This window comes from Drosophila willistoni (genome assembly GCF_018902025.1).
Source record: "Drosophila willistoni isolate 14030-0811.24 chromosome 2L unlocalized genomic scaffold, UCI_dwil_1.1 Seg168, whole genome shotgun sequence".
In the NCBI taxonomy this organism is placed as follows: Eukaryota; Metazoa; Arthropoda; class Insecta; order Diptera; family Drosophilidae; genus Drosophila; species Drosophila willistoni.
Genome location: NW_025814047.1, coordinates 7,144,351 through 7,216,439, shown reverse-complemented (window position 1 = coordinate 7,216,439; position 72,089 = coordinate 7,144,351). Strand labels below are relative to the sequence as shown.

The window sequence follows — 72,089 nt, the reverse complement described above, 5'->3', positions numbered from 1 at the left end:
TCACGATGCGTTAGGAACGTACCCGCTGCGCCATTACGAGAGAGAGCAAGGGAAAAAAAATTGACCAACAAAACGACATGTTGGAGCTCCTCTCGATGTTGCCGAGAAGAGGAGTGGACGTGGCCGAGGTGAAAACACTATTGAGCCAGTCTGCTAAAACGGCGAATATGGGCACGCGCCGGGGAAAGGTTGCAATTCTTGGCACCTTTCCAAGCGCAACACCCTAAACTTGCATGCCATGGTGTTTTTTTGTGTTACTGTGTTTAAATTTAAAGATTACTTCATTATTAAAAAGAATTTTTAGAAAGTTTTGCAGAAATGGTTAGGTTAAAGAGCGCACCAAAAACAGCATAAACAGGGTGTTAAACAGTTGACTTTTATATTATTTAAAAGCCACAGTGTTTTAAATTAAAGATGAAACCTATTTTTCTCCAATTTGCACCATCCTCGTCCGTGTTTTAAATTGTAGTGCGGCCGCGTGCGGCATTTTTACGAATGGTGTTTGTCAATATAAATCGGCTCCGTTTAAATGCTGCCGACAGCGCTGCCAGCCGAAGCTTTCCGAAGTCTACACTTAACTTCAGTGCACGTTTACTTGCTGGCAAAAACAATCACATCACCATCTCACTCGCACTCAATACTATCTTCCTTTCACTTGCACTTATTGCAAGTTATTTCATCATGAGCCAACTACACGATTGCTCGAAGCCAACAGAACAGATACACATACAGACGCTCGCTACATAAACTGCATATGTGTGCGTGCACACATCCAATTGACGTGCAAAAGAGATGGGAAACGCCGTATAGCGAAAGTGAAAGAGATGGACTCTATCCATCTTTAACTGTTTTTTTGGCCAGTTAATTCACTCGCGTTATCTTTTTATACCCTTGCAGAGAGTATTATAAAATTGGTCAGATGCTTGCAACGCACAGAAGGAGACGTTTCCCACCCCATAAAGTATATATATTCTTGATCAGCATGAGAAGTTGGGTTGATATAGCCATGTCCGTCTGTGCGTATGCGTTTTACTCAGCTAGCTTAAGAGCTATTGGGATGAAACTTGGGATTTGAGCTACTTATAACCCAGAAAAAATGAAGTATGAAAATTGTCAGGATCGGACCACTGTGTATCATATAGCTCTAGAAGAAACATTTTCATAAAGTTTGGAGTATCCCCATGAAATTTACTAATATGATAGTATTGGATTTGAAACCTCAGATCCCAAAATTTGAATCTGATCAGATAAATAGAACATAAGTTACAGTCAATATAAATCGGTTCAAACGCTGCCGACAGCGCTGCTTGCTGCCTACTACGTCATCATCAAATCAACAGAATGCATACACACACAGACGCAACGCTATATAAACTGTATGTGTATGCGTGCGTTGCTTTGCTTTGGGAATGAGGGAAGAAGAAGAAGAACAAATTGTAAAATAGAGAGTAAAATTGTTTTGTTTGTATATTGATGAATTGAGTTTCAGAAAACAAATTTTGAACATGTAAAATTATTATTACCAAGGACTGCAAGGGTATATAAACTTCGGCATAGCCGATGTTAGCTTCTTTGATATTTTTTTTTTTGATAATCATTTTTTTCCTTTTGTAAAAAAAACTGTTTCGAAACCAATTCGTATGACTTTTGAACAATTAAATCTCGGGTAGCTCTACACAATTCGTTTTAATTTTTGCTATTCCTACAGTTTTTTTTGAACCCAGATTTTTTTATACAAGTCAATGAGAAGAGAAATGACTGGTTCAATTGAATAAATATTTTTGTTTTAATTTTTTACCAAAACTAAAGTGTTGGAAAATGAGTTATTACTTAAATCAGTTGTTTTCCAACACCTAAAATAAATCGATTGCTGTCTCATCACAGTTATCGACAACTAATGCCTATATAAAGCCGATACTGCGCTCCAAGATATTCACTTATTCTGAACAACTGCAACAACTTAGTTCACTCCCTTTATTGAATTTTCCTTATTTTTCGGGTTTGCTTGCACTTGGAATGTTTCAAAAGGTGGGCCGTTTGAAATCGGCTTTTTGGGCTTGTAGGCCCATCACTTGAATAGTTTCTCATAGTGACATATAAATATTTCTCCTAAATCGAGGATATTGCATGTGTACTCACGACCATTTACGAACCAATTGATTTTGTTTGGGTAGTAATTGCCTTGGCAAAGTCGTGCATTTGTCAGCAAGTTATAAGTATCCCAAGTTTGAATTTTTGAAATGTTAGTGATCTGTCTTTTGGTAATTGTACAGAATATCCATTGGATGGGTGCTGTTGTCACGCCTTACTACTTCTGCTAGGACCTCCAACAATTCTTTTATTGGTCAAGAAACATGTCCCTTCTTGACCATTGTCCGAACGGAATCGTTGAAATTTTATGCAACTTAATATATATTAATGGCTTTGTTTTTTCAACTCTTGCTTCTTTGCGATAACTTTAAGTCGTTTGTTTTCACACACGATTTAGCTTTATGGCTTTATAATGTATTCTTTGAGGGCTTTGGCGACAAATGAAGGCAATTTCGCATTCCTGGATCTTTATGAATTTATCGCGTAACTCACTTAGATTATTGAAAAGTTATCTTTTTGGTCTTTTGAGTGTTCGATTCCGTAGTCTGTTGCATGTTTGCAGCCAGTTTTACCGATATATGTACATATGTATGTTGAGACGGGAACAGGTATAGCTTCAGTCTGGTTGGGATTCGGGTTTCCTTCTCGACCACTTGGGGTTGGTCCATTGGTGAAACTTCCTTCATGTTTTTCTCCATTGCGAATGTTTACTGCGAATAGTCACAAGTGCACTTGTTTCACCTTGTTGGTACTACAGGTGCTGTCACACCTCACCGCAGGTTGTATCGCATAATGCCATCTATTTTACTCTCAATGACCCATGAATTCACACCCCACAATCATAACGTGCGTAACTACTTTCTCCGGACCTCAGTCGAACTTACTAAAATCACGTACCGCACTTAACCTAACCTATACTAACATTTCCCCAGAATAGTATTTCAATCTAGTGTTGCTTAATTGTTCTTGGGCTTTCTTAGCCCATATGAAACGGGGGTTCTTACTTCTGTTCTGTGGTTAGTGTATCCGTCTTCTCCTCAGTCAATTAAAGTAAAAGGTTTCAATTTTTGTCATAATTTTTTTTTTTTTGTGTTCTATAATTATAACAAGGTGACCCGGCAAACGGTGTTTTGCCATATAAATTATTTCTAAGCCATTTCTAGTGTACACAAGAAATAACAAGTTTATTGTAAGTGTGTAAGGAAAATTGGAAATATCAATCTCTAATGCTATGAGGTGAACAATATTTTTTTTGTTAGCCGATCCTTAGTTAACACAAATAAACTGGATGGTTTACACATTGTAAATGCCAATCTAATCGGAAACTGAATATGTAGATATAATGGGAATCCGTGGTGTTAATATATTTTCACCTCGGAACTTGCCATCTAAAATGTTCACTTCGATCACGTTTTCCATTAATTTTTTAATGACTAAAAAGACTAATTGCGATACAAGATAATCGCAGATCCAACCTTCAATTATAGTAATGCGGTGGCATTCCTGTGAAATCAAGTGAGTTCAAAAACTCTGATTCCTATGATACCAACAACATTTGAATCTTAACATTTAAATTGTCAACATCTCCTTTTTTGCCGCTAAAATTTCCCTTTCTGCAAGCCACTCATGATTAGGTACTGTGTGTGTACATGAGGAAATATTTGTTCAATGAAACTTCAGTGGTTCAGGTGGTGCACTTTTCCTGACGCGCAACTCGTGACTCTTTTGACTATTCTTTACGCAATTGCGTCATTCTTACAATTAAAGTATTTTGTTGCTGATTTTCATATATACTTGTACTACGGCTCAAATTAGCAGAGCGCTGCGTTTTCTAGGCAAGAAGCACATTAATGATATTTTTTCGTAATGTCAAAAACTTTACAAAAATGAAATCATGAAGCTGCCTGAGCAGCCGAATATTCTTCGATTTCATAAGACAAAATACTGTTCAGTATAAAAAATCAGTGAAATCTCGAGTAGGTTAAGTAATATAATTTTTAATAATTTTTGGTATTCTTGTATAATGGAAATAAAGTAGGTAAGTTGTCTCGCCGACTTCGGTAATTCATGCACCACGTGAGCAAATATTTCGAATTTTGAAAACCAAACGTGTGTCTATTTAAATTTCTATTAACATCCCTCGTAGCAAATTGCTATCTCGCTCACTCGCATGGACCGCATAGCAAAATATCTGTAGGTTGGTTAAAATTTGTAAGACAAACAATACAAAGTGCGCTGAATTTGAATTCGATAGTGAAAAAATTGTGACACGAAATCGGGTTTTCCAAATTATGGCTAACATTGCAATTGAATCTATATATTTACATACTACACGGGTCTACATACCAAATTATATGGCTGTATCTCTTTTAGTCTCCGAAATCTAGGTGTGCATATAGACCTAGCTGGATAGACTCGGATGTTGATTCCGATCAAGAATTTATATACTTTATGCTGTTGGAAAAGCTTTCTTCTGCCTGTTACATACAATTTGGCCACTTTAATATACCATCTCACCCTATGGATGCATGGTATAAAAAGATCCATTTGTGTTTATTTGTAGAATCCTTAAAGATTACCCACGAGGTGTTGATAATTTCAATTAACTTACTTATTACAATTAACCTATATCTCATATCATACTAAGAACCTACATATGTTCTAACTGATTCCAACGGACAACATTTACCTTCTGTAAGAAAATTAAACACTGAATACTTGAACTGAGTAAAATAAAATGGTTAAACAATGTTCTTTAATGCGGATTCTTCGGTGGCTAATTGTATAGCATAATAATTAAAATGTTAGAAAACAGTATTTGCAACCAAAAGTTAGATTGCAATGTGCATTACGTTATTAAATATCTTGAAATCTCAATTACATTGTTAACAAATGATTTCTCCTTCGGTTTTTTTACAGGACAATGATATGTAGGTTCCTATTGAGACACAACAAAATAACTCCTCAGGGGTACCTGGAGAACACGGGAAGGAACAAAAATATTGTAAACAACTGGGAAAACAAGCAAACGCCCCTAAGCTGCTAACGATGAAGGTTAAGCACTCCAGCCACAAAGGCAAGGAAGCCTCATAAAGGACGCATGCTGAGATAAGGATCGCAACTGGAGAGAGGGAGAGAATCGTACAGACAGTAGCAGTTGCCAACATGGCTGCGGAACCAAACGGATCTGAAATGCGCTCTAGTTTTGTGGTTCTGTTCTGATCCTTGTTGTTCATTTAACAATCGCACACTCGCCTTGTAAAAGGCGATAATCCTCTAGGCCCAGGACAAATATGTGGTAAAAACTATTACAAAAACGGGGACAGAGGACACTGCAAAAAGATAAGCGGATTGGCCAAACAAAGTTGAGTGGCCTCGCACTATTGCCGAGACAGACTGATCCTCGCCCTCTGCCGAAATGTTTGATGTCCTGCGGCGCATATTAACATTATCAGCTGTTCTTTGGCGGAGAGAAAGAGAGAGGATGAAACAACACTCGCACAAAAAGTAAGCTCATAATAGACACTTTGTGTGTTATCAGAGGTTGGTAATTGTGGCTGGTCCTTGTTTTACACATCCTTGAGAATGCGTCGGCATTCAAATAATGTGTGAAAATTTACACTGAACGGAAAGACTCCTGCTGTGTCCTTGTCTATGCATGCTAGATGAATAGCCTGTGTGTGTGTGTGTGTGTGTGTGTGTGTGCACACCATTAGCTCAAGGTGCTGCTCATTGGTTTAATCAGCATCAGCGCAAAATGCGGTTAAGTGATTTAAAGGATATAACTTATCAAGGAGGAGGAGAAGGAGCAGGACCTAGAAGAGACGAAAACCAAGACCATCGTCATCTATACAAATCAAATTCCAAATTACCAAAGTGAGACAAATTTCGTTACGATGGCAGATGACATGAATGCACTTGCACTTCGACTTCGATTTCTTCATCGGCATTGATTTAACTAACTTCGCTTTCGCATTCGCTTTTCTTTCCTTCTTTTTTCATTGCTCCTTTGAGAACGGAAACGGAAATTTCCTTTGCATGTTTGTGATGAGGCGTCTTCACTTGGTACTATGGGCAAAACGTAGTTTTTTTTTTTAATTTATTCATATTTTCAGTAAAAACATAAAAAACAAGTTGTGAGAGCTTACTTTTTGAGGTGGGCTATAACCCTTGGCCTCCAGTATAATAAAGTTTTCATGTTTTTAAGAAACCCACGTTTAAATATTCCCTCGAGCAGGTCAGAGGTAACTAAGCTCCTGTCTTTAGAAAAATTTGGAAAAAACTTCTTCTAATTAAAATGCTGTGCCCTTTACATATTTTCAGCATTTACCATATATGTAGGTATATTTATCTACACTCATGAACAAATCGTTAGGTGTCAGCCTTAGGATTCAAGAACTGCCTATTTCCAATTTATGTGGCAAGTTCTACATTATAAAACTGATTCCCAATGATTAGTATAGTATCATGAAGTAAAATAATTTATTCTTATCAATACATAATTAACAGTCTTAACTAATTTTTGTGACCATAATTTGTAATATACCCACTTTTCAAGTTGGCCAGATAATAGGTGTTCATTTATTACTGTGAATTTAGGGTTAACCGACTAAAATAAGCGACTTGTTTAAGAGCTTTTATTATACTTGGGGCTTACTTATTTTACTTCATGATAGTATTAAGAATCTTTGAGAATCAGTTTTCTGATCGTAAAACTTGCAATATATATTTTCAAATGAGGCTCACACCTTTTTATTTGTCCATGAGTGTATGTGGGATACTGTTTTTATACCCTTGCAACGCATAGAAGGAAGCATTTCCGACCATATAAAGTATATATATTCTTGATCAGCACGACGAGACGAGCTCAAATAGCCATGTCCGTCCGTTCGTCCGTCCGTCCGTCTGGATCAACGCAAGCCCCTCCTTGACCATTGGAGGTACAGAGATGAAATTTTGCATATACTATATACTGCAGGGGTTCTATATCTCCGATTCATACGGATCGGATCACTATATCATATACCTCCCATACAAATGGCAAAGCCACGAACAGTGACATTTCTCAATACCTACTGTTATTTTCTGAGCTATTGTCGTGAAATTTAGTATTGGTTAGTTTATTACACCTATAAACTTCTGTACCAAATTTGATCAATATCGGGTGACTATATCATATAGCTCTCATAGGAACGATCTTTCGAAAACAGTGACTTTTGTCAATAACTTCGTTACTTTTGACGCGATTGCTTTCAAATTAAACATTTGTTAGTTTAATATATTTGTTAATGACTGTGTCGAATTTGATAAATATCGGGTTACTATATAATATATCTCCAATAGGAACGATCGGTGGAAAACAGTGACTTTGATCAATATCTTCGTTGTTTTCTATGGTAAAATTGTAGGTCGTTCTTTCGCAAACATTAGGCTTTTGTAGATTAAAATTTTTTACACTTTGATGTCTATAGGTAAGGAAACAGTTACCAAAAACGTTGCAAGGGTTTACAAACTTTGACGCGGTCGAAGTTAGCCCCGGCCCTCTGGTTTTTTTCTCAAAACATTACAATGTTAAACCAAATTATTTTATTTGATATTTTGTACCAAGTATTCTTTTTTAATCTGTTTAAATGCAGATTTTTATAGACAAAGGCAAAACGATATCATTTATTGAGTTTCAATTCTATGGGAAAAAACTTTTCATGAGCTTTGAGAACACATCGTAATATAATGAAAACACTATAATAGAAATTTGAATAATTCCAAAAGAAAAGTAATTAAGAAGTGCTCATAGATACATAAGTCTAGCTTTCTCAATTAATTCGTAATTTAAGGTATTTTGGTATTGCTTTCCATGATACATTTCATTAACTTTTTTAGTGGACGTTCATTAGAAATAGACAAGTTTCAAAGTAAATTAATAATTGATTTTCATTTTATACTTTTCTCATTTTAAACAAATTTTCCTTCCTTCACGTTCACTTTTTTTTTACCTAGTATATATTTACATATTACCTTAACATCAGGAAAAAAATCGAAATCGTATTTAAGAACTGTTTAAATCAGAGCCAAAAATCAGTAAAATTAAAACTCAACGGCCAATTATGCCCTTAAGGATCGCATAGCAAAATACGTTCATACGTATATTTTGTATGTTTCTAGTCCGATTTCAATCAAATTTGGTAGTTTGATAGAAATAGATAAGATTTATTAGTCTGCCAAATTTGATCGCGATGGTCAAAAGAGTTAATCGGTTTTTTCTAAATTATGGAGGCGGAAGTGGGCGTGGCAACATATTAAAATATATGTATTCTGCGCGCATACTAAGCCAATATACATACTAAATTTGGTGACTTTAGCTTTGTTAGTTTTCGAGAAAATCAGTTTTGTTTAATTTTTGGGGGCGGAAATGGGCGTGGCAAAATTTTTAAATAGTCAATATCTGCGCGTCTATTAAGCTAACTTACATACCAAATTTAATGTCGGTAGCTTTCATAGTTTTTAAGAAAATCAGAGTTATGTAAATTCCGGGGGCGGAAGGGGGCGTGGCAAAAAGTTGGAACAATTATTTTCTGCGCGCTAACTAAACAAGTATATAAACCAAATTTGATGTTTCTATCTGCTATACTTTTTAAGAAAAACAGTTTTATGTAAATTCTGGAGGCGGAAGGGGGCGTGGCAAAAATTTGAAACAAACTCGATAAGCGTACATACTACACGAGACTGCATACCAAATTTGGTGGCTCTAGCTCTTATAGTCTCCGAGATCTAGGTGTTCATACGGACGGACGGACGGACGGACAGACGGACATGGCTAGATCGACTCGGTTTTTGATCCTGATCAAGAATATATATACTTTGTGGGGTCGGAGATGCTTCCTTCTGCCTGTTACATACATTTTGGCGACTTTAATATACCATTTCACCCTATGGGTGTATGGTATAATTAAAAGTAATTGCCAAACTCTGTAATTGAGGGGCAAAAATATGTGTCAGCAATCGAAGTGAAATTGTCATGTTCTCGTCTTCGGAAGAATTGTTTATGGCACTTTTTATAGTCGCCAACAAATGGAAACTAAATTCGATGTAAATCATAAAAATTCATTTGCTAACACTAGAATTAAATTAGCTTAAGACCCATTAACAAAATAGACCAATGCTATTTTTGGCAGGACTTTCAGTCTAAAGCAAAAGAATGCATAACATTTCACTCGGAATTGAAAAGGGATACGAAAACACGCCTGTAAAATCAATTTCTAAGGAGGCAGAGGAATTCCATATTAGGGAAAGAATAGTGTGATGAGACTGTGAAATGAGAATATATCTGAACATTTGTGGATAGTTCAGTATCCTTCAGCTTTGAGAAGTCACATCTGCCTCGCTTAATTGCAAATAAATAAATAAGTAAATATTAACTTAATGGGAATTTTAACATTAAATTATTCGGGTGTTGAAAATACAGAACACATAATTTTGACTCTTTCGGATCTAACACTAAACGACCTGCAAATGACCCATTTATTCATGTACTCGGTTTGGAAAATCAAAACAAATGCCATGGGCGATTCCATTCAGAAAATGATTATTATGATTGTTCGTTATGTTTGGCACCCCCAAGCCAAAGGCATTATGGGTTTTCATCTAACAATGTTAGAGTGTTTCGTTTATGCCACATGCTTACCCAGCAATTTGCGTGCAACTCGCCCGCCCGAGGACAGAAAGCCAGCCCAGGCCAAAGGCTCTGGGGGTGGGGATGCGATGAGATGGACAAGAGACGCTTGAAGAGGAGAGAAGTCAATTCTATGCAATGTATTTGTAACATTTGGCAGACGTCAACGCCTTCTACCGAGTGGGAAAAAATAGCGAAATCAAATCAAAGCCAACAATTTGATCAGAAAAATGTCATAATTCAATCAGATAGAGAGAAAGAGAGGGTGGGAGCGAGAGCGAAAAAGAGATGGGTTGGCAGTGGGGGGTGAAAAAAACACCCTCCCGTTTAGAATCAATCTTAATTTTCAGCTCATTTGCCTGAGGCAACGAGAGGTAGAACTTTTGGAGGAGGCGTAACATTAGTTTTTCCTTTATGCTAATCAGCGATGGCCCAAAAGTGTCGAATTTCAGGTGCGTTCAGGGGGATCAGAGTTTAGAGTCAACTAGTTGCAACTGGAAAATGAAAATTATGAAAACTTTTACTTGTCAGCGAGAGAAAGAGTTGAAAATAATTTCCGTTTTGAATGCTCATTTTCGGGGACATTTTGTATACAAAACTAATTAATATCCTTGGCCGAAAATGCAACAGAGAGAATGCGGATGCGCGGACAAGGATGCGGATGGAGGGAACGCGGACGCCGACTAGTCACAGGATATTTGTGCAGGTAATTTCCGCTGCCGAAGAGTTTTATTCATAATTAATTTATGCAAAATACAAATGCAAACAAAATTGCCAAATAGATTTTTGTCGCTCAAAATTTGTTTTTCGTATATAATTAACTTTTCAGCGGGTTTAATTAGAACTTTTCTCTCTCTCTCTCTCTCACTCTCTCTCTGCCTCTTTCTCAACATTTCAGTGTATGAGTTTTGGAATTGCTGTCAGTTAAGCAGAAACTGTCGATCTAGAACTAAAAGTAAAACGAAATGTGGTGCTGGTTATGGGAAAGTATTCCCAGTTTGACGGATATCGATCCATACAGTCTTGCTTTTGCGATTGTCGCTTCCATTCTGGTCATATGCAATGTCTCTTCTGGGGTCCAATTGGCTGAGCTTGGCCGATACTGGCACAACGAGAGAAGGGAAGTTGACTTTCACATCGTTCCGGCTCCAAATCGTTCTTCCGGACCGAGCAATAATCAGAGTCCCATCAATATAGAGACTGCCTGCTACGTACGATCCAACTTTGTGGACCCCTTGCAATGGTCCCACTATGATGATCTCCCCTTGGGGATTCGTTTGGAGAACAATGGCACTACAATTCTACTGCGAGCCGTCTTCCAGGGCCAAATACCCTGCATAGATGGAGGCGATTTATTGGGCCGCTTCCATTTCCATGAGATCTGCTTCCGCTGGAGCTGGTACAATAACGCCGGATCGGAACACACAGTGGACAATCAACATTTTCCCCTGGAGATGCAGTGCCTCCACACAGATACCGATTCACCGGACTACACCTCCAGTCAAAGCCTGCTCATGATATCCTACATGTTCAGTCTGTCCGAAGATAATCCCTATCTGGATGTCCTGGTCCAGCACTTGGCTACTGTCCAGCGGGCTGGTCAATGTGTGGAACTTCCGCCCTTTCCGCTCAGCTATTTGATGCCGCCTTTTTACTCCAACTTCATCAGCTACCATGGATCTCTAACAGAGCCTCCCTTCCATCGCGGTGCCGAGTGGTTCATCTGGCCCTATCCCCTGGCCATTGGAGAGCGTCAATTGAATGAGTTCCGTCAGCTGCGTAATGCCCACGGAGCCAGAATCAGCTGGAATGGACGCCCGGTTCAACAGCTGATGGATCGCAGTGTCTACTTTAATGAATATAGGTGCTAATCTCTTTTGATCTCTTCGTAAAAGACTCTACCCAGATCATTCGATTCAAATGTAATAGCTCCTTTTATTTTTATTTTATAATTTTAATACGTGATGTTGAATCAATTCTATCAGTCTGTTCACTTAAAAAATAATATAAATATCATAAATAAATATAATTCAAACAAACAGGAATTTAACATATAAGGACCTCGAAATCATTTTCTAAATGTAGAAATTTCAAATTAAGTAATGTTTTTTTATAGTTTTAAATTATTGAACAACATTATTTAACACACAAAAAGATTGAATTGGGTTTTAAAAAGAGATTTTTGAATCGTGCTGGAATTAGAATTTGCAATGAAAATATTTCTGAGGTTGCACACAGACCAAAAAGCAAATTAAGCGGATGAATTCAAGTGAAAAAATTTCGAATTTGAAAAATTGATAGCCATTTAACATTTTATATAGAATGATTACAGTCTGCTTAACATACAAAAATTATGCTATTTTTTAAAGGCAACGTAATTGAATTTAATAGAGCTATTTAAAATGATTGCTAGTTTGGGAGGATCCTCCTATAGAAAATCGATCAGTTTCTATACCACTTCAGAAGGCATTAAAATATTGATTAGATCTAGAGACGTTTCCGAGCCCATCAAGATGACGAGTTCTCTCTCCGGTAATTGTTTTCTATTTAAACAATTTATTACCTCATATCGTGGGCAAAACCAAACTGTAGATTTAGAGAAAGTTCTGAACTAAATGGTCCTAATTATCTATGTTACCTGTTAACATCATGTTCAGTTTGTTGTATATCTTTGTAATCGGTTATTCATATCCACAAATAGAAAAAATTGTAATTGAAAAATTAATATACTTAGCAAATAAATAAGTTGAGTACTTGAATTGCTGTTGCTGCTATCTGCCTCGACTAATTAGACATTCATTCCATATGCGTCCGTCAACTGACGGTGGTGGTGGCCAAACCGGGCTCAAGCCAAATCTTCCGGACAATTTCATTGAGTTTCGGACAAATAGTTTGCTTATATAGAGTAATCCACTAATTAGACGTTCAAAGAGCATTAACAACCAGCGTAGAGGCGGACCCTGGCATGTTCTTGTTCCGTTTCAAGCCGCAGGACATCTCTTCCTGCGTTCAATCAGCCATTCCGAAAGGACTGAGAGAGAGGAAGAGAGTGCGTATGTTTGCGTATGTCTGAGTCTATAATTTCGTTAGTGCAACGGAAACTGTTGCGGACATGTTTGCCATGGACTGAGATTGAGAATGGGAATGGGAATGGGATTGCGATTGGACCTCCTGCGGCGCCGCACCCTTGTCCTCTACATCTCTCCCTCTCTTTCCATCCTTCTCTATTTCTCTTACTCTCGTTCACAGCAGCTGACTAGCAATCACAGAGAGTTCCAGTTTCCAGGCTTATAATTATCAGTTTTTGGCCCCTAGTCAGGCATGGATATATGTTCCGGGATTGCCTTGTAATTAGTTTTTATTTTGTGAGGCGAGTATACAAATACATATGTAGGTTTGTTTATCTTTCCCCTAGTCCTGCATCCCCCTTGCCATTTATGTATTTGCTGCTTTCTGTCAATTGCAAATACAAATCTAAATGTGCTTCAATTTGATGCAGGCACAAGGATAAGAACTTGATCATCATCATCACATTATTATCATCATCTGAATCGCCATGACCATCATCATCGGCTTCTATATAATCAATGGCAGGCCAAAATCGAACGAATTGCATTTGCTGCAAATCAACGCTAATGAAATTATACAAACAAGTTTTGGGGCTTCAACCAGGCTATAACCCTATCTCTCTCTCTCTCTTTACCAAACCACCCTTCTGCCCTCTCAGTCACTCTGTCAATATTTATTTGGCCGAATCGGCCGATACGCAATTTGCGTGTTTTGAAAACTTAATTGAATTGCAATTTCCACAAATAGAGCTTAATTTTTCGGTCACGCTCAACATTTCGTTGCGAGCCCCAAAATCGGGTTGTGTATATATACATACATACATATATATATACGAATGTACGTACATATATAAATATATTTCAATGTGCATTTTTGGTGTTGCCGAGAAATGCAATTAAAATTGCATAATCCCATTTATTAATACTTGATATGCAAATTGAATGCACACAAAATATGCAATTATCATTATTTTTTTGGCAAATTTAATTAAGTCTTTTGCTATGATGCAATGTGAAAAAGAGAAAATTATAATTAGAATTATTTGTATTAGATGATTGCCCCAAAATATGCACTAAATTAGTCTAAAACTCCATTATAATATATTTTCAGTCACAGACAAAGCGTGTCATTATTCGTTTTAATTACAAAAAGGCACAAATTTTCCTCTCTAATCAATTGGAAAACTAAGCCACAAGCAATTTCTGTCTGTTGTCATTGAGATTAAACTAAATGTGCCCTAAAATACTTTGGATAACAATTCCAAATCAATCATTGACTCCACTCCTCCTTCTACTCTTCTTGGATACATTGGGTCAAAGACTTTTGCTAAGATAGGTGTGTGATTTGGGAAAAAATCATAGATTCGAATTACTTAACCCATCACTAGTCTAAATTAAAGCCATAGCAAAGACCTAGAAAGGAGCACAGACCTGTTAAGGGTTCTATCTTGAAACTGTCAATTTCCTATCTTCTATCTGAATTATTGCCATTCTTAATATACAAAGAGAGGAATATAGTTGGGCTGTTGAAAACACCTCTTTAAGAAAAAAACTCCTTTTTTTGCAGGGCAACGAAGTCTATCTATTTTTAATCCGATTTTTATGAACAATATCTCATTCGACGGGAAATTTAATTCACCTTCTTTCATAGTTCAAGTTCAGTTATACTTTAGTGTGTGTTAGTGGCGTAAAGTGACGGCAAGCAGAGAGACCAAAAAATTCCATACAAAATTAAATTTTTCAATTGGCTCCAAAATGGACCCTGGGGCCAAATTGAAAATTTGTGGTATGCAGTTTATCTTAGTTTTACTAGATCTAAAACTTTTTCTTTGAGTCCAAAGGTGTACGATCAATTTTACAAATTTTGAAAATGTGTCTTTTTTTTTTTGCCGGGTCCGAATTTGGTGGCTTTTTATCAAAACCCATTTTAAAAAAAACCCATTAGAGATATGCCCACGAAATTTACAGAACATCATCTCAATAGAATAACCAATTGAACGTTATAAATTAACATATCAAAACTTTTCACCAACATTAAGTAACAATCGAATGAAATCAAAATTTAAGGTCAAAAAAAAAAATGTACTCAAATTTTTTGCCGCCACTGTATATTCTCTAAATTAAAGTTTTAATAAAATGAAATTGAGAACGAAAAGTGGTATATATTTTGGCTTGTTTTGTTCAAGTCGCTATAAATTAAAGAATAATCGATCTGACTTTTTTTTTTTTTTTTTTAACGTTTAATATATATTTGTTGAATCTACTCTTAAATTAGAGCCTAACAACAAGTTTGAGATATTTTTCTTAGACTAGTACTTAAGATAAATCCTGGGGATATTGCAGGCGGCCCTAATCACTTCGATCAATCGATCTGACTTGAATTACTTTATATAATTTTGCAATTAAGAATCATGCGGAAAGTATTTGTATATGTATAATGATTATTTTCCTCCAACGATTTTTCATTTAGTAACTTCTTCGAAATTTATTTAAAATACTTAGAATACTTCTTTGTTGAATATGTATGTATATCAAATGGGGAATTTACTAATTCAAGAATTCATTTCATCCCAAGAGAATTGAAGGGTCTAAAGTTTTAAACTTTGCTAAGTTGAAGTCTCTTTGTGATTTGCGTTTCTAAAATATCAAGACAAGATCTTGTCCAATAGCTATTCAGGGGAAATCTAAACGATAAATGTTTTGTGACGTCAAGGGGTAGAAGAAGAGGTACTTATCAGCTATTTAATAGATTACGTACTTACCCTTAGACAACTTCAAATTGGGCTCTTTTTTTTTGTTGAGCATACTGGGTCTTGAAAGTTGATTTAACAATATGTGTCTGATGTGAGTGATTTCAACAATTGGTTTGCTCCACTGTGGCTTTGGTATGATTCCAATTGCCTTCAAATCGAAGCAGTCGCAGCAATACAAACATATCAATCAACATTTCTAATTGAATGTAATTAGAAAAAGGGTAAGCAAGAGGCTAAAAGGAAACTTGCCAAAATTTATTCCCTTTTACACTTGTGGTTCTCTTCTGTTTCACTTCACTTTCCTTCCTCTCTCTCTCTCTCTCTCTCTCTCTGTCTATCTTTCTAGTGGCACACACAAAGCGCTTTTCTGATGCTGAGCCACGTAGTTTTCCTCACTGAAAATGGCAAGAAAATGAAATTAGACGAATAGAATGACGATGTAAGTGCCATGAAAAGACGTTAAGATGTTCTAAGTGGGAGGATGGGGGGATATGCCAACTTGATGATGATGATGATGTTGATGGAGCTGATGGTTGAATGGTTGTTGTTGATGGTGATAAAGGGGGTTGGGAATGGGGTAAGAAGCTGCCAGCCGCTCCTGCTAAAATTGAGGCAAATTGCATTTAAGTGTTGCCGTTTTCATTTAGCCGCATGAATATGTATGTTGAAAGGACTCTTGGGTGAGTTTCTTCTTCTGCATCTTCTTCAGCTTCGTCAGGAGACTCTCGCTATCTCTTTCCTTCACACTCACTTTTGCCTTTTGTGGGTATGGAAAATTGAATTGAATAATTGAGAAAACGAGCGCATGATGGCATTAGTAAGTGATTGTATGCGATTCTCTCTATATATGAATGTGAATCTCTGTCTATGTGTGTGTGTGTGTGTGTGTGTGTGTGTGTTTGCAGCTAATGAATTTTAATTGCTTTTATTAAGGCACAAAGGCAAATGAGAGGAAGAGAGAAGGCATGAGGGGCTTAAGTGGGAGCAAAGTGTTTATGGCTGTGAATCAAAAATCCCAGTTTACCGTTAATTGTTAATCATTAAATATTGTTGCTGGCAAAATCAATATGGCATCCGGCTGGCTCTCTGCCTCTCTGTCTGACAATGATTAATTAACGCCATTTTGTAATTATCTTTTGCAATATTTAATTCAATTAACTTTGCGGAAAAGAGAAAAGCTTCTCGCTCCATCTCTGTCACTCCTTTACTTTTGGCCCTCTGGGCCGACTGCACCACACAAATAACTCCAACTCCAAAGTTTATATCTCTATAAACAAATAAAATAAATTTAATTGAAAATTGTTATTGCAAAAGTAACCACACAACAATAATAATAGCAAAAAAAAAAAAAAAACAGTGATGAAAGAAAAAACGATGATGTATTAATATAAACACATATGTACACACATACATGTACAGTATATGTATGTATGGACATATAGGAATTAAAGTGTAGGTACAAAAAAAATGTTCATATAACCCACACTAGGCTCCCATTTGTTTTCCTTTTTATTCTGACCCCTCGTGTTTTTTCGCTCGCTTCCAGCCCTTTGGCGCACTTCCTTTTTCAATTAAACGCCACCATTTTCCATTAACGAATTTGCATGTGTGTGTCACACACACACACACAGAGACACTCCTTCACTCTTTCTCTTTGGCATCTAGCCATCTCTGTCACACTCACACTTATGTCTGTATTTCTATAATAAAATTAAATTAGAAGACCAGAAAATTAAATCATCAAAGCTTGACGTCAGGCGGCAGCAGCAGCAGCATCAGCAGCGTCGACTGCACCAGCAAAAATAACAGTAACGGTAAAGGCAACCAGCCCTCTCCCTCACAACCTCCCTCACCGTGTGTGCGTGTGTGTGTATGTCCCTCACACTTACACACACAGCGCCCAATTTGCAAAGCGACAGTTACGAGTTCATTAATTTTTTTTTTCCAACTTTTTCTCAACAGAGTGCTCCCAGCCTAGTGCTCTTGTGGTTTTTGGCCAGGTCCGCCTTTCTTTCTCTTTCTCTCTCTCACCCATTGGCACTGCCTCCCTCTCACACACTTACTAAGCTATGCTCTCCCCCATTCACTCTCTCTCTCGCTCGCTCTCTTTTTCTGTCTTTGCCTTTTGTCAATGAGTGGGGATGAGTGAGGGTGTGTGTGTGCGTGTGTGTGTGGGTGGGGGAAGGGGTCATGGGTCAGGGGCTGGCAGCATCATAAATTAAATTCTTCATCAACTCAAACTCGTTAAGCGCCAATAAAGTGACTGAGAGTTATTTTCATCACTTTTTCAATGGTCTACCACAAGGCACTGGCTGCATGTATTTGTATCTGCATTTGTAGCCGTGTGGGTGTGTGTGTTCGCCCTCTCTCTCTCTCTCTCTGCGCCGATGCTCTCTTCTTGCTTGCTCTCTCATTTGCCCTCTCTGAGTTTTTAACTGGTTTTAGGCCACGCCTCTCAGAGAGTGAACGAGAGGGAGAGCAAGCATCAGGAAGTATTAGTAGATTGACTCAACAAATATAAACTGGTTCCAAAATCGGTTTATGTTTTCCATTCTTTTTTTTTTTTGACTGTGTGTGTGTGTGTGTGTGTTTGAGTCATTCACGCATGCCCCAAAGGATTTTGATATGTTCTTTAGATATGAGCTTAAAAGCAGTTATGAAATGTTGTACAGTTATCTGATTTGTTAATGTCACTCTGCCTGTATTTCCCTCTTCAAATCGCATTTCAATTATTTTCCACCCAAGTGCATTATAATTCAATGCCCAGCCAGCATTCCATCCACAACCACAAGCTGTGTATGTGTAGACCTTTCCCTCGGCCCTTCTGGGTCCTCTATTCGCCCTAACTGTTTAACGATAAAAGCAAACTAATTAAAAACAACGTACAAGACGACACAGAAGATGAAGAAGGAGAAATTGCCACATAATAAAGCAAATTAAAAGCAAATTAATTTAAAACAAAAAAGTAAACGTTGCGGATGTGGCGTAAATGAAAATGACGCAAGGCAAACTCCTCTGCCCGCTCCTACATCCTCCACCCTCTATCGCACACACACACACACACATAGATAGACACGGAGTGACACCCATATACAGTTAACCGCCCAACGTAGCTCCACTTCAATTAAGCAACGCGCCAACATGGCAGCCTCTCGTTCCATCTCTTTCGCTCTGTTTCTCTGTCTCTCTCTTGCTCTCTCTCTCTCAGGCACACTCACTCACATGCTCTCATTTGTAGAACGTAATTACGTTTGGCAAGCTCGTTATGCGTAAGAATAAACGCACATTAAGAGCTCATTAGTTGGCACAAATCGAATCGTGCGGGAGGGTCGGTGAATGGATGGCGGGGGCGGGAGCGAGGGCGGTAAGGGCGAAAGAGAACGACAACTGGATGACGATGACTCGATGGTTGGTTGGCTGGCTGGCTGGCTGGTTACTTGGTTGCTTGGTCGGTCGGTTAGTTGTCTGGCATTTTCATTTAACATGTAATGGAGGAGAGATAGCCAGCAGCAGTTAGTAGGTAAGGTAAAAGAAGTTGAATGGATTGAAGTTCAGGTGGAAAAGCCACAACTCATGCCAACAGGTAAACGAGTTACACACACACACACACACACACAAACACACTCTGGCAGACGTTCTTGTTAAATGGGAAATGGCTGATTGAACCGAATGCCAGAGTGACTGACTACCAATATATTACTTAACTGACAGTTAAGAATGAACTCTAAAGTACAAGGGTTTACATTATTTTTCTTTTTAAAAACAATAAATTCAACTTAAAACCAAACAAAGTAAGATAACTCTAAATTATAAGCTAGTAGAACAAATGGATAGTTTATAGAGTTCTTAGTTAGTTTTGGCATTAAGTATAAGGACTTTTATGTTATTCCTTTGGCTCTGAACTAGTCTGAGGCGATTACGAACTAACTAACTATTTATTATATGTAATTACCTATAATTGTTATTATAGGTAAATAATTGACTGTTTCTGTATTACTTAACGGACAATTGACAATTAGCCCTAGAATCAGGCCCGTCCATAGGGCAAGTCGAAGGGAGGAGGTTTCCTGGGGACCAGTGAAAAACTTATCCGAATGTTATGTGATTCAATCAAAACTCCATTCCACATTTCGAACTTACATTATCTCTTTTACTAGGATTTTACAAAATTTTATAATGATGTGGCCAGCAAATTTTATATAGATTGAAAATAATAGAGTAATAGACTTCCCTAATATTAAAACTAATGAGTGTAGTCTCCCGAACAGCCCATTTACTCAATCAATTTATTTGACAGACGGCAAACCCTTTTTCAAATAGATATCGTTTATATGTATATGATGAATATATTTTGAGAACTTTCTTTCTTAATTACTTTCTACGATTCTGAGACAGATCATAGCATTGCTTTCAAAGCAGTAAAGAATAAGCCCATTTAGAGTATAGATATCGCAGACAAATTATCGATGGTGATATTGACGGTTAACTTGTTATTTAATTAACTAATTAGCTTAAATAAGTCAATCCAAACTGTTCCTTGGTAGACATTCCAAAGCGATCAGAAACGTTTTTGAACAAAATAATAAATTAGAACTTAAATGTGTATATCGAATTGTATTTTTTGTTTTTCCCCTTGTTTCAAGTTTTCTCTCCTATAGATGTATTCCTTATAGAGAGAGTTCCTTATGGAGAGTATAATTTTTGGTATATCAAATTGCATTATCGGCGCTTAAATTGAAACATCTAATAAAATTCTAAGTTATTTATGTTTTAGATTTAAAATGTGATAAATTATTTAATCCAAAGATGTGCTCCTATTAAAAGTAACCTCATGTCTGGATGCCATTAGGAAAAATGCCAAAATAGAAGCAAAGTAAATCTAAGGCCACAAAATAGTTTGCCACACACAGGCAAAATAGTTGAGGGAAAATGCAAGAAAAACAAATCCGTGTGCTCATAATTTGTTGCTCCAAAAGAGAGAGGGGAACGGGAGGGGGAGAAACTCGGCCAGTGCAGTAAGTGCAGCAGTTAGTTTATTTCATTACGCAGCTGACAAATAGACCACTTTGCTTCGAAAAATTCATTGTCATGAGCGAATGAGCCGAGATGGTCAGAGGGCGATGGTCTAAAATACAAATACAAGTGTGTTCGACACTTTATAAAGCGTTCAGAACACAATGCGAACGGAGCGGAGCGAACTGAACGAAGCAGCAGCACGCGACATCCTCACACCGTCCAGGCTCAAAATCCTGCGCACTCTCTCGCTCTGGCTCTCGCTTTTACTGTTCTTCATCCCTCTCTCTCGCAGTTCGTCTCGGTTTTGTTGGGTAAATCCTGCGCAAGCTCCGCCCTCCAACATCCAACATCGTGAGTGTGTATGTGGGCAACCGGTTTCCAATATGAATTCAAGAACTCAAACCGTAAGCGAACGTCAGTCGAAGCGGCTTGTTTATTGCCAACTCTGCCTTGGCACCGTGCGCAACGGTTTCGGTTGGTCGGACAAATCAGTTTAAAGGAACGCGCCATTTACCTCGCAACGCCGTCGCAGGAAACATGTTCGTCTAAATAAAAGTGAACGAAATCAAAAGTTAAATACAATTTCTTGTGAATTATTAAGTGCTCGTTTATCGTTAACTGTGATTAATTGAAAAACAAAATAAAGAAGTCATAAATCAGCTTTTTGGTGAACTTTTTTTGCACTTAATCCAATAATCCGAAATGGATATAAAAGCTTCGACACCGCCTGCTCTGGATGCTGCTGGTGGCATTGTCCAGCCTGCTAGCCTTGGTTCTCCTGCCCTCATTGAGCCGTCCAAGCTGGGAGCTGCGACAACTGCAGCGGGAGCAACTGCAACGTCCGCCACGGCGACAACATTCCAACACATTTTCGAACAGTTGGTGCAACAAAGCGGCGGCAATCACAAATTGGCACCCAAACAATTGGAGCATTTGCGCCACTTGCTGGGCAATGTGAGAGATGCCAAGAATTTGCAATTGATTGTCGAAAAGTTTAAAAATCTTGAGCAATTCCATGAGCATTGGAATGCATCTGTTGGCCAGCAGCAGCATCAACAACAACAACACCATTTGGGGACTACCATTAACAACAACAACAACAACAATACTGTGATTACGGCGGAAGGTGAGTTTCCGGGAACGACTTGATCAGAGATTTAATTAACACAAATTGCTTGAGAACATGCCACAAACAGGGACACATGGACACGGACATTCCGCATATTTAGCATGTTCACAAAAATGTCGGTGATTTTCTTTGCAATTTTGTTGCTGCTGACATGCACAAAATAATTAAAAAATTATAAACTAATTGCTAGAACGAAGGATGGCAATTAACCAACACAACAACAACAACAACAACAAAAAGAACGTCAGTTTGTTTTAATTTCGTTAAAAATGCATAAAACTATCAAAACGAAACCGAGAGCGAACGAACGAATGAATGAAAGAGCGGGGAAAGCTGGTTGCAATCCGTTGCCTACTTTCCAGCATGCAGATCCTGACGACTCGACTCTCAGGCGTCTCAGTCGTCTCAGGCGTGACTAGCTCTCATTAGATGCAGAAATGCAAATGGCGCCCAATGTGGGGGCCTTTTATAGATGGCAATTACAGCTTTTAGCTCGTTAAAATTGCAAATAAAGTTGTGTGTCAGTGTGTGTGTGTGTGTGTGTGTGTGTGTGTGTGGACTACATTTTAATATTTTCAAAATTGCTGACAAATTTGCATAGTCCAAGCATTTCAACTGACTTTTGTTGTTTTTTGTTGTCGTGCACCTAATTGACTCTGGCAAACTGTAGGCAAACAAGCTTTTAATTCTAATTCTACCTTTTAACCACCTCCACCTCCACCTCCACCTCCACCTCCCCGCTCCCCCAACGGCAGACAGCGATTCATCGTCACTCAAGGACAATGCACGCAAATTTGGCTCGGGCGGTCAAACATTGACACCGCGTCACACAATTGATGCCATTCTGGGACTGAAAAATGGCAATGGCCAAACGGAAACCGGCAGCGATGGTAAGTATCCCATATCCCATAAATCACACAAAAAACATGAAATTATTTATAGATTAGGGGGAAAATGGTAATCAAAAAATGGCAAATCGATTTCAATTACAACTCGACCCAATCAACAAACACAATCACAAAAAAATTATATTAACCTTACGAGCATTGAAAGGGCAACAGCGAGAGAGAGAGAGTGAGAGAGAGGGGATGGGTGGGTGGGTGGCTGGGTGCTTGGCGTCTGGTCGTGCACTTTGCCAACGCCTTGAGAAGATGCACGACAGCTGATAAGCAATCACTAGGCGGTAATCGTTTACATAACCAAAGGAAACAAATGAAACTCCAAAAAACGAAGAAAAGGAGAACCAAGGATTAGGCTTTAGTTTTTTTCCTGGCCAAGGTGTGGGCGTTTTAAAGTTTTATTAGATTTTGTTTTATTTTTGGGTCGTTAGCTTTGAAGGCTTTTTAACTGGATTATAGTGTGGATTTATTTATGATACTTCTGGGGTGTGTGTGTGTGTGTGTACGTGCTGGCTGGTGCCACTCGGAGACGGCACTCGCAAATTCTGAAAATGGGTGGCAAATGGCTTTAGGCACGTCATTTATAATTCATTTCATTTTCATTTCGGTTTCGTTTGTTTTTGATTGCCGTCAAGCGATTGTCGCAAGACGCCTACACCTTTTGTATTCTTTTTTTTCTTTCTGCATTCGGGGGGACTTGTGAAAAATGGGTGGAGATTGATATTTTGCTTGATTAAGTTTCAATGGCTTAGCCAGCAAGATTTCGATGGAGAAACCAAAAGAAAAAGGCGACGAATGAGAGCATATGACAATTTCAAAACATTTAGGATTTATTAAATGACTTCTAAAGGAGTCGAAAAGCAGAGAAAGTCCTTTTTTCATTTGGTTGTCAGTTTGGGTTTTGATTTTTCAACATCAATAGATTGAAAGAGTCATGAGCATATAGCTTCCGTTTGAATTGATTTCTTTGTGGGGGCATAAAATCGGCGTTCTTTTAGTTGGTGGAAAAGGAAAGGAAAGGTTTTAATGTGCCCTGAAGGGTGACAACCCTAAGTTATCTCAATGCCAGTGTTGGTAAATACATAATTGATGTGATGGCAAATTTCTTATACTACAAAAAAAATCCAGTTTCAAAAATCAAAATGGCAACAACATTTGCCGCACAGGTTAAATGGCCGCAAATTAATTAGACGCAGGCAAATTAAACGGTCAAAGATGTCTGCGGTAATGGCGGGAAGGGCAAATGGAAGGGGTGTGAGTACCGACCTCATCCCCCCCCCCCTCATCAACCGATTTCAAGCCCCCACACTGGTCTCGCATTTGAGCCATAATTAAGCTGGCGGCTAGACACAAGCTGTCAAAAAGCATTTAAACTGACAGCTGGCGGTGGGAGGAGGCGAAACCAGACCGAGGGAGAGAGAACGAGTAAGAGAGGGATGGCAAGAGACTCATTAAAAGCGCAGGAGGCACAAGTGCATTAGGCCACAATAAGTGGATGCCTTGCAGAGTTAAAAAAGAGATGATGTAAAGAGTGAGCGGGGCAAGGTGCTCTGCATCATTAAGATCAAGATAACTGCACACACGAACACACACACACACACTCAGACACAATCAGACAGACGCCGCTTCGTTTCGATCCGTTTTGGGATCAGATCGATCCATCTATGCGACCTGTTAAGCAGTTGACGCGGCATTAAATTGAGCATTAAGTCGCCTTAATGATTTTAATGCGTGTCCGTGTCCGAAGCGAGCTAAACGTGCGTGGTGCGTCGGTGGTTCCACCACCACCAAGCAAACCAAACTTACGAGAGAGTCAGCCGGCCAGCCACTTCACTGGTGATTGACAGTTTTGTTTATGCCTTGTTTCGATTTTTGATATTGGATATCTCATCTCCGCCGCCGGAAGATGCCAAACAATATGCATTTCCTTCTTCTCTCTATCCCAACTTGGCCATGACTTTTCAGTTTTTGTTTGTAGTTTTGGAGGTTTTTGGGTTTCTGTTCTGATCTTGCAGCTAATAACATTTCAATTAGAGGCCGCCTAATGGCCAAGTTTTCTTTGAAACTGTCAAATCATCAACAGAAAGTGACGCGATTAACGTCAATTTGTCCCGCAATTGAGAGAGAAATGGTAAAAAGGTAGAAACCATCGACAAACAAATTAGAGCAAAACAAGTCTTCAATTGTAATCTTTATCCAGCATCGGTCACTCCCCCTTGCTTTTCTACCTTCTCCCTTCTCATAAATCATACTCATCTTTTACTTTTGAATATGTTTTGGTCAGTAGCTGACTTAATTTGAACCTTTTAACATTTCAACTGGAACGCCATGCTATGGCCATTCAAAAACTAAAATAAAGAAAAATAAAGAAAAAAGGCCAAAAACTTTTCAGCTCTCCAGCTGCCAACTTTAATTGCCACTCCAAGCTAATGGAGAGCAGCAGCAGCAGCAGCAACAACATATGGAGATAACAACAGCAACAAAAGCAAAATAACAACAATAACAACAAAAAACTGATTTCTTAATTGAAGTGTCGATCAGTCAATTTTGAATCGAACTTCGAATACCAAAAAAAAAAAAACACAACTGAAACGAACTACCTCTCCGCCTGGCATTGAACTTCACTTTTTAGGAAATCATCTGGCTAATCGAAAATATATCCAGATTATAGCTTACTATTCTTAAAGATAGCTCGGTGTGGAGGATCTTCGTCTTTTAACCTTTTGCTAGTACAAATATTGTATGTCTTATATACATATATCGGGGAGTTTGAGATTTTTTAGGGATTCCTGAATCGCTGTTTTCATTATTGGCTTCCATTTCTATCACTAAAATTGTGCAGCGAGTCTCGACGTGCGTTCAGTCTCATTTCATTAGTAAAAGAGGCTGAACTCTCTCAACGACATCATATACTGGCATCGCACATTTCTAGTGTTAAACAGTTATCCATCAGTAATGTTATTCATTACTCAACACTGGTCAATTCGCCTTAAAAGTAGGCATACAATTCAAATTGTTAGAAGTGCCTAATTCTGACATATGATTAATCAATCTGTAAAATTCGTTAAAAGATTTTAAAATCACAGTCTTTTTTCGATCAGTCACGGATCTACATGTTATTATAAGATCTATTCTTTGTTATTATTTCTGGTTTTTGTATGGGATAAATAAAATTTACTCTTCAATTTCTTTTATAATAGTCGACCTGACTGACTATGATAGGTATACTTTTTTTAAGCAATGATTGCTGAAAATATTCAAAGTCAAAAAGAATTAAAAGAGGCGATTTAAACTTTTTTGATTTTTATAAAAATTTAAGAGCAGAAGGATATAATCAGAATCGATTTCAAACTTGAAAATTAAGCAATGAGTTTTAAGAAACTAAAAATGACTGAAAATTACAAATTGTTTTAATTTAGCAGAAATTATCAAATACTTACATAATAAATGCTTAAAAAATATATATAATAAACTTGTGAGCATTTAATTAAGTTTGTAAATATTAGATCGAATCTAGCAATTACCACAAAATCTTTAACCATTTTAGTTTCGTCTACTTTAGAAAACACTCAAAAATTTGGCAATAAAATAAGCAAAGGAGATTAAGTAATCATTACTACTTAAAACTATAATCTGCTTTGCTGTAAAATTTGTATAAAAAATAAAAATATTTTTAACCCATTTATGATTTGCTTTGCTTTGCCGGCTCGAGGTCAATTTGTTGGTTAAATAAAAAACAGTTGTTTTGATTTTAATTTCCAATATATTTCAACGTTTAGCCCATTTGTTTATAAACATATAAATTCAAAACGACTCAAAATTAATGAACTAGGCGAACGCTTAATGAATCTCTCTCCCAACGATTTTAGAGACTTAAACGTTGATTCATATAGTATTCAATAAAATGTAATCTATGTTCCTTATCTTCTAAATTTGTGTTTACATCACTCACATCAATTTTAGTACCAGATGGTATACTCTTGAGTTGACTTCCCTATTTGATTAAGTTTAGTTTTTGATATATAAGTAATCCGTTTTTTTCATATATGTAAGTAAGAATCAAAACTTACTCTACTGCATTTGCCTACTTGACTTCTCGTTTTGAGTGTTTGATTTTAGACTTCACATTATTTGATAGAGTGTGAAATCTGCCACAACTCCACACTTTACACTAATTACTCATATATTTATGTGTGTGTGTGTGTTTGGGTATGGGAATAGGCAAACTTCATCTACCAAACTTTTTGTGTTGGCCTTTTCTGGGTCTTCGCACCTCACGCAATTATGGCACGCACTACGTGTGGGCCCCCCCGACTTACATCACTGGAGAATTACGGCAGAGTGGGTTGCGGGGTGAGAGGGGTGGGGGTGAGGAGTGCCTATGTATAAGTAGGTAGCTTTTCGGCTACTGTCTGGCAGCAACTATCGAGCGGCTACGCACCTCATGTGGCTTTTGTTTAAAACGCTTGGGTTCTCAGGCTCTATTGTGGTTGTGCTACCAGTTGCAGCTGCCTCTCTCTCTCTCATGGTTTTATTTTTTGGGGTTTTCGGTTTGAGAAAATTTCTTTTAAACACTTTTCATTAATTTCATTAACGCCGCAAATCAAATGGCCATGCTGGGCGTGTAAATTTCGATTGATTTGGTTGAAAATGCTTTGGCAAGAGGTTAATTTAGGGCATTTAAAGTTTCTACTGTTTAAAGTTAATTAATAAAAAAGAGAGAGAGAGAGCAAGAAAGGGAGAGATAATTATATTAGACAATCAATCGGACTAACCGCCGCACACTGACAGCAAAAAGCAATTACACCTAAAGACTGTCAAATAATTACAGATATTTTGGGGCCAGTCAAAGAGTCAGAACTAGCTCGTTGAATGGGTAATTGGTTTTTGTTTTTCCAGCCCATCTCCATTTCCATTCCATTTGCTGGCCCTTTTTCAAAAGCCAATTTAACACAGAAATTGAATTTGGTTATACAAAACTCCCAGAGCCTTTCCCCCTTGGGGAAGTACTCCCAGAGAACTGCAAAAGTCAGTGCAAACAAGGCTCCCATCCGAGCCCCTCACCTGCCGCTGCTGATGGAATAGCGCGGCGACAACTAATGACTTCCTTGCATGTCACGTGATATGTGCAAACGCCAGCCAGAACGCCCATTAGAGACCAAAGCACCACTATTGCCCACATCCCTGCGAGGTTCGTACCTCGAATGCCGAAGGTTACGTTTTGGCTTGTTTTTCGTAGAATTTTTATTGCCTCACATTGCGGCTAATTGAAAGCCGTTTATTAATGGAAAAGAATGGAGTTGGAGGCCAACAGGTGGGGGTGGGGGTGGGGGGAGGGCTGGCCATCCTGTTCGACCAAATTAAATAACACATTGTTATTAGCCAGGCTAATTAAAATGTAATCAGCCAGTAGCCAGTTACTAATGTGATTCGATTTCCATTTCTCTATATTTGTGTGTGTTTGTGTGTGTGTGTAGGTGACATTGGGGATGAGGATGCCACCGATCTGCGTTGCAGCATGTCGCTAACTCAATTGCGCAACATGGACAATCACATGGTCAGTTTATTGCAGCAACATGTAAAGAATGGTTCACCCTATCCTGGTGGCTCGATGGCCTCTCTAAGTCCACCAGCAACTGGGCCACATTTGTCGCCTAGCGGACATCATGGAGCGGCAGCAGCACCACCAGCCCAACCAATCCAGGGACCAACTCATGGACATGCTCCACATCCAGGACATGGTCCTCCGTTCGGTTATCATAATGCATTCGGTTTTGGCCAGAACCATGGCTTTGTTCAGCAAGTGCAGGAGGATGCTGCTGCCGGCAATTACCTCAACTCGATGCATCAAATGGTCGAGGCCAATCAATTGCAGCCGTCTCCGCTGCCACCGCCACCGCCTCCACCGCATCTTTCGCCAGCTGCTAATTCATATGGGAGTCATCAGCAACATTTGGCTGCCTTGGCTGCCCATGCTCAGGACAAATATGCCAAGTCATCGCCGCCAGCTGGGACGGCTGCAGCGGCAGCAGTTGGTGGAGCCACCGGCAACAGTTATTTTGTGGATGCCCAGACGGCGACGGCGCCTGCCTCGGTGGCTGCTGCTGCTGCTGCCGCCTCCGCTTCCTCCTCATCATCTGGCATGCAACCACGCTACGATGATGAGCGTTCCATGTCCTCGGCGACCAGCGACCTAGATGAACTGGATGAGGATGATGCGGCAAAGATCAATATTGATGTTACAAGTACTCCACCGACACCACGTCCCCCCCTCAAACGAAAATCCACCTCCAACTCTCTCTACTGTGATGATAATGAGACAAAATTGGCCAATGGCCAGCACAACCAACTGGGTAATTACGGCATTCGGGCACGTAGTTTGGATGAGGTGCAACATCAGCAACATCAGCAACAACAACAACAACAGCAACACCAGCAACAGCAACACCAGCAACATCAACAGCAAAACTTTCAACATGATTATCATAGGGGAAACAGCAACAACAACAACCACACCAACAACACCGGCAACAACTCGACGGATCAAAGTGAACGACTCCATGGTGATAACGATAGCTTGGTCAATGGCAGTTGTGCCTCCAGCGAGGATCTCAATCAGACCAATAATAGCGAACAGGGCGAGAAAATTACTTCGGGCAGTGATGACGAAGGTAAGTTGCGTAACCCAAAATGTCCCAAATAACCGAAATAACACTAAAAGGGTGTTAAGGTTCCGTCGACCTACAGCTTTATAACTCCTAGAAAAGAAGTACATCAGGAACTTTATTTTCAATAACCGTAGACTATTTAAATAACTAAAATACCATACAGTTATAATCGTAATATAAATGGGGGTAACGACATATCTCCGCCGACATATCTCCGCCGATATATCTCCGCCGTTAGAAAAACCACATAGCTCCGCGCGGAAATATGTCGTTCTGAAACGACATATTTCGCGCGGAGATATGTCGTTCCGCAGATCACCGGCGATGATATAATAATAAACCCCAATAATAATTTCGCGCGGAGATATGTCGTTTTTCTAACGGCGGAGATATGACGTTTTGAAACGACATATCTCCGAGCAGATCACCGGCGATGATGTGTCGTTTTACAACGACATATCTCCGCCGTTAAAAATGCGACATATCTCCGCCAGAAAATGTACTGGGCGGAGATATGTCGCTATGCCTATAAATGTTTTACTTTGCGATTTCCAATTCCAAAACTGAGCCTAGTTTCATTTAGAAACGGTTCGGAAACTAAAACAGGCCCGATAAAACATGATATCATTATTTACGCGATATCTCTGGTAATTTCTTGAAAGCTTTTTGACATCGTCGTTCTTTAATTCAATATTGTATTCTAATGCTTCTTAAATACCAATTAATATCGGTTATTAATGATAAAAACTGATGACTAACTTGAAAGTAATAAAGAGACTTGGGTTTTGTGGATGTTTTTTTCGAAACATCACTCGAAAACGAAAATAAGTTTCGAAATACAATTAATCAGAAAATGTAATCATAATTCTAGTCTTGTTTCTTCTAGAATTGTTTTAATAATGACAGGTTAGGTCAAAAATCCTTCTTCTTCTCAGTTCTCTTATTGATATTTCAAGCAATATGGATTGGACTTAACACAGTTGCATCTTTTGTTATTTCATTTCCGGTTTAGGCCAGGACGATAATTGCGCCAAGAAGAAGCATCGACGAAATCGCACTACCTTTACGACTTATCAGTTGCATGAACTGGAACGAGCCTTCGAGAAGTCCCACTATCCCGACGTCTATTCACGCGAAGAGTTGGCAATGAAGGTGAATTTGCCCGAAGTGCGTGTCCAGGTGAGTTATCGTTCCCTAGATATGCATATCTTTTAGATATTCAAAGATTATAGATGTAAAAATTGGCAATTCCAAGCCGTTGTTGGCCCTCTCCGACACAACATGTCTGGGCCACAGCCAGTCTCCGGAAATTATATAATTTCCGTTTGCAATTTATTTTAACGTAATTAAGCTGTTCCAGCCTCTACTTTTCTCTCCTTCTACTCTGCTTATTGGAGTCTCTGAAAGGTGTTAAATATATATATATATATTTTAAGGCAAGGATTTATGGGGCGAGGAGCCAAAACAAAGAAAGAGGGAGACACAGAGAGAGAGAGAGAGAGAGTAGAGTCTCCACAATCAGAGACAGCCCTCAAATTTATGTCTCAATTGCAATATGACAATGGCAAAAGAGTTTCAAGTTTTTGTTACCCATTCAAAGATATGTTTTATATGCATTTTATGCGACTAACTAGTTATGCTCCTTTTCATTTTTGTCTATCTGTCGGTCTCCCGGTCTGACGATCTATGCCTGGGTATGCATGTCTGGCAGCCATTCGTTTCGGGTGGCAAATTGCGACATTAACGGTTAGGGCGCCTCGTAAATTCCTTTCACATTGGTGTACTATAAAAGACGCCAAGTAGAAGAAAAGGGATACAGGAACAGAAACAGGAACAGAGCAATAGCGAGTGAGTGAGTGAGTTCGGGAGGAAGTGAATGAGTCCAAGTTGGAATTCAAGTTGCTGAGTTCAAAGTTAGGCAACTTGCTGCAAGTCGTGGACCAGGAGACCATTCGAATGGCATACTTTTTTTTGTTATGTTTTGTTCTCTCTTTTTGCAGTGCACTCCTAAGCCCAAGTGAATGAGATGGGGGAGGTGGGTTGGCGGTCGGTAGTCGGTGGGTAGAAGTCTGGAAGGAGTAGCTAGCAAAATGCAAAGGACATATCAAATTTCATGATTTCGTTTCCTCAACCGACAAATCATTTTTATTGACTAAACATTATCATGCCTACGACTCACTGGGACTATGACTATGACGATGACGTTCTTGGTGACACTCCGTCTCCGTCTCCTCCTACGCCTCGCGCCCACCTGCTCGTCTCGTCTCACCGTCACCAACACAACACACAGACATAAATAAATAAACAAATATACCTACTAAATGTATATACTATACACAAAATGTAATGAACCAAAATCGCATAAAAATTTTTTAGGCAGGACGACGCGTTGCGGCACGGCACTACGGCACTACGCCGTACTCGCGTCGTTACTCTGGGGCGATTTATCAGTATTTCTAGATGGGGCATGGCCCTCATGTGTCACTTTGTCAAATTGACACGAATTCAAATTATGCCAGGAAACCCGCACCCGCACACAAGCCCTCTCTGTCTCTCCCTCTGCCCCTTTCTGCCCTTTCGTTTAACTCGTTTTTTCGATTTTGGCAATGGGGGGGAGGTCCTTCAGGTCCTCCACTTCAGCGCCCCTCTGTCACCCTTCACTCTTTCTCGCTGTGTGTGTATTTGTAATCGTATTTGCGGTTAGTTTGCATGAAGTTCTAGTTATCGTTTTTCTTCTCTCTTTTTTTTTTGGGTTTCGACTGGGCCTGAACCTGGGAAATTGCTTGGTGTGCAACTCGTTGAAGGTGGAAATTTGTTTTGATTAAGTTTGCACACACACACTCACACACACACACACACACAGAAACACACACGAACAACAGTCAAATACAATTTCTCGTTTTTAGATGAGTTCATTTTTTTTTTTTTATTTGGGGGGTTTTTTGCTTTTCTCTACTCGATTCGATTTTTCTGGTTTTGGTTTTGGTTCTTTTTTGTGTAATAGATTTGCTAAATGTTTGTTTAAAAAGTTTGATTGGATTTTGCATTTTTGTATATGACAATTTCTGTGGCTTGTTTGATTGTAGTTTAAATGACAGAATTTGCTTTGTAACGAAAGAGACATTTCAATTTTCATATTGTTGGGCACTGAAATTGCAATTGAAAGCAATTAATATTCCGAGAGAAAAAAAAAAAAAAAACAGAGACCCAAAAAAGGGCGGGAAAGTGAAAGGTGGATGGGAGAAAGGTGGCAATTCTCTCTCGCAGAGGATTATCTTTGATGGTAACCAAAACAAAACGTTTAAGCCAGCAAATTAAACAACAGATTAACGCCCCAAAGAAGTAGCAGACATCATCATTAACACTGTACAAACAAACACTCCATTCTACCCGGAAAAAAACAAGCGAAATATAACTTGAGGGGAAGTGATGATGATCTCGTCTAGCATTTAACCATGAGACCCAAACCATATGGATGAATGGCTGGAACTCTCTACTATGTGTCTCCTTCCTAGATGACAATTATTTTATTTGGATTACACGCTGCTGACAGACAGGCTGCAATTTCTTTTTTTTTTCGGTTTTGGGTTTTTGTTTTTTGCAGGGGTTGTTGTGCCCCTTCAAGGGTTAAAAGAGTGTGTGTGTGTGTGTGTGTGTGTGTTCAATCACACGGCGTGTTAAGTCGGAGTAAAAGGGTTTAATTAAAACTTAATTTAGCATGACAAACCAAAACGAATTTCAATGGCTGATTGATGTCCTGGCTATAATATAGAGTAACCAACTAAACTGACTAAATAAACTTTTGATTAGGATTGTTGATTGGATTTTGATATACCCAAATAAACTCTGAATGAATCGAGAAAACACGTCAACTTAGAGAATTGTATGTAGAATCAGGATTAACATTGATACAGATCTTTTCTATATTCTTTCTGTCTTATTCAAGGATAGTTTCATAATTTAATAATTGTTAATTAATATTGGTAACGATTAAGGATTGTTTCTTTCAAAAATTTGTTATTAAATCGATTCCAAAGAATGAAACAAAATGTTCATGGTAAATTAAAAGTAATGTTGAGCTGGGATTAAAAAAATAAAATTTCTGTTCATTTTCCAAAGGCAAATTTTATTTTAATGTCGGATCCTTTGTATTTGGATTTGAGTTCTTGTTAAATAGACTTAAACACTCTTAAACACACTTTCCAAATTCGGACTAGCTTAAAAGTTGAAGTGAACAAGCCGTAGTAGCCATACTTGTATATACTTGTTGTTTATTTAGCTATTCTGACTAAGGAATTGTTACGTATTACCTATGCTATAGTTGTTTTCATGGAATTAGTAACTAATGTCAAGTTATAATCCTTAAAATTTATTACAATTGTTCAAAACATAAGAATGGAAATCGACCAGTTTCCTATCATCATCAGGAAACAACCGAAAGAAAAGTTCATTCTCCCTTTCCCCATTCTATGCATTATTTATTTCGACAGACTACATTATCATTGAACAGACTTTTTTCCGTGCATTCAATAATAATTTAGCCCTTAGACTACATATTATATATAAAATTTCAGTTATATCATTACCCTCAATAGAAATCGATTATAATTTAATGTATGGATACTATTTCATAGTCCAAGTCAGTTTGACTATTTGCGTTTTCGCTAAGATTTGAAATAAAGTGAAATGAATGTAGAAATTATTCGTTTTCTGTAGACAAATTGATGATTAAATATCGTAAACCTGTCAGAATAGGCCACAGGGAGGTAAATGGGATAGAATAATATATGGAAACTCGTTAGATATGTATATCCTGCTCATATTGCTCATACGACATGTGTGACGTGACAGAGACACAGACAGACAGTCACTCCAAGCAGCGGAGGGTTGTGTATGTGAGTGTCTGTCTCGATGTGTGTGGGAGTGTGTGTGTGTGTGTGTGTAAGCATAAACAGCAAACAAATAAAAATGTCATTTCACTAACAAATAAAATAGATTTTTATTGCATTCCACTTGCTCATTTTGTTTGCTTTTCCTTTACTTACTTTTTTGTTTTTTTATTATTTATATTGAATATTTACTTGAACTTTTTTGCTCAGTATTGCATGACCATTTTCCTTGCTTTCTTTTCCTTTATTTTTTTTTTTATTATTAAATGCTCCATTTTCTTTATCGACAAGTTTTAGTTTCGCTTTCGTTTTCTCTTTTCACATGTCATAATAACAATAATAATAATAATACTATAATGCATATTAGCAACATTTGCTTTTGCCATTGCCTTTGACGTTCGACGTTTCGTTTCGTTTCGGTTCGTTTTATTGAAATCCTATACAAATCTAATAATGAAAATGATCATAAGGAACAAACTGGAAATGCTAAACAAACCGATTTATTTGCCTGTATGTCATTGACTATGAATGTTCCCCAACCCTCAGCCCTAAGTGACACACTCCTGGGACATGGAGAATGGCAACAAATTTTTCAGTTTACTTAACTTATATTGTTATGTGGCTGACTGACTGACTGTCTGTCTGTCTGTCTGTCTGTAAAACGGGCCCCGGGGCCTCCCTTTGGGGCCGACCACGTTTTCAATTGGTCATTTATTAGGCACTTTGTGTGATTTGCCTGGTGGCGGCCCCAAAGTGACCGAAATTGCTTTCAGTCAGCTTAGTTAATAACTTCAATGTAACTGAATTAGCTCTCCTTTTTCACCTTGGTCATAGTTGGCACATAACTAAGGCAGGAGAAAAAAGAAACCACGGTGACAGCTGCTCTTAAGTGCGTGGGCGTGTAGGCGGGGGAACAATTAACACATTATGCCATCTTTGCATAGCCCGGAAAGGCAGGGAGAAAGAACGTATAGCACAAAGTACAAAAAAACACATAAAGCCGCCGCAGGGGTAAATAAATGTCAAGTCAAACGAGTTGAGTCAACATACCAGCTAGGGGGTTGCCACTACCTTGAGGTATCCTCTACTCGCAGGATAAAAGGGTATATCAGTGTGCAAATTAATTTCTGAATCATGTGACTAGTTTTCTTATTATACAAGACAATGAAGAATTATCCGTCAATTCATTCCAATCGGAGACTTTCAATACAACTTACCGATTGCAGAGTTATCCACATCGTTGCTCTTTAATGACTTCACTCCAAGCTTCTTCTTCCATTAAGATTAAGCTTTATTTTTTTTCTCTTTACTTTATTAATCTAATTTAACCTCTCATTCTTTATATATGTATATGATTGCTATATACGATTAAATTCGAATTGCGACAACTTTATACATCCTGAAATGTCCAGAATTTTCTTATGAAAAACTTAATTATCAGCTTTTCTCTGCTAGAAGGGTTACCACATTTACTTTAGATCAAATTCTTCTCTTTTCATTCTGTATTTTAGGGTATCTGAAATTCGTTACTTTCCATTAACTATACCTATATGTTCATGTACGAGTGTGAGTGTGTATCCGTGTGTGTTACACATCTGCTCGGCCGTTTGTACATATTCATTTTAATAAACTGTCAACTGAAACAAAGGCAAAAGCTGGTATAAAAAAAAAAATTCAACCTCCAACACTTGATATGAGAGGACTAATTACCAGTAGCCAAAACAATAAGTTCTAGGGCAAATATTTCATAATTTTTTATTTCTAAGGGTCGGCAGGACACAAATTATGGCATGTAAAGGTTTGATATGGAGATGTGTCTGGGTGGGTGAGATTTTAAATGGAAGGGATCAAAATACGTTACAGAATGGATTGCTTAACCAAAATTCTTGCCAAGAGAAGAGAGAAAATATATATATATAGTTTTGGAGGAGATTGAATTCTCATTGCAGCGATTTGTACTTAAACCATTTTCAATCTTTGTTACATTTACACCTAGACCCCGCTTTGCGTCGTTTCGTTTTGCGTTTTTTCGAAGTTGCGTCGCTGCTTTATTAGTACTAATTTTCACTGTGCGTCGTAATATTCTCGTTGTTGCATTGTTGTGAGTTCGAGTGTTTAACTTTTTTTTTCTTAATCAGCTATTGTGGCAACGCCAATATCAACTTTTACCAACATTGCCTTTGAATTTTTGGCAGTTTTACGTTTTTCAACATTGACATCTAGCTTACCTACTTCTGTTTATAATTGCGTCTTGATGTCAAAACTCGGGGACGGTTTAGTAGAAATGTTCGTAGAACAGTGTTTAACCTCCAAACAAATTTCCAAAGCGATGGGTCTGATTGACGAAGCAATGGAAAATTTTTATAAAAAACGATCCTGACAATGACAGAAGTTTTAAGGTATCCCAGGCGGTAACTGCAAACATCAACTGCTACCAAGAAATTTATTTAAATTTACAAAAAAAAAAGCTATTCACCAAACTCTGGACAAATTTTTGGTGAACGAAGCCACTAAAAACTCATAAAGATAAAATAATTGAATAGGTTATTTTGATTTAATGGAAACAGTTTTTTTTAATGAATGAATGCAATAATATTTTTGTTTTTAAATGTTTACTTTGTTCAATTTTTCTTTCTAGAAATTAGTGTTTTCATAGCCCGGGAACCCATCTTTGATCTTTCCATGGTTGCCTTTAGAAAATCTTAATTCACTTTGCGTCGTGTTTTTTTGGAACATATCCCCAACGCACAGCGAGGTCTAGGTGTATATCATTGGTTCTTACAAAGTGCTTACCTTGTACTTTAGTCCTGGATATGACCTTCTTGATGCTCTATTTTATTCTATATCTTTAATTATTTTTCCTCTTTAGTCGGATTATTTTTGTGATACGTCAAGGAGCAGGAATCGTCCTATATTTAACTACCTATCCTCAAACAGATTCCAAATTTCTTTTGTGAGTTAATTTGTAGAATTTTAAGAATATTTTACTTGATAAAACGAAATCAAAAACAATTCCCATTTAATTTGATGGCCACCAGGAAACAAATTTGATAATCCAATGATAGTGCACGGAAGATAATTGATTTACTTGGTTAAAAACTCAGCATAGAGAGAAATTCGATGAAGCTCAAATTTGGCTTCACACACATGGGAAAAAGACTAAATCTTTCTTTGTAGTAGTAACTTTTGAATTTCGATTGAGGATTGTCTGGAACTCTGCCGCTTTCAATTAACCCTCATTAGAAGCTCAGTTAACAAAAGGAAATAATGCCGCTTTTGATTTCCTAAGGAATTGTTAAGAGATCGGCTGCGTATCGTATATATAACGATATGTATATATATTATATGTGCATAAGTATATGTGTAGGAGCCTTCAAAATCCGTGTCGCAATTAATTAAACTTTGAATGGGCCAAAGACATCGCAATTGCCGCTGTTAGTCAAAGGCAAATGGAATTCCATGAAAGAGGCGCATGATGATGATGATGCCAAGGACAAGAGAGGGAAAGAGGAGAGGCATTTGGGGGGATGGCAAGGACAACATTGTCGGCATTGGCATTGGCAGAGGCTAAGACTGAGACTGAGGCTGAGGCTGAGGCAGCGGCATCGTTTGTTTTGTTTGCAATGGCATCCAATTTCATTCTTTTATGCGACTTATTGAGTTTACGCTGCTCCACACAGAACGGTTCCGTAGACCCTGAAGGGTGTCTCGTCCTTTTTGCCCTTCGTCTGTCTTGTCCTCATTGTAGTGCTGGTGCACGGAGTTTTGGTTGCCTTTGCTGAGCCTTGGGCTAACTTTAAAGCAGCCGCCGACGCCGACGACGACGACGACGACATTTGCCGCTCGCCTTTTATCTCTGCTTTGGCAAAAGCTTACACAGCGCATCCTTTGCCAAGGATACATGTGTGTATACATATATGTATGTGTTGTGTGTGTGTAATTTAAGCTGCGAAACGTGTCCCTGTGTGTGAATATGTTTGCCTATCGACTTTGCTTCCAGAGTCTATGATTGCTCATTTGCCAGCTGCTGAAGGCTAATGAAATCACAATCAAAATCATTTCGAGAGCGACGCGTGCAAAGGATTTGTCTTCGATATTAGTAGCAGCCACTAAAAACCGTTTCAGTGCGCACCAGGTCCTTGGTCGTCCTTGGGTCTTTTAATTCGGTTAGGACAGTCATTTATCAAATTTACCGTAACCTGTCAACACACACATTTCAATAAAAATGAAAATGTATAAATCACAAACATACAAAAAAAAAAGGGAAAACAAAAACGAATATAATGAAATGAATGAAATTATAGATCAACCCCCTGACAGTTGAGCAAACATAACCTCACTTGACATTAGGGGTTAAAAACAAAAAACTAAGAGAAGGAAAGGGAACATAGCAGAGCATGTCCCCCAGCTCCTGGACTTTACTCCCTCTCTCTATCCTCGTCTCGAGGAGTTTTCGGCTTAAATTGTAACAAAATATGATCTAAATGTAATCAAGCGCATAACAATGAAATTATTTCTTATTTTGCTATGGTAAATTACTCTGTCTTTGCCGACATCCTTGGCCATCATCTCGCTGAGAAATGCAACGAAAGGAAACAGCTGTTCGGTCCTTGCGGGAAAGAGATTCGCCACTCGAAATGTCAAGTGCGTGAAATGCAAAAGTGGGCGTAGGCCGAGGGGGTTGGCAAACGTCCTCACCCCCAGCGACCTCAACCCTCAACGATTCATGGTGGGTTGATTGTTGCTTATGTAGTAGATGAAATTATGAATATTATTCAATTTCAACGCCTAAATGCTTTGTAATGAGTTGCACATCTGTTCATTCGTGTTCCAAAAGTCAAAAGGCATCACGAAATCCTCTTGGGCGAGTCTCTCTCTCTCTCTCACTCTCTCTCTTGCTGTCGCTCTGTCTCTGTCTTTATTATTGCATTATGGCACTTGCCATGTCCTTTGTGTGTCAGATGTCAAGGGTGCTTGGATTTTGATTTTACAGTTTACAAGTATTGAATTAGGCAGAAAATTGTTTCCACCGATTTTTTTATGTTTATTTTTATATTTCCCTTTTTTTAATGGCCAGAAGATTGTGTAATAATCATTTTAAGCGTTGTTCAGAATTATCTTAAATTGGTTTCCCATTCAAAATTAAATTGGCACAGAATTTAAAAATTGCTGAAAATTACAATAAATGAAAATCTAATCTATTTTTGCTTACAATTAGATATTTTAATTTTAAAACCTTAAATATGAAATTACAATTTGGGTCCGAAAAAAAAACTTTTCAATCCATTCTGATATGGGATTCGTTTAGGTCTGGATATATATATGTCGGAGAAGTGGTTTATATTCCTGCTACACGATGACGTGTAATTTGTCAGGATGACCGTGTCGGAGATTGAATTAGGCATTTATAATAATTTGAATTGTGTGCCTACTTTTAAGGCGAATTGGCCAGTGTTGAGTAATGAATAACATGACTGATGTAGAACTGTTTAACACTAGATATGTGCGATGACAGTATAGGCTGTCGTCGAGTGTGACTCAGTGTGCGGTTGAGAGAGTTCAGCCTCTTTTACTAATGAAATTCAAACTGGAAACAACGATTCAGGAATCCCTGAAATCCTCAACTCGCCGATATACATATATATATATAAACTTCAAGTAGATTCCATCGAAATAGTTTAAAAAGTTTGTATTATTGAAACTGCTTCGAACTGGGGTACAATAAAATATAAATATAAAATATACAGAAATAAAATAAAATTTAATTAAATTTATTTTTAATTTGATGACGTCAAAAACGGTTTGCTCCAAAATAGAGAGATGCATGAATCTATTCAAATCAATAAATGAAATATTTTCACCTTTATGAAAAACATGTGAAAACAAAAATTAATTGAATGTATATTAAGCTTGTTTTTCTCAAATAGAAGAAGTAAAAGGATACTGAATTGTTTGTATAAAAATCAATCAAACTCTGAACTTTCGCATATGTATATTCGTGTAGTTCATAAAATATAAGTTTAAGAAGGAATTTGAATCTATGAATCCAATTTTACTCCATCAATAAAACATTGCTTTTAAACCAGTGAAATAGGAAATTATGTTAGTAATTACAATCATTAAAAAAGCCACTTAATTAAATTGGAAAGGCAAAACTACAAAACTTTCAATTGCAAGCAAAACTAATTTGAGTTTTTAAATGGAATTGTCTTTTTAGTAGTATAAAGAACTTCCAATGGTATGTAGACTCGTGTAGTATGTAAAGTGATCAAGTTTATTTCAAATTTTTGCCGCGCCACTTTCCGCCCCTGCAATTTAAAAAAAGCGTTTTTCTTAAAAACTATTCTAGCTAGAGACACAAAATTTGGTATGTATATTTGCTTAGTAAATGCGCACATTATGTATGTATAAAGATTTTTCCACGCCTCTTTTCGCCTCCGTAATTTGAAAAAACTCGATTATCTCCCGTATTTTTCTACCTTATGCAATCAAATTTGGCACACTTAAATTGGATATTAATATCCAGCACCAAAAACAAAAATTTTATCGGACAAAAAATAGCCAAGTTATGCGTATAAATGTTTTTCCATAAGGCCGGAGTTGGCCGTTGGCGGCGCTAGTGTGTCCATATGCTTGGGTGAGCGAAATAGTGAGATATGCGTATTAGCATGCGAACAGAACTTTTTTTTAAGTACGTAAATTTTTTAATATAAACTTTAAATATTTGTTGGTGTATGGTATACCTAAGTCGGCGAGACGGCTTACTTCATTTATAAAGTGATTTAATTATTTGGTATTTATTAGGATTAGGAGCCAAATTATTACTGCCTTAATCGCAAATAAATATATATTTAGAGATATTTACAGTGTTTATCTAATTCTTAGGCAACTTTAATTATTTATTTTTATATTATGTATAGAAATCCAAGTAGTTAAACTTGATTTATTCTTGATAAGATTTTTAGTCCACTTTGAAAAGCAAGAAAGATATGAAAATTCTTCAAATACCAATTCAATTGTCATTTTATTGATATTTCTCTCAGTGTACAAACGTATAAGTGAACATTTTTATTGGTATTTCCCACAGATTGATTTTTTTGTTGGTTGGTCGTGTGTGTGTCAGTTTAAATGAGGCCTGAGCTTAAGTTGTCAAATTAGCAGAACGACATACAAAAATTTCAATTTCGACCTACCCAGAAAACCAGAAAATATCAACAAGAACCGAAACAAAAACAAACATGACTCAGAGCCAATCAAAAGGAAATTTTCAATAAGGACAGGTATAACAAGAGCTCCAGCACCAGAAATCATGTGCACGATATCGTTAAATTTGACTTAATCAGCTTTATATAAATGCTTACGTTTTTTTTTGACAATGATGAGAAGCCACTTGAGGGGTGAGAGAGAGAGAGAGAAGCAAATGGGGATTCCCCCCACACTCACTCACACACACACACACAATACGCTAATTATGTCAAGCCACAGACAGAAGCGGCTTATAATCAATTCATACATTATATTTCTATATATATAAATATTTGTGGGAAAAAGGGTAGAGCGGTTGGGAATTGGGGGAGTGGGAGAAGAAGGGGGGCTTTGTCCTTTAGTTTCCGCTTTTAATTAATTTCTGTTGCCTGCTAATTGGTTTTATGCGTTTTATTGCCATTCAAATTGGTAATCACATAAAATTATAACAAAAAATAAACACTTAACAATTTCTTTTCCTTGGGTTTTGTTTTTTCGACTGGGTTACTTTTTATGATGTGCTAATTAATCACCTAAACAATTTCTTCTGGCACGCAAATTATAATTAAGTTATCCGAGAAAAAGTTTTAATATATGCAATACAAAAGGAAAAACGTGAAGGAAAACTATGAACACAACTAATTTATATTTGTCATAAGAAATTATTCAAATTGTGCGAGTAATCAGCGTGGCAACTGCCACAACCCCTCACAGCAACTGCCCTCCTTCCCCGCCCACTGCCATTCTCTGTTGCAAATTAAAAATGCGTCAACTGAAAATGTGTGAGAGAACAAAAGAAAAGCCAGAAGCTAACAGTTGAATCAGAATCCAAATCGTGCGACAGTTGCAACCTCAACCCCCGCAACCCTCTTCGAAATAGAACTATCCTTGTTTATTTACCTTACCTTTGGGTATATATACGTATTTGTCGTCCTTTGTTGTCCGATTTAACTGCTTATTAACTGTGCGTGCGCTCAATGTTGCTCCGCTCGGTTGGCTCTGGCACTGGCTCCGTCTCCGGCTGTCGGCAAGTAAATAAATAGCTAATTAAATACAGGGTGCCACGTGGCAAAGAGCAAACACGCCCTAACAAACAATCAGCAAACCTTTCTCTTCCCCCTCTCTCGTTCTCTCACTCTGTGTTTCTCGTAAGTCATTTCCAATTGAAATCACTGGGAAATTTGAGACAACCTTTTGATCGACTGGGTGTTTGGTTGGTTGCCTCTTATTTAGGGGGAGTGTGGGCTGGAGAGCGGGTCAAATACCACCTTGGCGTTTCGCATGATGACATTTGAGGCGTTACACTTAGTCTGTGATTGGCAAAGTCGTGTGCCACGCTTTCGATTACAGCCAACTAAACTGTAATTATAAGCAAATCAAAGGTTAGCCTAGTTTACACAATGGGAACTTCTTACAGACCTTACGAATAGGTGGATGTATTCAAAAGGGCAAATGGAAATGAAAAACTATATGTAAGTCACTTTCGCCAGCATTGAGTCACTGATCAAGTTCCACAAGACTTAACATGGCCGTTAAAAGACTCCAAGACACTTCGTACTGCTAGCCAGAACTTTAGGCTCTTTCGATTGTCAACGAGTTACTCGAATAACATTAGCTACATCTCGTTTATTTAACTCATTTGTTCGAAGTCGAAGTCATTTAAAAACCAGAGGGCCGGGGCTAACTTCGACCGCGTCAAAGTTTGTATACCCTTGCAACATTTTTGGTAACTCTTTTCTTACCTATAGCCATCAAAGTGGAAAACGTTTAAGCTAAAAAGGCTAATGTTTCCGAAAGAACGGCCTACAATCTTAGCATAGGAAAAAACGAAGATATTGATCAAAGTCACTGTTTTCCACAGATCGTTCCTATGGGAGCTATATGATATAGTCACCCGATCTTGATTAAATTTGGCACAGTCGTTTATATGTGTAATTAACTCACCAATATTAAATTTCACGACAATAGCTCAGAAAAAAACGAAGTTATTAAGAAAAGTCACTGTTAGTGATCCGATCCGGCTGAACCCGAGATATACAACGCCTGCAGTATATACAAGCCTACATGCAAAATTTCAGCTCTGTAGCTTCAACGGTCTAGGAGGAGTTTGCGTTAATCCAGACGGACGGACGGACGTACGGACATGGCTATTTGAACTCGTCTCGTGGTGCTGATCAAGAATATATATACTTTATATGGTCGGAAATGCTTCCTTCTATGCGTTGCACACTTTTGACCAAAATTAATATACCCTTTTTGCAAGGGTATAAAAAAACCTAAGAAACATATATTTAGCTGTATGTTTTTTCTCTATTTATCTATTTATTTATTTAGACTATGATTAGTAGATAATTATAAATTACCTCTAATCTATGTGCTAGCTATAACTTCTATGGTCTTAAGCTAGTTATAAAATATGTATATACAGTATAATTAATAATTATTTACATTTCTTTTGTTAACTTATATTTACATGAGTTTGGGTAATATTTTACAATAGGTGGTATAGGTTTATTTCTTTAAAGAATTGGGAGATAGCGACGATATTGGGGTTACTTAGGGATAGGGATTCAATAGGGTTAGGGTGTAGGAATTTTTTTCTCGGCTCATTATATTCCTTGCATTCTGTTTATCTAAATAAATACAAAAGTTTTCATTTTGTAACAAAATTTTTGTCAGTTTTAGACATTTATTATAGACGCAAATAGTATGAATATGAAGTCCTTCTCATACGATTTGAGGGTTATGGATGTATTTAGGTCACTTCTTGATTCAGAACAGAGGCATGAAAAGTAGAATTTAGAACTTTTTAGGTTTTAACAGAACTATTTTCTTGGTAAACAAAATTATGGTAAATTTTTTCTAAAATACTCATTGCAGTTATTTTCTGATCATCTCGAACTTAATAGTTCGTGTTCCTTAGAATCCAAGGAATCCAAATCTGAAGTAAGAGAGAATTCTATCGACGGAATCGATTGTTTGAAAAGTCGAACAGAGGTTCAAAATGGGCTAAGATATTTCAAGGTATATTTTAAACAACTTAGACTCTTGATTAGAGCTGGTTAAGTAGTAGTCAGTTGCCGTGTAAATTAATATGCTTGTCGGCTTTTAAACTAATTAAAACATCTTGCCTCAAAAGGGATCTTTTGTTCGCCTCAGAATTATTCCTCCGAAGGCAAACGAAACAGGATGCCTTCTTCGGTATTTTTCTTTTTTATATGTATTTATTGAGGTCTGAGCTTAGGTAGGCTACCTACCGGAACTAAAAGCCAACAAAGAACAAACATGTCATAAAACTAAATAACATAAAACGACAGTGAGAGGCAGAGAGCATGAGAGAGAGAGAGAGAGAGGGGGAAAAAGGACTCCATGCTGTGGCTTTGTTCGACGACAAAATCGAAGCAAATTATGACAGGCTCTGTGTGTTTGCTACGAACTGAGTTCGGTTCAGCCATATACATAATTAGGGTTTCGCGAAATTCGTTTTTGCTTTTCGGGGGTTTGAGGATTTTTTAATTGAATTAAAGCTTCCACACGAGGAACAGGACGAAATGTAGAAAGGGAACTGTAGAAATGTGAACCGAATTTGACTCGTTTCTCAGACTGAAACTGCATTTTGGTTATTACTTTAGGCGCCGCTATCAATATCCTTGAGCGCAATGGGTTGTCCTGCAGGGTCCCTCTCTCTCTGTTTCCTTCTCTCTGCCTCTAATTATATGGTTCATTGCTATATATGTATGTGTGTCGAGTCAATTTTTCTTTTCCAGGCAATTAAATTGCTTATCGCAACGAGCTCACAAAGTGCAATTTTCAATCAAATTGATTGAATTGCATGACAAATGAAAATGTTGGAATAATAATAATAGAGAAGGGATACCGATTATGCCCTCCTCGTTCTCCTCGTCCCTAACTGCCGCCTATATATTTCCCTTTCGTCATGTACTTATGTGCAATGTAATTGTCTGATTTCTAGAGCTAGATTCTATATAGTTACCACAAAATTCGAGTGAGCTACCAAATTTAGAACGGAAGTATATATGAATGCAACAACAATAACCATTTCCTCTTCTGTAATATCGTAATATCTCCACCCGCCCCTTTCTTACCCCCCTCTTGCCACACCCACAACGAACATTCATCCCAGAAGTTGCAAACAGTTTTATTAAGCTGCTGAGCTCTTGTGTGTTAAAAGTCAATTTTCCAATTTGCAAAACTGTCAGAAACATTCGAAAAGCAATTTCTGCCCCACACACACTCACACAGAGGGGGAGAAAAGCGAGAGAGAGAGCTACAGAGTGATAAAGATAGAACGAGAGAGAGAGAGAGAGAGAGAGACTTTGTGGGTGAGTGTGTTTTCTGCATACAAGCCAAATTGCGTATACGCCTTGTATGCTGGCTTGTTGTTCGCTCTTTTATTTTCATTTTTCCTCTACTCGTTTTTCCGCTCGCTCTTTCTCTCTCTCTCCCTCTCTTTTTGGGCAACGACACTTTGCGGCAGAAGTTTTCCAATAAAATGGCAAAACTTTGCTGCGAACAAAATTAAAGAAGACGGCAAGGAAAATGTATCCACAAGTGAGAAGGAGAAAGAGAGAGAGGGAGCGAGAGAAGAGAGGCAAAGAGCAGGGAGGAGAAGAGAATGCAATGATGTCCTAGCCAGGTTTTCGGTGGTGTATAGAAGGGGCAACAAATTGTTGTTTGCTGCCAATGTGAAGTTTATGAAAAAGATTAAAGTTGAAAAGTGGTTGGATTGACAAGGGTTAGGGGGGGCGGGGTATGCGAAATGGGGAATCGAGGTGGGTAAATGGGTTGGTTGGGTGCCTGAACCTTGTGGTGAGTCGCGTGTCCCACATGAATGCTAAATGCCGCAGGCAGTCTCAATAAGGCAGAAGAGGATGCCAGGCCAGGCCAGGCCAGGCCGGAGCAGAATGTATCAAAATTGAAAATGGCTGAAAATGGGGATGCCCCCCTCTCCCCTTGTTTCCCTCTCACTCACTCTCTTTCTTTCTTTCTCTCTCTGCCTCTCTCTCTGGCTGTGTTTGTGTGTCCACGGGGTGGAAAATTCATTCAGTTTTGGTCCAGAACTTGTGGAGAATATAACAGAATCATGGGTGGTTGGAGGGAGAGAGGCGGGTGGCTGGTTGCTCCCCAACATCAACAGCCAAAGATGAAAGCAGACAATTTTCCCAACTCTTGTTGGCTTGATGTTGATGATGATGATGATGACTGGGAGGATGGCTGGGTGGCTGGTTGGTGGGCGTGCGCCATCCCCTTGGATGGGCTGGATAGCAATATATTCTTTCTCTTTCACGCAATGTATTTGTGTGTGTGTGCGTTTGGGGATTTTCATAATGGCGCGCCATGAATGGAAATTACAAAATTGATTTTGATGATTTAATTAAAATGAAGAAGCACAAACTCAAATTATAACAGCCAAGAGAGACGAGGCTTCAGCCGTCAAGCCATCCCAGTTCTCCTCCCACTTATCCAGCTAATGTCTTTGTGTGTGTGTGCGTGTGTGTCTGTGTGAGAGTTGGCTTAAAATGTGGCCTAAAGCAGCCAACTTTAATTTATTTTCTCTAGACTGATTTGAGAGACAGGAAATTAGACTTTCTAAATGGCTTTTTTGTTAGCTGCAAAGAGGAATGGACTATTAAATGAGTAACTGGCCAGAAATTGACCGATTTGAACAACAATTTTCTTATGCCATTAAATCGGAATGAACAAGTGATTGCACACAATCGTTCATTATCTCTTAGTTATTTGAAAATCACTTGGAATGTATCCTTAAAATATAATGAATACAATTTGGAGAGACACTTACAATAGATGGAATGATTTTTTGGTCTTTTAGAAATCAGCTTAACCTATTTTGTTATTCATATATTGCGATATAAGTTTATATGTTAACCAGAACAGACTTTCGAAGCAGTAATCAATAGTTTAAAATATGTACTTAGTTTTCTTTTTAATTAGTCAAGTGGAATTGTCCACTTCTATGTATGTATAGCTTTCTCTTATTACAAGTTAATCTAGATGTTTATCATCTATATTTAGTATGCTATTTGCGGTAAGCCAGAAAAAAATATTGCATTTCCGTTCAATTAAGTAATCAAATAATATTGAAATACTTTTGAGACATTTCTGATGAAACGGCAATTAAAGTGAAAGGGAAAGCGAATTAAGTGGTTACAATTTATTCTTGAAACAACTGAGAAATAAGACATAAGTTTGCATTTAGTTTGTTTAAACATTCTATGAACTTTATTTTTTATCACATAAAACTTAGTTTTAGAATTGATGCCAATAAAGGATTGAAAAAACTTGGCAGAATCGTATTTGAATATTAGTTTTTATCTTTACATGAATTTTACTTATGATGAAGACACTAACAAATGACAAAGGTCGCCAATAATACTTCATGTTGTACAGCACCATAAAAACGAAAATTTTGAAAAAAAAAAGATATAAAATTGGAAGTCGTAAGTTTTTGTGTTCGGAAATGTTATACGTAATAGTATATATTAGTATAGTATGTATATTATAGTATACATATACAAAGAAAAGAAAACTGAATTCAGAATTTTAAGAAGATATGGCTTACAATAACAATTCAGTCGAAATATCGTTATTTCTAATAAATTTTTATTTTACTTTTTTCTCATGTCTTTTGGCCAAACTGTAAGAATCTTCGTAATAGTCCTCATACTCAAAATGCCTCTTCAAAAATGATCAAAAATCTTAACTTTCTGATCCGTCACCACCCGAAACCATTTTCTAGTTCTAGATTTAAGTTTTTAATTTTTCCCAAACCTCAAAATCCGCTAAGAATCGAAGAAAAAACAGTAATCTAAAAAAAACTAGAGAAACTTTTTTAAACAATTTCATTTGTTTTTTATTTTTTTTTTTTTAGAATTGGTGGAAATTAGGAAGCAAATGGTTTAATATGGTTAATTGTTACAAATTCTTTAAAATATCTTTTTAGATATACGCTTTAAGTATTGAAGAAAAATATTTATATGAAAAATGTAATTAGTATTTTTTTAAAGAATTTAAGTCACATTTAGAAATATTTTATAACAACCTGCTACTATGGAACATACATATATATAGCATCTTCAGGATTTCACATTTTCATAGCTTTTTAATTGACGCTTTAACTTATTCTTAAGAAATTACTAATAGTTTTTTAGTATTGGTTATTCAAGACAGTTTAATTTAGTGAATTTGTTTATGGATTAGCTAGTCAAAGCTAGTCAAAGAGACTTATAGAGTTAATTGACTAATTTCTTTTCCTTAAATGTTGATATTCAAAAATTCTTTATAGTTAGATTTGTAGGAAAAACAAGTTTTGCAAATCATAAGTAAATAATTTTATGCATCATTATGCCTAATTAAGTCGTGGCAAGGAGGTAGAAAGAGAAAGAGAAGGAGAGACTGTATGAAATACATGAATTTATAGCTATATATACATTTTATATTCGTGTATATTGTACGTGGAGTAGGAATTATAGCTACTCGTTTATTTGGCCGTGGGCAGGCAGCAAAAATAACAGCAACGGCAACAACAACAACAACAACATAATGGAAATGAAATTTCCATCAGAAATAATTTCTTATTAATTTGCGCAAATTGCATTTAATTACTTTGAGCAAAGCAGAGTTGGAAGCAGAACAGCGGCAGAAGCAGAGGCAGAGACAGCGGCAGAGGCAGAGGCAGAGGCTAAGGCCAGTGCCAGAGGCCAAACCTCCCCGATTCTCTCTCCCCCTCCCCAACTTATCCACCCACTGTGGACCTAGGCGGAAATCGAAAACAGTTCTTCCTCTCTCTGTCTCACTCGTGCCCAAGCTTTTGGCTCGCTCCTTCGTTTTGGCATTCTCGCTCGCTCTCGCTCTCTCTCTCTCTCTTTTGCTTTTGGCTCTAATTAGACACACACACAGTGAGACAACACACAGACAGAGAGACAGTCAGACAGACACTAATACACTTTCATTGTTACGGTAATGCTAATTAGAGCAACGGCAACTAATTGAATTTTATTTTATTTCCTTCTAACTTTGACATCGTTGAATGGTGGAACTTGTATCGCCCCTCTTCCTTCTTCCCCCACAGCTCCCTTTTTCAAGTTATCTGTGTGTGTGTGTGTGGATCCCATTTGTGTTTTCATTAACAATTTTCCCTTGTCCGCCATTTTGCTTTCTTAATACTTACATATCTCCCTCTTTCTCTTTCGTTTGGCTCTTTGTTGGCGCAAAAAAAGAAGGACTTGGGCCATCTCTTTCTGTCTTTTTATTAAGATGACTCGGTTTATGGTTGGAATCTTCTCATCTCATAAGCTTCATTAAATTAGTGCTACTTCTTTCATTTGACTATTTCTAATGAATAAATTTGTGATTCGTTTCAGGTCTGGTTCCAAAATCGCCGCGCCAAATGGCGTCGCCAGGAGAAATCGGAAAGCCTGCGTCTGGGATTGACTCACTTTACCCAATTGCCGCATCGCTTGGGCTGTGGAGCTTCCGGATTGCCTGTGGATCCGTGGCTATCGCCGCCGTTGCTGAGTGCCCTGCCAGGTAGGATAGAATACTTTAATGGGCATACTTTTGAAACTAATCCAAAAAAGAATCCCTTTTCTCCTTAGGATTTCTGTCGCATCCTCAGACCGTTTATCCGAGCTATTTGACGCCGCCTTTAAGCCTGGCACCTGCCCAATTGACCATGAGTAGTCTGGCAGCCATGGGTCATCATCATGGACATGGACCACCACCGCCGCCGCCGCCGAGTGGGCATGGAGGACATCCCCAACCACCTCCGCCGCCACCCCCACCGCCCCATTCCCATCCCCATTCGCATTCGCATCATGCTGTAGTGCCCTTGTCGCATCTCTCACCGCACTTGTCACGCATGTCACCGCACGCCACATCGCTGGGCTCGCCGCATCATCATGCCGGAGTGACCCCCCTGACCAATGCCACGCCCAATCCCAGCAATAGTCTGCCACAGCCCGCAATAACCACAACATCCACAACGTCGACTTCGTCCTCATCCTCGTCCTTGGAGTGCAGCAGCAGCGGCGGTCCAGACGTCTGCATGTCACCGCAGAATCTCAGCATTTGCAATGCCGACTCCAATGGCGAGGCACGCGATTGCAGCGACTTGGACAGCAACAGCAGCACCAACAATGCCGGAAGCCTGGACAAATGTGCGGCCAGTGCCAACATTGAGCTGCTCGATGTGGGCCGGGATAGTCCGCCGCCTCCGAGTGCCAGCCAGCCGACGGATATGCGTAGCAATTCCATAGCCACATTGCGCATCAAGGCCAAGGAGCATCTAGATAATCTCAATAAGGGACTTGTATCCATGGTTTAATTAAGGACCTCACCCCTCACCCCTCAGATTAATTATCACCCTTAACTCCCACCCCCTCCCGAAGAGAACTATGTTTCACACTGTCTTTCAGTTTAGCGAATTTAATGTTGTAAGCTCCCTAATTTATATTGGATAATCAAACAGAATAAATTAAAAACAAGAAAATTTAATGTTAAAATTAACAAGAACAGAAACTAAACACTATGTAAGAAGTTTGTTAAAAGAAAAACCACAACAACAGAACAGACAAAACAAAAAGAAAATCCTAAAAAAAAACATATTTAGCACAAAAATAAATATAAACAAGTTTTAGCTCAAGTTTTTTCATTCTCTTTTTTTTTTGGTCTATGACCCAAAGGGACTTAATCAATAAAAATAACTCACTGCGGTTTATCTGCCTCAATTGATCTGCCTGCTCGACCTGTCAAAATCTCATTAATGACTTGATTAATAAGCAAAACCAGGGGGAGAGAGAGAAGCATAAGGAAAATGCTGACAAGTGGCAATTAAATGCAATTAAAAAGGACTAAATGTACAACAAACAATTCACATAATTGTCAATGACAAAACAAAGAAACGAAATAAGCTGGAATTGGTTCTCAAAATCGAATCAACTAATGAATAAATTATAATTGATTAATACAGTGAGCAATTAAAACTCAAGCCGAGGGTTAGTTTTAGTTGCACTCTGAGTCCAAGCTCGATTCAGAGTCCTTGCTCGGGTCCTAGCTCAGGACAAAGTACTCTGTCCCTTGCCATGATAATTGCTGGCCAATTATTACATTACATCGCTTATCACACGCAAAATATCTGAATGAAAATCTTACCACTAGTTCATATGTAAAACGGAATTAATTCACTGGGGAAATTGCAACGGGAACTAACTGGGTTCCAACTGTGGGAACGGAACCCTTTTTCCAGCCACAAAACTAGATGATGATAACCAAATTGATGTCTCGTTTATAATGTTCATTGCGTTTTTATATATTATTATATATAGACCGACTCTAAAACGGGAAATGCCCATGAAAAATGTGTTTGTCCTAGCTGGTTTTGGAGGGATCAGTTACATCTGGTAATAACGCAACACTAAATAGATCAGGACATGGAAATGTAACTAACAGCCACAACTATCTTGAACCAGGACAAAATTATTTTTGCTATATAATAACGTCGAATATTTCTTAGGATTGTTTATCCAAAAATTCACAAAAGTTTAATTCTTCAAAGCTTATGAGTTCCTTCGAGTATACATGATTTCACCTTAGATTTACAAAAATTCACTTTTAAAATTTATAATTGTTGCTTAATTATACCATACACCCATAGGGTGAAATGGTATATTAAAGTCGCCAAAATGTATGTAACAGGCAGAAGGAAGCATCTCCGACCCCACAAAGTATATATATTCTTGATCAGGATCAACAACCGAGTCGATCTAGCCATGTCCGTCTGTCCGTCCGTCCGTCCGTCCGTCCGTCCGTCTGTCCGTATGAACACCTAGATCTCGGAGACTGTAAGAGCTAGAGCCACCAAATTTGGTATGTAGACTCGTGTAGTATGTAGAGTGATCAAGTTTCTTTCAAATTTTTGCCACGCCCCTTTCCGCCCCCGCAATTTAAAAAAAGCGTTTATCTCAAAAACTATTTCAGCTAGAGACACCATATTTGGTATGTATATTCGCTTAGGAAATGCACACATTTCGTATGCATAAAAATTTTGCCACACCCTTTTCCGCCCCCGTAATTTGAAAAACTTGATTATCTCCCGTATTTTTTTACCTTATGCAAAATACCAAATTTGATCAAAATCGGACAAAAAACAGTCGAGTTATGCATATAAACGTTTTTCCATAAGGCCGGAGTTGGCCGTTGGCTGGTGGGGGCGCTAGGGTGCTCGTATGATTGAGTGAGCGAGATACTAACAATAAGATATGCTTGTAAAATGAATGTGAAAATGCATTAATTTAATAAAGTTGAAATATTTGCTTTACTGGTGTATGGTATACCTAAGTCGGCGAGACGACTTACTTTCTTCATTTTGTGTTGAAATCTAATTTTTGTTAGGGTTAAATTTTTAAAGACATTTATAAATCTAAAAAGATACATTTACTATTTTTTATTTTCTTCACAGCCTTGGAAATGACAATTTTCAAAAGGTTTTAATACTGTTGAAAGTACTTAGAGAAGGATCTGTTCAACTTCCTATTAGAATGCTTTTTATTGACATATTTTATTTCAATCTCTTGAATGGACAGGCCACGTTAGTTTGAATTTTTTATACCAATGTCTTGCCTATCATTTTTTTAATTTTCAAAACTGAGTTCAAAAAAAATTATACATACATACATACAGTGGCGGCAAAATTTGAGACATATAAAATGTATGACCTTAAATTTCCCGTCGAATGAGATATTGTTTATCAAAATCGGATAAAAAATAAATAGACTATCACTATCTTTCGTAGTTCACTACTTTCGAATAAGTTAGTGGCGTAAAATGACGCCAAGCAGGGACACCATAAAAATGCATACAAAATTGAGTTTTTCAATTGGCTCCAAATTGGATCCTGGGGCCAAAATGAAAATTTTTGGTAAACAGTTTGGCTACGTTTTAATAATCTAATCTAAAACTTTTTCTTAGGACCCGATAATTTTTTTTTTTGTTTTTAAGTATATTTAAAATCTATCCAGACTTGGACAATGATTAAATTCGAAGGTGTACGATAAATTTAAAAAAATTTAAATATGTGTTTTTTTTTTGCCAGGTCCAAATTTTGGGGGGTTTTTATCAAAACCCATTTAAAGAAAAACCATTAAAGATACGCTCACAAAATTTACGGTACATCATCTCAATAGAATGTTCAGTTTAACACTATAAATTAAAATATCAAAACTTTTCACTAACATTATATAAAATTCGCATAAATTCAGAATTTAAGGTTAAAAAATGTTTCAAACTTTTGTCCGACACTGTTTATATAATTCTTGTATGGCATAGTCATACAATTTTAGAGTGGTTAGCGAAGTTTGCTGACGAAAGATCTTGGTAGTTATCGAAATAGCGCTATGCCGACAATGAACTTATTTTTATTGTTTTCCAAATTGATTTTGAGCTAGATAATTCAATAGATTATTGTCAATATTACATGATCGCAGCAATTAAATTTCTCCTGAACTTCATATGTAAAAAAGTTGTACCAACTTGTTGTACCAACTTTTTTATTATCTTCTTCACAATTCATCTCAGAAACAACAAGAAATTATCCAAATTTTCAAATAAAGTAACGTAAATGTGAATTAACAGCATCATTTGCGAGCACTGTAAACTTAACATTATCTGATAATAAAGGTGGCGCCACTAAGAAATTGCGCCATCTATAGATAATTCTGTGAAAACTTTTCGAAAGCTTTTGCCACCGCTAAAATTTTAAGTTTTTAAAATCAAATTCAAATCTCACAAAGTTTACATTTAACAAATCTTGCACTGCTCTATGAGGAAGTGCACCTGACCAAAGACGCAGACACTATTGGCTTTCCACCAACTGCAAATGAGTCAAGCCGATGATTGAGCGGCGAGAGAGAGAGAGGTGGGTAAGGGCTACAAGGAGGAGCATCGTCATTCAAGAGGGTCATATGAATCATCTATAAAAATATACAAAAGAAATAAACAATTGTGTGGTGGGAAAGTGCCAGGCATATGCCATATAAGGAGAATAGTGCTGAAGAGAAAACACTGAGCCATAAGAAACGATGAGTCGGAAATACAATTGCAAGTCAAAGTCCAAGTGAATTGAACTTGACAGAGGCGCACAGAGACGAAAAGAAGTCGAATTAAAATTCCTAAATGATTATTTTGCAAAAGAACATGGGGATTTTTGGACATCATCATCCACAGTCACATCCACATCCACATCATGATCATCATCATCGTTGGCATCATTAGCATCATGAACACCAGACGGCGACACAACAAGTGTGTGCACTCAATGGAAGACAGACCGATGTGTGAGAGGGGCGGACTATAAATAGATATTGTCAAAAAAGAAATAAAAGAACCACCGAGTCCAAGACCAAGCAATCTCATGGCCACGATTGGGTCCAAGGCAGCGGAAGCAACCAACAAATCTTCCGATTTTCCCTATCATCTCGATGTACAAGAGCACATCATCTCTATAAGAGAGCAATTGAAAAATTAATATGAAAAAATATCTTTATCAACTAACCGTTCACCCGTCCCCCTTGCCATAACCGATCCTTATCCACATCCACATCCACATCGAGAGATATGTATCTAGATATATATGCATATATGTATGTATGTGGCACATTGACGACACACAGCTGATTGCGACCGTTTGGTCGATGATGAAAGCGTTGGCGGTATTTCTGTTTTTCTCCTTCGTTTTTATTTTATATCTTTACTTTTTGCTTTTCTTGATTTTCCTCCTGCTGCCGCTGCTGCTGCCGACGTTGGCTTTTCTCTTTTGTGTATGTATATGTATAAAATAACAATGTTAAAAATAAAATTCATATATATTGAACAACATTTTCTGATTCTTTCAGATACTTGTTCCGATTTTGTTGTTTTGCCTGCCCAGCAGTGTAGGTGTGTGTGTTTGGGTGTGTGTGGGTGTGTGTTGCAAACTGTACGAATAGAAATCTGTTTTAGCGCACACCATAAATGTCCGCGTCACTTTTTGTTGTTATATTATTTTGTATAGGTAATACAGATCGGATATATATATTAATATAAACATATGTGTATATAGACACCCGATTTAGACAACAGAAGCATCGAATTATCAAAGTAAATGATTGAAATTCATAATAATTAAAACAAGAAACTTTTGGAATACTTACAAAATATTAATTATTCTTCATGTCTCCGTAAATTATGTTTTACGATTTTCTTGCGATATTTAAAAAAAAATATCTTAACAATTTTATACATTTTTAAATAGGATATAATGTTTTTGGAAAACCTAAGCCTGGAGAAATTTTATTTTAAAAATACACTTTTCCAAATTTTTTGCTGTGCCCTTCTTTCTTTATGCCCTTCTGAATAGGTAGATTAACTACAGAAAAATTAAATAAAATTCTATTTAAAAATTCGAAATTAAAAACAAAAATTTTTGTTTTTTTAGGGAATACTCAAATTAAACTGGTTTAATTTTATCTAAACTCGGATTATTAGTAATCGGAAATCCCATAATTATAATATACTTTAAATTTATATATTTAAAATTTACATATTAAAAACTCGGTTTTAGATTTGGCTTCTATTTAAAATAACTCTTCAGTAATTGCTGAAGATTTCTTTTAACTTTTACCAGTTGAAAAATCTTTGAGTTCAAAATAAATTTTTACATTTTTGCTAAAGGAAAATATTTTAAAATATTAAAATTTTACCCATTCTAAATTCCAAGAATTTTTGTATAAAATATAGTATTATATTTAATTTAAAATAATAATAATAATAAATTGAATAAAATTTCTCCCTCTCTGCAATTTTTTAAATTCCTACTAACAAGAAGTTCATAATACCAAAATAATTTTCGAATATTTTTTAAAGAAACTTAAAAAGAGCATCATTAAAAAGGAATTATACAGCTTATTAGAAGCGAAATTAGCCAAAATTTCTTCGTAAACTAAAAGAATTATTGAAATTGTAAGCATTTAACAAATTGTTTATTAGTAAAGTTGGCTAACAGCTATTATTTTTTAACAAGAATTTCTACGATTTGTTTGGTTGCCTATTTTCCAACCCTAGATACCGTAATTTCACAAAATCTGGATGTGATGAACAAAAACAGAGTATGCAGTCAGAATCAGCGTACCCGAATTAGTTAAGAACACCTCTCAAGCTAACGTCACCAAAAATCATGTCGGCCTGTGTAATTTTAACTATTTTATAAAAGAAATCCCCACAGAAAACGCTTGGTTAATTTCATTACAATAAACAACTTTAAAAATCAAATCATCAACTCAACTCTAAAGGGTATACAAACTTCGTCTCTGTTTCGTTTCTCTCTTCTTGTGCTTCTTGGCATAACATTATATTGTGTTCTATTGGCAGACATCCACCCAATTTCGAATGGTATAGATATCAAAGCGTATATACATAGTTTTGGATATATGTATGTATATTATCGGCCTTCCACTGGTTCGTTCTATCAGTTGAAAGATTTCCTCTCCAGGTTTTCTATTCCGCTCAATTGTGTGTATCTTTCTTCTATTTTTTTTTTTTTTGTGGCTATAAATATATTCAAACCGATGCACTCGAAACCCTAAAAAGTGTTTTCTATTTTCCCTTTAGACATTTAGAAAACACAAATCAATGAATATGAATGCATTCGCCCCCTCCCCTTGCCCAGCCCTGTCCAGCCATTAACACAATCGCATCAGATTGAAAATCGAGTGTTATATAGACATTTGGGATGACCTGATTTACTTATCGATGCTATTTACGATTGAAATGGGCTGCCAAGTGGCATTTCTATGATAAACACGAGCCACAATAAAGAATGCAGATGCCGCCGCCGCAGCTGCTGCGGCTCCGGAATCCAGGAATCTGGACATCGGTCACTCTGATGGCCATGAAGTGTTAATGCGCTAAACAAATCATCAGGCGATTAGGTCTATTTAGGGGATAATTGCGGTTAACCCTTTCGATTGTTTGAGGTCGCTTGGAGGGACACTTCATCAATTGGCATTGTTTGTTTCACACGGTGGCAAGGAAATCCAATAACTAATTTGAAATTAACTCATAGGGGAAATATTGTTGTTCACTTTGATGGACTCAGTGTCTCTCCCTTGGTCGTCTGGCAAATTGGCAACTTAATAAAAATTCCGCAAATTCATGAGAATCCAAAGCATTTAAACCGCCGCAGGGGGGTGGGTCAGTACCAGAGCCATCATCATGGCTTGTTGCCATGGCTATCACCCTGTGCCTGTGTTCGTCCTCGTCCTTCTTCTCCTCCTACTATTACTACTACTACTACACTGCCTCCTTTATCACCACGTTGTCGGCGACTGTGTGCATTCCGCTTGAGCTGTCAAATGCGCATCGCGTCTCTCTCTCTCTCGGTCTCTTATGTGGTGGCCACTTTGTCACCCACCCAAAATTCAAACTCAAACGCCAAAGGTTGCCCAACCCCCAAAGCCCAAACCATGTCCTTTTACAGGGCTCAATTGCAATTTGTTTTCGGTGATTCCCAGCCTCGACCTCGTCTCGTCTCGTTTCAACAGAACTCAACTCGCTTCGACTCACTGTTCGCTGTTTGTTTAGGCACATTCGGGAAGGGATTGGGTTTGGTTTTGGTTTTGGGATTCGGTTTGAGTTTTGGGGGGGGACGATAGCAGTTCCCAAGTTTTTGGGCATCTGGCATTGGGTAATTCACACAAATGAATCCCTTTAGTGTTGGCAATTGGTGCACGTGCACTAAAACAACAGAATTCCAAATGCTGCCAGGATACGTGGCTCATTATTAAAATTCCTTTGGCCCGCAACGACTTTCACCGACCTGCACGATCCGCAAGACGATGCTAGGGGGGCGACATCACATTTCACTGGGTTTTTATTAAATTTTGATTTAGCCATTTATATATAATCTATTTGCAATTGGCTTTTATTTTCATTGGAACGACAAAGTTTTGATTTGTCAAACGGCAAAGCCAAACGTCAATTTGCCCTTCGGCCATCATAAAGAGCAGCATTATTTTCTTTATTCTTTCTTTTTTTTTTGTGTGCAAGCAACGACAATTTGATTGCTCATTTAGGAAGCGAATCCACTCATGGACCTAATGCATTTAGGTATAAATATTTATTATGGGAAAAATGTGTAACCAATAAATGTTGCTTTTTATACATACATTAAACAAATCGACAAACAGAAAGGTCAATGGACGTATTCTATGGAATCCTCTCAAACAAGTCGGACCAAAATATTAATTAGAAACTATTTTATCTGCACTATCAGGAGACTCACTGGGCTAAGCGAGAATGTCCACTTTATTGACCTCTAACCAAGTTTTTAAAATTTTTGAGTTACGTTTTACATACGTCGTTATTCTGTTGATAGTAACATAATATTTTCCAGGACCCTGTAGTTGCTCCCTGTAGCTGCTCCCATCTTGTCAGATATTAGAAAAAATTGACTTTAAACCAGGACAAACAACCCCACACTATAACATTTTTAAAGCCATGTTTCATTGTAGCGATGATTAAAGTTTTTGGCTTTAGGGCGTCTTAAATGTCAGGAGCAGTTTTTTCTTAAAAGGTAAATTTCGGTTTCGTCGCTAAGTAGGGAACTGATAGATTAGTCATTTGTAGTCATATCCTAATTGAAAAAGCGCTAATATCATTGTCCATTTTGAATCCAATGGCTCTCAAGGATTCGAAAGAGTCTAAATTTAAGAGGTTAGGTGTGGTTTTCGCTTGGCCCTGTCAGTCTCCTCAAATAGATACCAATATATCTAGTCCTCCTGAAGATCAAAAAAACTCAACGACATCTTAAACTGTTTTAAATAAATGGATACTAGATTCTGTCTAATATCTAATTAGTATTAAGAACAATGTGGTATTACGGCCGATCTAGTGATAACGAACAACTTGGCTATTTTTAGTTCGATTTTAATAAATACCAATGTATTACAATATGCAATCAATATGCCAGGCTTACTAACGATTGCACAAGAGATGGTAGACTCGAGGATCGAAAACTATATACATATATGTAGGTATTACCTCATTGAATCGGCAAAGCTTCCTTCTAAATGTTCCATACATTTTGGTCGTTTTAATATACCATTTTGTCATATGGGTGCATAGTCTCAAAACCCTTTTATTAATTATTATTAATTAAATATATCTATCATTTTATATTATTTCATTTCTAACAAATTAGAGCTTTACACACGCAGGAGAAGGTCCCGAAGGACTTAAAAAAAATCGCTTAGTGCTAATCTCGAATTCGGTGATATGGGTTATTCAAAATCAAATATTGTGTCGGAAGATAATACAAATCCGGCTATGCTTTTCTTGAAAAGTATTCCTTCAATTGATAAAATAAAACATCTTAAGTATATCGAATATAAGCAAATGTAATACTTTGTGGCTTGAGTTTCCGACTTAGTTTCAAAGTATATCTGGGAGACATTATCTATTAGCGTTATTTAAGTAATCTATATTAACTTCGTGTACAATATAAGCCATATATTTCTGACACCAATAAAATCACTTAATTGGCAAATGTTTCCTTTACAAATCTTACTTTTTTGTATGTGATGTCGTAGTTTTGTCATTTTTGGACACCTGATATCTCATTATTTTACTGCAGTTGAAAGATGCCATTATTTTTATTCGGAAATGCTGAAAAGAATGAAGCTTTTCCTGAAACCTTTTGACGCCTGACAAATTCTATTTGGCAAATATATTTTTAGGACGCCAAAAATATACCCTCACATTTTGGGTATACAAGTTTGTGCCAAGAAGTAAGCAAAGCATAGAATGATAGCAAAACGTGATGTTATCTTCATAAACGTGATGACAAGGCCGATTCGGATTAAACTAAATTAAACTAAATTAAACGGATTAAACTTTCAAACTTTTAAAGTTTATACAATTGTAAATTAATCGACTGCTTATATATTTGTTTCTTTTCTATATGGCTTGACTTGATTGATGAGTTTTAAATAATTATCATAATTTTATTTAATATTACTTGACAGCATAACAGCATCGGATAGGGGCTCATTTAGAAGACACTTCCCCCAACCGTAGCCAAATTGAGCTTGTGGTGGAGATCCGTGTTTACGACACGGAAACGATGCATCATCCAGTTGTGCCCCAAAACTAAACATTGGGACTACAATTGTCTAGCGGATCTTTCTGAATCATAACATTCCAGAGATACACAACCTGGCACCGTAAATACCTTCCAAATGACAGACTTTTAAGCAAATCAGGAATTAGAGAATTGCACTTCCCAGCATTAATCTCTATGGATCATGAACTCGGAAACTAAACATTGCTCATTTGCGGCAGTGAAAAAAGAAAAATTTCCCATTACGTAAATTTAGGATACATTATAACGAACCAGATAACTAACCGAAGACTAAGCCAAGTCCGATGTTTGTCAAATTCCAAAATAGGAGCAATAATACACATTCAAGATTCTATGCATTTTCTTGATGTATCTATACCTTTCAGTGATACTTATATTATCTACGTCTGGGTTTTCGGAACTTGAGAACAGTAGAATTATAGGTTTAAGCTAGTTGCAAAACATTTATTTTGTTCTGATGTGTAGAGTTTGGATGGTCCTAAAATTATCAACTTATTTATTTGTTTTATCAGTCGAAAACGAAGAGTTATTAGGAATCTGCTTAATGGTGTTTTGACATGAAAGATCGTGGCCAGATACTTGTTCCACATTATATGCCAGTTTTAAATGGCATTGCCAAATCTATAAATGCACTTGTTATTTTTGTAAGGCAAGACAATATAATAGAGATAGATATTAGGATCATTTCCTACAAAGGTTGTCTTTCAAATTTGTCTCACATAATGCAGTTTCAGTGTTCGTTTGACTTAGTCAAATTTAAGGCCATTTAAAAACTGTTTGAGTTATTGAGTTAGTTGGTATTAAGTTTGCTTATCAAGTATCACATTCTTCATACACTCATATTGATTTTTTTTTTGGGTATTGGACTTAAATCTGTTTTACTAGTAGTAACGTTTTTCCTAGTTCTACTAAAAACCTAAAGAATTGCTTAGATATAGAAAAATATTTGTTGACCCTAAGTTTTAATATTTACTTAAGCATACATATATTTTCAAATTTTGGAAGAGGGAAGACATGTTCACATATTTTTGTAAATTATAAGTAAATTAGCTTAATAAGAGATCGATTTCAAATTTTCCAAAAGTATGCTATTACTATTATTTCTCCATTAGGTAACTCATAGTTATTAGGTGGAAGGATATTAAGGATTAATTTATTATAGTGATAATAAAAGTGAAGGAGTAAAAAAGTTAATTAATAATTTAATGGAATATTGAGTTGATTTAATTTTGAAAAAACGGGATAGAAATTGTTTGGGAAATCTAGCTGATGGTGCAAACTAGTTGCCATCTGATATAAATATAGCATCTGGAAATACTTAAAAATAGTCCAGAACTACATACATCGATATATTATGTACATATGTATATATGCGTATCCGATGTGTGTTTGGATGATGCATAGACAAACGTGCATACATACATAGATATGTATCTGTTGATCAATTATCTTGGAATTGGTTGTTGCAAATTCCAAATCCAATTCCATTTTCATAGATTAGTCATTTGCCATGATCTCCAACCATGTCTCCACCATCAATAGATATGCAGAATCCTATGCGTAAATACCTATCTTGTGTATATTGTGTGTTGGTCGCACCGATTATGCCATAGAACGTAAACATGCCCCACTTAGTTGTGGGGGCTAAAAATAAAATATTCCAAACGGCACAAAATAGTCTCGAGAACCAAATTAAATGAGAGCACAAAGCATCCCTGCAAAGCATAAACGAAAAAAATGAATTCCTCCAACCCGCTCGTTCCACTATTCCATTCCACTATGCATTTTCAGCGGGTAACGGGACATGGAAAGGAACAAGTGCATTGCATTGTGCATTGCATTTGGCATTCTTGAAACGATGTAAGAAGTGTTGTAAACAAACAATTAGTTAAATTATGCTCATTACATGGGGCGTGGGCCGGTCAAAAGGAACTGTCTGTGTGAGAGGGAGAGAGAGAGAGAGTAGTGGGAAATATGACCAAAAATAGAGATGGTTGCCTATGGCAGGAGAGGGAGAAAAGGAAAGGTGCAAAAGGCTGCCAGGGCGCGCATATTTTGTGAAACGATGCGAAAAGAAATATCGAAAATAGCAAATGAATTTATTACGACACATGAAAAACACGAAAGTTATGAAAACGCCGATGAAAAATAGAAGGCTACAACAAAAATAAAGGCAACAAACAAACAAAATGTATATGAATACACACATATACACACATATACATATGTATATCTATCCTATATGTCTATGTGAGATCAAGAATAGAGGCAGCTAAAAAGAAATAAATGAATTTTCAAAATCCCCCACGACCTAAAAACGAAATGAAAACGGAATATTGCTCACGCACACCCGCATACATATTAGCATAGCAAGACAGAGACAGAGTAGGAAGGAGAGCGTGAGAAAGAGAGATGGAATGGGTCAGAAGGATAGAGAGAGAGATGAGCAGATGCTGGAGGCGCCGTCTTGCCTTATACGGCACTTTTTTCATCTTCGGGCATTGCTCACGATCGCGTTCAGCACGCTCGATCATGCCGAACTGCTCTCGGTTGGCGCTGCTTCTGCCGCTCTCTCGTTCTAGCTCGCTAAATTTTCCAAAGGCCCCCCCTCCCTCTCTTATGCTAAGGATCTATTTTTAGTAGTAGTCGGCCGAAGAAACGATGCTGCCTGCTGCTGATGGAGGCGATTCTGAGAGACGGGGGCGGCAAAAGATGCGCAGCAGCATCCATTGGAATGCCTATGTGTTGGTGTAGGGGCTGTGGCTGCTGCTGCTGCTGCCGCTGTTGCTTGCGGTGGGGGGGCGTTGAGTTTCTTTTGGACCAAGAAGACATTTCGTTTGCGGTATAAAATCCGAGTACCAACGCGGCGATAATTTAGTCAGTCAGTTGTGTTCCAAAGCGTACACATTGTCGTAATTCTTGATTTCTATTCACCCGTGGTGCCGTAAAACAAACAAAACTCAAACAAAATGTGTGACGATGAGGTTGCTGCTTTGGTCGTAGACAATGGTGCGTATCCCCCTCCATCCTCACTCCTTCCATTGAAGGAAATCTTAACTTGGATTATACGAAAATTGCAAAAGGATACTACAAAATAAACAAAAAAAACACTCTTAGTAGTAGTGCAAAAGTGCAAAAAAGTGAAATACTCAATGGAAAATATTCCATTTTGAAAATTCTCAATCAAAATTGAAATCATTTCTCAATTCTACGGAATATTTAAGGAACTTCAATATACTACAGAGTGCCAAATCTTCAGAATTCTTTTGAATTCCACGAATAAATATCAAAAATACTAAAAAGTAGCACAAAAGATCCCTCTCGATTCCAAATGGAATACAAATCATCAAATTTGACATCGAAAAAGTGTTCCCAAAAAAAACTCATTCTCTCTCTATTCCTAACGGAATATAAATCATCGAATTCGTTATCGAAAAAGTGTTCCCACACATGAAAATCTCATCAAATGTCATGGTATTCACATTTCATACCAATCTCCAACAACTTTTGCTGCAATTTACTAATTGCGGAAATTAGCATGAATCCAATTAAAAATCTATTCGACACATTTCATTAGGGAAATGTGACAAATTTTATGTGGCGTTCCTGCTGCCATGATTCATTCGACGTCACTTTTCGAATTCTTTGCAAATTTTCATTCAAGAAAACGCTAGACAGACCCATTTTTTTGGTTTCGCCCCCTATAATGGCCGTCTCTTTCTTTGTGATTTTTAGGCTCCGGTATGTGCAAGGCCGGTTTCGCCGGTGATGACGCACCCCGTGCCGTCTTCCCCTCCATTGTCGGTCGTCCACGCCACCAGGGTGTGATGGTCGGTATGGGTCAGAAGGACTCCTATGTCGGTGATGAGGCCCAGTCCAAGCGTGGTATCCTCACCCTGAAATACCCCATTGAGCACGGTATCATCACCAACTGGGATGATATGGAGAAGATCTGGCATCACACCTTCTACAACGAGTTGCGTGTTGCCCCCGAGGAGCACCCAGTCTTGTTGACTGAAGCCCCCCTGAACCCCAAGGCTAACCGTGAGAAGATGACCCAGATCATGTTTGAGACCTTCAACTCCCCAGCCATGTACGTCGCCATCCAGGCTGTGCTCTCCCTGTACGCTTCCGGTCGTACCACCGGTATCGTTCTGGATTCCGGAGATGGTGTCTCCCACACCGTCCCAATCTATGAAGGTTATGCCCTTCCCCACGCCATCCTCCGTCTGGACTTGGCTGGTCGCGATTTGACCGACTACCTGATGAAGATCCTCACCGAGCGTGGCTACTCTTTCACCACCACCGCTGAGCGTGAAATCGTTCGTGACATCAAGGAGAAGTTGTGCTATGTTGCCCTCGACTTCGAGCAGGAGATGGCCACCGCTGCTGCCTCCACCTCCCTGGAGAAGTCTTATGAACTTCCCGACGGTCAGGTGATCACCATCGGTAACGAGCGTTTCCGTTGCCCAGAATCCCTGTTCCAGCCTTCCTTCTTGGGAATGGAATCTTGCGGTATCCACGAGACCGTCTACAACTCCATCATGAAGTGCGATGTGGATATCCGTAAGGATCTGTATGCCAACATTGTCATGTCTGGTGGCACCACCATGTACCCCGGTATTGCCGATCGTATGCAGAAGGAAATCACCTCCCTGGCTCCCTCAACCATCAAGATCAAGATCATTGCTCCCCCAGAGCGCAAATACTCCGTCTGGATCGGTGGTTCCATCTTGGCTTCCCTGTCTACCTTCCAGCAGATGTGGATCTCCAAGGAGGAATACGACGAGTCCGGCCCTGGCATTGTCCACCGCAAGTGCTTCTAAGCATCCACTTGACACAGACAATCATCTCCAGCTCTCAATCCATAGCCCTGGCCACCATCTTTTGTTTCTACTTCTGCTGGTGGTCTGTGCTGTGGCTCTTCCGAGTGCACAACAACATCACCAACATCAGAGATGCCCGCCCATTTGAATGTTTTTGAATGTCATCCAGATTAATAATTATTATTTTTTTACTGACTGAAACAAACAACAAAACAAAACAAAACAAAACACTATCTATGTAAATGTAAATGATAAAAAACGAATCCAAACCCGAACCCCATACCAAACCATCATTCACTTGTCTCTCTATAGATACATATGTAGTACTTCGCGTGTTTGCGTTTCCATCATCAATGTTGATCATGCCATTTGATTGTTTTACTATCCACCAGCCACAGATTATGATTTTGTACAAAGAATATCTGATCAATAGGGCAATGGGGTCTATTGACTACACAACATAACTGCAAAATAATCATTTGATTGTAATTTTAATTAAAACAATTTATAATTATTTATAAATAAAAACGATTTTTTAGATTTTAAACTTAATACAAAAGGGTTACAATTGGGGCTGGGGGATTGACCTCAAAGAGGTCCACCTACAGAGCTTTCTAAGCTCCCGCACAGGATATGAGCTTTCGACACATGCCTCGCCTCGTCTTCTTCTTCGATCAATTTCCGCATTTTGCCTAAAATTCTATTTTTGGCCTCAGTTATCGAGTAAGCTTTCTCAATTCTTCCAGATAATGCGTTTCGAATTTCCTATTATTTCATTCTAAGCTTTTTTTTCGGTATTCAAAATTATTTTCGAACTGGCTTTTTCCCGCATTTCTAAAATATGCTTGCTATGGGCCATACTATTTTTAGTTCAAGGCATTGGCATTCCACAGCAGAGAATAATATTTGTGGAAATTCGATAGGCCAAACAAGAGGCCAAAGACGACGATGACGCAAAGGGAAAACTAGCAAAAGATCAAAAGCATCCCAAAAACAAAGCAAACCCAAAAAAAAAAACAAATTGCCAATGTCAGTCGTGAACCAGAAAGCCAACAGAACCATTTCGGCAACTGTACTGCAATTATTTTATACCCTTACAATAGACCGATTTCAATAGACCATTCCACTGCATTCTGAGACAGTATTTAGCATTTTAGTGTAAGAAAAAATTGAATTGTGTTTGCATATCATAATTGATTATTAAGTAGAAAACGTTCGTAATCTGTTCCTGTTTGAATTTGTACTAATTTTCATTGTTTTTTAAAGTGCGTGTTCCTATTAAGCTATCAAATATCGTGAAACAGTAGTAGTAATTACTACTAATTAGAGTAGTTCTCTAGTTTCATAACAAAATGTATAGGTATTTTACTTTAGTGCATTTTTGACCAGACTGCAAAAATATTTAATTTTAATATGCAAAGTGAGTTTTTTAGCATACTTAGGAATACAAGGAATTCAAATCTGTGATTAAAAAAATTTTGCCTATTTTTAACAGATACTAGATGATACTAGATAATAGATAATAGATTTTGCCTATTTTAGAACTCTAAAAGAAATTCTATAGTAGATTTGATGCAATTTTTATTTTGTAACCAAAGTAATTTTTCTTTTAGATGTATACTTTCATTTGATTTAAATATATATGCATGAAAATTGAATAATATGCAGAATTCCGAAAAACATGAAAACTTTACTGTTCGAAAAGCCGAACAGAGGTCGAAAACGGGTTGAGCAAATGTTTAGGTAATTTAATCGATCAAATACTATTAGTGAAAATTAAAATTTATATTAATTGAGAATTAATTATGAGGGAGACAAATATTCTAAGTAAATCGACTTGAATAGCATTGCATAGAATATTATTCTTTGCAATATTCATTAGATTATTAATTGTATTTGAAAAATTACTAAATGTGTATTCGCGTAAAAAAGTTTAAACAGATTGTTATTATCAAAATAATTGTGATTTCATTTTCGAGTTGATAATTAACTACACAATTGGCCAAATATTAATTATTGCTTATAAGAACGTTACTGAAAAACTTTGGTCAATTGTAACTTATTCTTTATTCAAGACATAATGTGAAGTATATAAAACTACTAAAATATAGTAATAGATAAACAATTTGCAAATATGACTTGTAACATTTTTTAATTTGATAACTAAAAACGACTCAATTTAAACAATTAAACAAATGTTAAATTATACAGAAAATAAAAGTATTTTATTTTATTAATATACATAAGTCAAAGAATTAATAATATAGTCGCATTAGTATTTACTACAGAGTGTTGTTATATGTTTATTTCAAAAGCAATTGCAGATAAATATAAAGAATGAAATATGTTTTTTTTTAGTCATTTAAAAGATGTACATATGTATAATGGTACTTTCTAAATTGAACTGAACCTTATAGTAAATTGGAATTCGTGCTAAGTCTCTAAAATTTAACTTGATTCACCCAAAATCACGAATCATTCTGAATTTCATTTCGCATAATAATTCTCATCCCACAACAATTAACTTCACTTATATACTCATCGACACCTCACTTATGTTCTCTTTATCACTTCTACCCGTAATTGTACCCATATTCCAATTCTATGTGTTCTGTCCCAAATATACTTTGTCAAATAATGTAAGAAATATTGTCTATAATTAAGTGGAACCACTTTGTTGATATCTCCAGACTCTGAATCAGTCAAATATGTTTTCTAAAGCGGACCAAATGAGACCCCAGGTGTATTGGAAATCAATCTAAATTCTATATTCTAAATTTGAGTGTTGTTATTCCAACCGTATCATTCAAAGATCATGCACTCTGGAACAAAATCTAATTTCGAAAATTTACTTATAAAGATTGCAAGTTCAATAATAATGCCAAATTTTGGAAATATTGCAAATGAAATACGAATAAATATTAGAGTGTGTCTAACTGATTGACCAGTGGTGTGGGTAAGGTAAGTGCTTTGGTATAAAAGTGAGTACTGAAATAAAATTTATAACTATCCACTGAATATAAGAAGATTTCTTTTTTATACTTAAATACTTATGTGTTTAATACTAATTGATGAAAAACCTTGTAAAAAATCTTTTGTTCATATTCTATTATTTCTTCTTATTATTATTTTCATTTATATTTTAAGCTACTTTCATTCAGAAGTACGCCTGAACTTCGTTTCACTATATAGTAGTTCGATTTCAACCTAAAGTTAAGGCTTCTGCTGTTTATACCTTTCTCTGTGTTATGAATTCTAGTACAAATTTCAAATATTGCACCATTTGAGGTAACAAATGATCGTTTCTGGTGGCTCTGACAGTGGCATCAGTTTCTGTCGACATCTTAACACACACCGAGTAATTTGTCACTATGGCGTTGAGGCATTTAATTCAAACTCGATCTTCATGAATGGGATTCTTTCGAATGCATCAGCATTTGCATCTGCCTCCTATGCAAATGGGTAATTAATGGGCGCGAATCCTTGGCACTTGGCCAGCAAAGAACGGCAGCAACAGCAACAGCAGATGACGCTAATGAGTTGGCATAGGCATAGGGAAATGTCTGCTAGGCCAAACTGGGAATTCGCTTTTTCTCAAGCGAATCAATTTACGCGGCTGTGAGCAACAACAAAAACTTGGCGCAAATGTGAAATGAGCCCAAGACCCAGCCCAGTTTTTCAATACCAGTTTTCAGCTCGTGCAACCCCCCAAAAAAATGAATATAAAGGTTTCAGCCCACTAATCAATTTGCACAAAAACAAAAATAAACACGAACACGTAAAACGAGCCAAACACACACACACACAGATACATACACACTAACACACACTCACAGATGCACACACTTATACAATTGTCGTCAATCATAATGCAATTTTCAGTTCTTAATTTCCATACAAATTCCATTTAAAATTCATAATAAAGAGTTTACACAAACCAAAACTCGTCTACACATACATACATACATACATACATATGTATGTATATGCATACATATAGTGAACGTTATAGGACGATTTGAATACCCATATGGTCAATTAGTCTCTGACTGACGACTGCCAAAGCACAGCAACAATGAGAAATGAATTCGGAATCGGATTTTTATTTCGTGAGGATAAAGGCATCAAAATTCTTCAAGGAGCTTTTACAACATTCTGGTACCACCCTAAAAATTACACACACACTCACACACGGACACACACTCACACTCAGACATTGTTTTCACTTCAATTATTATCGATGAAGTTCGTAAAGCCACTCGAAAATTAAAATCACTGAAGCGGAAAGTGTTGAAAGTTGAGATTCTTTTTGAAGGTTCTGAAGAATGAAATGAAAAATCAAATTAGTTTTTTCAATGTTTAAATATTAAAAATGCTAAATATTATAAAATGACTTTGGTATACTAGACACCAAGTCCAAATTTTAAATGGAATCTAACGTAAGTATTTATTAAAACATTTGATCTGATCCGAGAATGAATGACTCAATAAGTGCCAAAATAAATGACTAACAGCAAGGACTGATGATTAAAAAATTAGTTTATATTTTGAGGATTGTTTAAACATTTCTTATTATATTAAACCTACAACATATTTTAGATATCATAGGAGTATCGTGTAAATTTACGATCACGTCTCTTTGAAGCTTGCCAAGTGTATTACAGGATTTTGAATTCTAGTGTACCTGAAAATCTTCCATAAACATAAGATGAAAACTTAACAATCTTTATTTGGAATGTGGCTTTTATTAGTTGCAGAATTCTAACAAACGTTTAATAAAAACAGGCTTTTATATTATGAAGAAATAAAAAACAATTTGCTTTGTAACAATTCGACCTCTTGGCCACTTCCAAACCATTCTGGCTTGGTTAACCCCACAAACAGACTCTTACTTGACATTAATGTTTTTTATTCATAACCGCAGAAATAAAAATACAAATCAGAGGTAGAAGCTTTTTGTCTGTTGTCGGTTTGTCATTACAAATGAATAAGTGTAATTATAGATGTAAATAACAATTTCAGTGTACACTTCACGAGTGAAAAGTGAATGTAGGGTAAGAATTAGTTGTCCATTAACCATAGTCAATACCCAATAGCCCTATTCAGTTTTCCATTCTTTTCCATCTACAAAAGAAGGATAACATTTATAGTTATCAAATTCAGTATTGCATAACACACCAGAGTAATAAGGATTAAGGCTATGGTAGCATAGCCTTCGTAGAATCTTTTAGATTCTAATAATGATCAAGTCAAATACATTTTGGCACATGGATAAGCTTAAAGGTCGACTATTTATCAGTATGGGATATATCTCTAAACTATCAACCTAAGTATGTTTTACAAGCACTACCAAGTTGGTTCATACACTGACCTGAGATTTGAACCGGGATCCTTGTTGTTTAGATAAATCATCTATCGAGGACTGGGAAAGGTCGGATAATGCAAGTACTCTAATTGTAAGATTGAATTTATTAAGTTTTTTGTTAAAATGGGGTTTCCTCTCTCCATCAAAAGTTCTTAAAGTGAGATTAAAATCATATAGGCCAATATTAAAAGGGCTGAAGAACTAATTTTTGAAGTTTTACTTTGGCAATGGACAATTAAATGTTAGGAAGAGGTAAAAACATGAGGTAAAAACAAAAACGTATGTTTAGGAACCAATAAAATTAGCTTATAAGTAATAGAAAAAGAGGGAAAGATAAAATGATTCAGAATCAAAAATTAATGTTTCACATAATTTAAAAGTAAAATAATTATAAGGTTACAATAGATAGATGGATTATATTTTCATTTCTGACCATTTTAATGTGGTGTACACTATGGAATGAGGAACAAATACTCAATAAATATGTTTCCAGAATAAGCTCTTAGGTTTTAAGCCTGTACTATATGATTGCAACTGAATGTTATACATTTGTTGAGACTTCTAGTTATATTAATTCTAATATTGACTACTGTCGTAATATAGAATATGCAAAGAAGAACCTCAACCTTAGATACCCAGCTAAACCCAAAATATCGAAGATGTATGCAAGAACTAAAGGATGTTAAGTAGGACTGCATCTAATGAACATTGCTTCTGGTGCAAAGTCAGGGTAAATTTCATACAAAAAGGATAGCAGGTTAGTCATGCTTCTAGATTAAGTCTGAAAGTACCAATTTATTTTTTATACCCTTGCAAAAAGGGTATATTAATTTTGGTCAAAAGTGTGCAACGCATAGAAGGAAGCATTTCCGACCATATAAAGTATATATATTCTTGATCAGCACGACGAGACGAGTTCAAATCGCCATGTCCGCCCGTCCGTCCGTCCGTCCGTCTGGATCAACGCAAACTCCTCCTAGACCGTAAAAGCTACAGAGCTCAAATTTTGCATGTAGGCTTGTATATACTGCAGGCGTTGTATATCTCGGATTCAGCCGGATCGGATCACTATATCATATAGCTCCCATACAAATGGCAAAGTCACGAACAGTGACATTTCTTAATAACTTCGTTATTTTGTGAGCTATGCTCATGAAATTTAATATTGTTGAGTTAATTACACATATAAACGACTATGCCAAATTTGATCAAGATCGGGTGACTATATCATATAGCTCCCATAGGAACGATCTTTCGAAAA

General features: G+C 37.2%; 3 protein-coding genes across 3 annotated transcripts; all 3 read left to right on the top strand.

Moving 5' to 3' along the window:
* The first annotated feature begins 10,678 nt into the window (after window positions 1-10,678).
* Window positions 10,679-11,726, top strand: LOC6652455 (carbonic anhydrase 1). Its single transcript, XM_002074922.3, has one exon. The coding sequence runs from the start codon at window positions 10,726-10,728 to the stop codon at window positions 11,629-11,631; it is 906 nt and encodes a 301-aa protein (XP_002074958.1). The 5' UTR covers window positions 10,679-10,725; the 3' UTR covers window positions 11,632-11,726.
* A 9,517-nt stretch (window positions 11,727-21,243) lies between these two features.
* LOC6652078 (retinal homeobox protein Rx) lies at window positions 21,244-51,027 on the top strand. Its single transcript, XM_047009815.1, has 6 exons — window positions 21,244-21,723; window positions 22,482-22,616; window positions 28,103-29,296; window positions 30,306-30,472; window positions 49,830-49,995; window positions 50,064-51,027. Exons 1-6 carry the CDS (start codon window positions 21,300-21,302, stop codon window positions 50,789-50,791), a joined length of 2,814 nt encoding a protein of 937 aa, XP_046865771.1. The 5' UTR covers window positions 21,244-21,299; the 3' UTR covers window positions 50,792-51,027.
* Window positions 51,028-63,520: 12,493 nt separating this feature from the next.
* On the top strand, window positions 63,521-65,756 carry LOC6652079 (actin-57B). The gene is made up of 2 exons (XM_002074924.4): window positions 63,521-63,646; window positions 64,373-65,756. Exons 1-2 carry the CDS (start codon window positions 63,607-63,609, stop codon window positions 65,461-65,463), a joined length of 1,131 nt encoding a protein of 376 aa, XP_002074960.1. The 5' UTR covers window positions 63,521-63,606; the 3' UTR covers window positions 65,464-65,756.
* Window positions 65,757-72,089: the final 6,333 nt, after the last annotated feature.

Bases quoted from the DNA above. Each gene is read 5' to 3' on its own strand.
- LOC6652455 (XM_002074922.3), top strand. From the start codon at position 10,726: ATGTGGTGCTGGTTATGGGAAAGTATTCCCAGTTTGACGGATATCGAT.
- LOC6652079 (XM_002074924.4), top strand. From the start codon at position 63,607: ATGTGTGACGATGAGGTTGCTGCTTTGGTCGTAGACAATG. The intron at 63,647-64,372 runs GTGCGTATCCCC...TGTGATTTTTAG, and splicing joins TGCTTTGGTCGTAGACAATG to GCTCCGGTATGTGCAAGGCC.
- LOC6652078 (XM_047009815.1), top strand. From the start codon at position 21,300: ATGGATATAAAAGCTTCGACACCGCCTGCTCTGGATGCTGCTGGTGGC. The intron at 21,724-22,481 runs GTGAGTTTCCGG...CCCCAACGGCAG, and splicing joins TACTGTGATTACGGCGGAAG to ACAGCGATTCATCGTCACTC. The intron at 22,617-28,102 runs GTAAGTATCCCA...GTGTGTGTGTAG, and splicing joins AACGGAAACCGGCAGCGATG to GTGACATTGGGGATGAGGAT.